The sequence below is a fragment of the Sinohyriopsis cumingii genome, chromosome 14 (assembly GCF_028554795.1).
Source record: "Sinohyriopsis cumingii isolate HCF-2022 chromosome 14, ASM2855479v2, whole genome shotgun sequence".
Taxonomy (NCBI): Eukaryota; Metazoa; Mollusca; class Bivalvia; order Unionida; family Unionidae; genus Sinohyriopsis; species Sinohyriopsis cumingii.
In genome coordinates, this window is record NC_142974.1 from 54,807,776 (window position 1) to 54,879,864 (window position 72,089).

Below are 72,089 nucleotides of genomic sequence, written 5' to 3' on the forward strand. Positions count from 1 at the left end.
TTCAGTATTCGCGGCTTTCAACGCGTTCCAGCCAGTTGAAATATACGCCTATGGAACTTCAATACATGTCCATTTGCTTGTTTGTGAATTTGAATTTAGCAGGAAAAAGACATCAGTGTAAGTAAAGCATGACTAAAAGATTATAACTGTAATTTGTTTACCAGTGCTGATATGGCATTTTTGTCTACTTAAAATTGAAATTTGGAGTCATATTGTGAATGAATGTGCATTGCAACAACTTTTCCATTTGATCTGGAATGAACTGATTTTCGTATCTTTTTCGATTCTACTAAATTTCGTGATTATGAAATGGATTCATCTGTGCAAATTATACATGAAATACATTGGGTTGAAGCAGTGAGGGAGAAGTGTGTTGACATCCTCAAGTGTGTTTGTTCTGTCATTGGCTATTTGAAATCATGATGCAGGAAAAATATGAAGTCTTTCAATTGTAATTATCAAAAAGATGCTATGACATTTAATGTTTATTTCGTTTTTAATGTTCAGTAAGGAATATGTAATTGCACTTGGAATACAGTTGAAATTACAGTACAATTTCGAAATGCGTAATCAAGCTTGAGAACTAATGACATGGCTTATGTAATTCGGATTTGCAGAACTAAGAAAGTACATTTTGAGAAAATTCAGGATGTAAAACTGTAAATATATTTTTTGCCATTCTTATTACCAGCTAAAGGAGACAGTTTATGCCCTGTCACTTGCATCTTATTTGTAGGTATCCAGAACTTTTATGAAATTTGGCGACTATCACCAAAATCCGAAACATTGTATCAAAAAGATTAATGCAGAATGTAGTAAATCAGCTGGTATGTGGCAGTCCACGAAACATCTGCTTTAGTTCATTCAGGAACAAATTTAATCAACCAAAACGAAAAGCGTCTGCTACACGAATGTATATGATTTGATTACAAAGTAATTCCTAATACTATATTGTGTCCTGCACGTGAGTGCAATATGAAGGTGTGCAATATCGTAAAATACTGAATGATTCTGACAATTTAATCTTAACGAAGAAACAAATGAGCATGTAATAATGGTCGTTATAGGAATTTGGTAAAATAATGTCAATCAATTTAGTCAGTTTGCTTACTCACGGGAACACTTTCTCCTCTTAAACCCCAGGGCATATGATATATTCCCTCATATCATAATTGTATGCCTTGAGGGTGGAATGAGTTTTATTACGTTCCTGGTTTGTGAACAGTATAAATTACTCGGTATGGTATTTTTTCCTTGCCTTTCGTGTATGAGTCAACGTTGAGACAGCTCATATTAATGGTTAATTTCATAACACGAGACATGGCATTTCGTTTCTGATTTGTTTTTAGGAAATGTATATATATATATATATATATATATATATATATATATATATATATATATATATATATTTGTAGTGCTTTTAAACTCTTTAATTTATTCTTTCATTTAATACAATAACCTCTTCATGCATTGAACTTAAAGATGATAATGTAAGTTTATTTGTTAAAAAAGGATGCTTCGGTCACTTTCTAACATGCAGAATAGATTGTCAATAATCATTTGGATTTCCAGAAGAATGTTCTAAACACTATTGTTCTGTTCTCCTCTCTTTATTTTCTACTCGAACAGTTTCAAGAATTTATAATGGAACGATAGTTCACTCTATGTGTTCCAATACTGAATATTGCACCATAGTCATAAACTGTTGCTGCTGCTCTCTGTGACAACTCGTGCTTTCTGTTACAAATATTTGTCAGTTTTATCCTCAGACTTAATAAACGAAATTGATTCCTCGGTAATATTAATACACAAATATAAAGTTCGTCTACTTAAACTTGCTCCTTAGAAAAGATATTTTTTAAAATATGTTTGATACTCTAAATCTGAAATGTTTTTAATGCTTTTGATATTTTATATATTTTAGATGGTGGAATACCTCTTCCCTGTTTTATAATTGCTGCAGCTGTGAAATAGATCAACGGGAGCGTGCTTTAGTAGTATTTGTTCTTCTATTTATTTGATCGTTTTTTGTAAGGTTATAGCGTCCACAATTTAGCACTGTGTGGACATTAGAAAATGCCATATGAAGATCAAATGTTATAGCCGTAGTTACAGTCCTTAATTATCTGTTTATTGCTGTGTTGCAACTATTACGCGTATCTGGTTCTTGGAACAAACCATCCAGTTGATTTAAAGTAACGAAGTAGGTACCATTTTAAGCGTTTAATTAAACAGGGGTAAAAATAATCCGAGACTGGGGGTGGGGAATTTCTAACCATATCATCAATCTTGGCATCACTCCCAGAACCCTTCTTACTTTGTCTGATTTTTTAAACTTTCAGTACAAGATTTCAATGTAAAAGTATTTGCAGTCTCCCTCTCTGTCATGTGTGGTGTCACTTTGCACATCAGCTTGATCTGAGAACTAATTGTCAAACATTCTCTCCAACATTTTGTTGTCAAACTCAGCTAAATCTAAGTTCTAAACTGTAGATATTGTGAAGTACCCAATGTACTCCTCGTCGTTACTTGCGGTACTACCCCAGTTTCCCTAGCGGCAAAAGCGGCCATTTTCACTCAATATGTCTGTATTTCTTAATCGTACAAGTGTACTGACATTCATGACATTTGTGAATAGTTTAAAATGTATAGCAATAAATTATTCCCGATATATTTGAATATTTCAAGTTGTAAAGGTGGTTTTGGTCTGTGTGTGCGACAATTAAATATTAGGTGTGCGATAAAGAATCACAGACTGAACAATTATATCAAACGCCAGATCAGCCGTATTAGACTACATTGATATGTAATACATTTAAGGTACCGCACTGGCATTCCTACATCAGTAACTTGCCACGTCAACTCATTATCTAATGTTTGGCCAAAACAAATGGCACACTGGACAAAAATAACTAATCTTTGCATAACGTGTAGATAGAAGATGAAAATATAGCACTCATGAGGTTCCAGTCGTACCAGGTACTTAATAGACCACTTCCACGACATAAATACTTCCTCTCGGGCTACATTTCCGTATTTTACTCATACATTGGGGAAGTTGTATTTAATCATCATTAAACATATTAATGTTTATACCAGTAGCTATATTTACATGAGTCTTATTCTCATGCTTTTAATTTCCTTATCATCAAGGGGAAGATATTATACTGTCATCAAAGAAACATGTCGTGAAACCTATGAAATCAATTGTCTTTTTATTTTATTGTAATCCATATACGATACTCACACACAAAATATTCAACACAATCCTTTGATAAATATAAATATGTAGTTTGTTGCAAAACCTTTGTTAACATCTTTGAATTAAACGGCCATATACAGTTTGCAAAACCGGAGATTTACTCTTTTTGATAATCAGCCTTTGCCCCTAATATCCACTTTTGGGATCTTTCTACAACTGACAAAGAGAACATGATATAGAGCGATTATTTATTTATTGATTTTGATTCTTTCATCATTTTAGTATCATCATTTTTATATCCTTTATTCGTACGAAAATACATCATGTTTTATATAGTGAAGACTCATTATCATACACGTAAATTAACGCCATGTAAACTGTGTAGTATTTGGTAAACTATATAAAGTCTTGATACGGCTTGATGAAAGAATTACGTCATCTTTTATAAAGAGGAGACACGTTATGATATAAATCTCAATTATTTTTGGGAGTATTTACAACATTTTCATATAAAGTCTTGATACGACTCAATCAAGGAAATAGGCAATGCTTAATACAGAGGAGACACGTTATAATGCAAGTCATGTGAAGTAAAATTAGGAGCATGCATCACGCTATTTGAGTCATTAATGCAGCCCCACCCATTACGGAAATTCATCATTCTTTAATAACAATAATGAGTACTTTGTATTGCGCCTAATCTTTAGAAGCTCTAAGCGCTTTACAACATTAGACAACACCTATAAGATAAAAAACATATAATGATACGATTACAAAAACAAACACCATCAAATTAGAAAACATTAAAAAAATATGCTGAGAATATTTAAGGTTTGAAACATTATTAGGTCTTTAAGTTTGTTCTTGCAGTCGAAATAAGTGAGTTCTGAGAGCTCTCTTGAATATGATCACTGTTTCTTTGTGTCTAAGTTCAGTGGGCAATTCATTCCATGTTGCTGGGCCCTGGTATGCAAAAGAACGCTGTTCATATGACTTTGTTTTCATACTTGGAATAATGAGTATACGATTGTCAGAAGAGGAGCGTAAGTATCTTGCTAGACAGGGGATACTCATTATAACACATTTAATACTAACCTTTTTAATTTTTCTGTGTTACTAATGCAAATAAACACTTAAGAATCCTACAGGTATGAAATCTATGTTAGTGTGACATGACGTAATGGTTTATTAAATTAAAGGTCCGCGTGACATATTTTAGATATTCAATTTCTGAACATGATTTTGCGCAAGGAACTATCTCATTGAAAAGAATAGCACCAAATGAAGAGGAAACGTTTAACAATTGGTCTTCATAGCTTTCTCTTATGAATAAGTTTACTAAAATGTTTCATAAAGCAGAGTTTACATATTGAATTAGTGCGACAGTGAAGTTGTTACGATTTTGTGGTAACTAAGTAACATAACATGTAATATGCAATCTAATAATACGCTGAGCACTAGCATCTGTTATGTTACCAAGCGCAACGCTTATGATTCCTTCGCTGAGTCCATTTTTGGCAAGGTTCGACTTGTACTAAGTAGAGAACTCTATATATGAGGCTCATGGGGAGGGGGGATCAGACACTAACAAAAGTAAGTGTAAGCCCTAAGATGTCACTTCTGTATATCACATATATAAAATTAATTTTTAATAGTTCTACATTTTGACACCTTGATCATTGTAGATATTACATCAGCATCCCATATGCTGTGTCAGCTTAATAATGCGAATTTTACTGGTGCATTGCGGATAGATTGCACTGCTTTCGGAACAAAGTACTACTTAAACGAAAGCTCTTCTCTGCTATAGAGTAACACAAATGAAATAGAGAAAATGGGAATTTGGTCTTATATTTTCTATCACTATCATTGACCCCTATCTAGTAATAAAAAATGAAATAGTGGACATGGTAATTTGGTCTTATCTTTTAGGTCACTATCTACGAAATATTTATATAAGGTAATAGAGTGGGATACAATTTCCGAAATCGTCCAATGCAGACTGGAAATATCGGTACATTGAAAAGGCCAAAAATTGCTTTGCAATTCCTATTCCTTTTTAACTTTGTATCGTGTAGTACCAATTACCCTACTTCCACTGTCGTGTCAACAGACCTTCAATAAAGACAAAATTAAACAAAAAAGTAAAGAAAATGTATGTAAATGAGTACGGAAAATAACCTTTTGCTATTAATAGTTTACAAATATCTTCAACATTTATAAATTACTACTTGCTAGATTGCATTTATGATTATACAAAAGGCAAAATAAACCTTATTCAAATCATTTTCAAATATTCTTTAATATATTTATTTCTTTATTTCATTTTGCTGCTGGATTAATTTCGATTATGTTTGCAATCATGAAATTTATATGTCAAGTCGTTAAGCATTGGATCTTTACCGTTGTCCCTAAACACTCTCCTAATACACTTTGGCAAATTTCATTGGGTGATAACGTCTCAGAAATGTCCAACAAGAGGACCCTTTTACACACTTTAACACGCCCAATGTCTAATTCGTTTTGAAAGAAATTAATACAAATTACACGCTGGTAGTCTTTATACCAGTCACATTTCTTTACTATTCATTGCTCATAAATTCAGGCAATCAAATACTGAAATTCGTAACACAAATTGTAATCATAACTTCCAAATCTTCAGAAAAAAGAACCCTTTGGACATGAGTACAGACACATTTTTTAACTAAAATAAGTTGTTTTGTAAATGTGGACGATGCACAGTGCAAAATCATCATTATCGTGTAGCACCAAACTAATCAAAATCAATATCAAGATTGAAGTATGTCATATTTGTTTTAAAAAATCGTTACATCCCTAACAGTTCAGCAATCAGTAGAAATCGTCAAAGAACATAAAAGGAGCAAGAGAGATTCAAGTACGCAATATATCGACTCGTGCTTTTTTCGTCATGATATGGCTCTCACATGCAGATGTTATCAGGAGTACAATTAGGCGATAATTATTTAATCTATAAAAGTTACTCTAGGTCATTAATCGGCACTAATTGTTAATGAGAGTTACTAATTGTCACTAATTGGCAATAAATGATACCAGTTATCACCTATTGGCACTAAATACTACTAATGAAAAAGTTACACAATGGACCTGAACAAATAATTTATTAATTTCAAATGTCAATCAATAAAAAAGATAGATTCCCACAGTAGAGACCACGGTGAGCAGATCTTGTATGTTATAAGTCTTATTTGTCCACTTGCAATTTACACTAGTAATTTCTGTGTTTCCTGGTGCGCACAATTGATTTAGCTCCGGAAATGTCTGTTGGAAGCTCATATGAATGATCTCAAGCGGATTCGTTTAGCTTGTAATGTTTCCCATTGTATTACTATTTAACTGCCAAATCCACAGTATGTACTGTAATACCATGGATGGTTTTAGGATGAATGTTTGTATTGTATGTGACTGTGAGTGCCATGCGTATGATAAATTCGAGGCGACATCAACTTTATATATTCTTGCACAGGAATCTGTACATGTAAAATTTCTGCTGTTTTATAAAACAAATAACATACAAATGTTATCTGTGCATGTTGGAGGCCTGCAAGGTTCAGTACTTAAACGCAGGGACAGTTTTTAATGAGAACAAGATAAGAATGTATCTATTGTATGCATGCAAGAAACTCATAGAACAAAGACCATTGAAAAATATTGGGCTGCATATTTAGCCATTGTATTAGTAATAGTGATTCACTCTCAATATTAGTTAGATATACTTTTGAATTTGTGATCCATAGAGAAAGATGCAACTGTCAAGGGAGACTTATTGTTAAATATTACAATTAATTGAAATCGAATAACTCTCGTAAATTTGTATTGGTATAATGACGATACCCTAGCTTTTACAGAAATCTAAGGAAGAAATTTTAGTACTTGAGAACTCATCAATTATCATATGTGGAGACTGGAATACTGCTCAAGACAGATTTGGATACTTATACTATTTTACATGACTAACATCAATAGTCTGTACCAGCAATCCAAGACCTGAAAACGAACTGGAATTAATTTACCCCTGGAGAAATTCTAATCAAGACTTATGGGTATATACATGGAGATAAACATCTATTTTGAAACAAAATAGATTAGATTACTTTCTTGTATCTGGTGATATTTATATGTAAACAACCGATACACTTATCTTACCAGTGTATAGGACTGATCATTCAGTTATTGTTTTGAACATGGCTTTGTCAGTGTCCTAGGCGAACATGATATTGGAAATTTGTTGAGGGATAATAATTATATTAACTTGGTCAGAAAGCGTTTTGCTGACACTATAAAAGAATAATACGTTGGGGGAAATAAAGACGACTATCTTCATGTTTCTCTTTCCTGTAATGATCAAATATTCTTTTTGAAAGTTTGAAAATGAAAATAAGATCCGAAACTATAGGTTATTTCATTACAAAAACAAAAGAGAGGATGTTAATTAAAGAAAATTGAACAGGAAATATTCGACATTCACAGGGGATTGTCGGATTACATAGATGGGGAAGCTCTGGAAAATTTAGAATAAAGAAAAAAAAGCAAAAGTACAGGAATCTAGGACAAAATAAATAGAAGGTGTTAGATTAGGCTGGATGATATGAGTTGGGAGAAAAAGCACGAAATAAATTTTAAATCTTGAAAACAAAAACAAATTATGTCAATAATATATTCAAGGAAATAATTTTAGATGATGGGACAAATATATCAGACCGAATAGATATCTTAAAAGCCCCCAAACAGTTCTACTTGGAATTATACAAAAGCAAAACTGCTCAGCTTGGTGCTAATGATATTAGCGAAAATTAAAATAGATTTTTAATCACAATATGGAAATTAGTCAAGAGGAAAAAGAATAACATAAAGGTCTACCTACATTGAATGAATACAGCATGTCTTTAAAACAGACGGAATATGGGACAAGTCCTATCTGAGATGGATTTACAAGTTCTATTAATTATTTTTAAGACTATTGGGAGATTTCTATGCTGATCAGTAAATTATGGATATACCATAGGAAAACTTTCAGATTTTAAAGCTCTTCGGCACTTCCAAATCCATCAGAAAACTTGTCTACCAAATGAAGACAAAGACAGAAGATATTTTAAAAATTGGAAACCTATATCACCTCTAAATATTGACTATAAGTTAGCTACGGGATATTCTTGCATCATATTTGTTTATTATCGGTGTTGAAATTTAAACTATATATTTAAAGCAAAATGCATAATGCATAAATTAGATCAGTATGCTGACGCGTTTATTGTTTTTGATGGATCTCAAATTCTCTTAAAGCTGCTATGAAAAATATCTTGCAGGATTTTTTTTCTATCACATGTACTAGAATGTAACATAACAAAAACAAATGCTATTTGGATTGGAAACAATAAACTTTTTAATTAAAAAATATTATGTCCCAATATTAAACTAAACAAGACTTCTTCAAACTTTCCACTTCTTGGCATCGATGTTTCTCTAGACGTACAAAAAATGGTGGAAATTAATTACAGGAAGAAAAAATTAAATGCAAAAGGAATTCTGGCAAGCTGGAGTCAAATACATCTTCCATTAGTATGTAAAGAAATTATTGTAAAACTCTTGTTCAGCCCATATTAGTGCATCTTCTCTTCAGCACTTCCAAATCCATCAGCAAAACTTGCAGCAGATCTAAACGGTACCTTATTTAAGTTTCTATGGGGTGGAAAAATATATAGCATTAAACGTGATATATTAGTAACCCCGGAGAACAAGGGAGGATTAAATATAATTCATATTTATTCATAAGGTATATTAAGATAAGATGGCTTACAACTACAACTATGTTCAGAAATATGATGGATATTTGGAATTCATGGAGGAGAAAATTTGAAGAAATTTTTAAGTTCATTAAAAACAGTTTTTGGTGTCATGTAATTTTGGCAGTATCGAATTAGAAAGAATATCCGCAAAATCCAAATGGGCATTTATTCCTGAGGTTTTATTTAATTTTGTTCTACTTTGAAAATTTAATTAATACAATTCCTGGAAAGATGCCGGGGTTGAAATTGTTAATGATTTATTTGATGTTCGCAGTAATTTAATACCTTTTGAAAAGATACAAAATGCGACAATGTTTTTAAAATACTTTTCATCAATATCCAATATTACAAAATCATGGAGAGAGGTGATCAAAAACCAATCGGCTCGCAACATGTTTAAAAAGCAGGAGGATAAAATATTGAACTTCCAAAAACCAAATTCATTGAAATTTGTTTACAAAGATTTTGTAAAAAAAGAAAAAAACAAAGAAGGTAAAGAGGCAACACACTGCTAAGCAAGAAAGGTGGATGCAATTATTAAATAAAAATATAAGTAGTGAAGAGTGGTCTAAGATTTATAGCCGGGTGAAACTTTGTACAAATGATACAAATTTTATCTATTTTAATTTTAAATGAGTTCATAAGAGAATTGTCACAAAAAACTTTTTGAAAAAAATTAACATACTAGATGACTACAAATGCACCTTCTGTAAGAGTTAGAACGAAAGTAATGAACCTCTATTCCACTACTGCAATATTACTTAAAGTTTTGGTACCCTTTTACTAAACGTTTTGCACTTTGTTGTCCATATATTGCCTATTTATCCAAAACAAAATATGTTTAGGAAGTGAACAATTAGACATTTTGTGTAATTTCTTGTTTATCTTGGCTAGCTTTTATATTTACACTTGCAGATTCAACATGCGAAATCCTTCATTTATGTTTTCAAGCGACCTGTTCAAGCGCAAAAGAACAATGAAACCTATATTGCTAAGTTAAACAAAAGAAAAGACCAATTTCTTCGAAAATGGGCTCCAACCATGAACTTGGAACTTGTGTTATGCGGGAAACAGGAACTAACACTGTAATATTGCAAAGTTTGTGACACATATATACTGTATACTTGTGCCAGCCTATCTAATTTGTGTCCAAAAAATTGCGTGCAATATGCATGTGTGTATGAGCGTGTGTTTGTCTTACATTTTTTATGCATTATATACTGCCCCTAGATTAATTGATAAATAGAAATGTTTTTATTGTCATTGACCTTGGGATGACCCGGCCGTCAACCTTTTACGGGGATAATAATTATAAAAAATAGTGATTATTCGCAAGCGTTTACGAGACAATGAAAGAAGCTACATAGATCGGCGAGGGTAATAAAAGAGAGACAAAATACGTGATGAATAATAACCAGATAGTATAACCATGTAGTCGTGTCTTAGGAAAAATTAATTTTGTATCAATTTATGTCTTGCAGACTCAATAAAATCAATTTCCGTCTAAAGAAAGATGTCCACGGAGCAAACAAAATCAATCTAACTATTGTTAGTTTCCTTCAAGGGAATGCATTTTGCTTTACAATTGTTCTAACGTTTCTCCAAATCCTCCCCTCGTCAATAACCCCTCAGCAAAGAACTTATATTTAAAATAACCCCAGGACAAGGCCCCCTTCCCCCGGAAAATAACCTGCTGGATAAATCTTCCTGACCAAAAACACTCCCCAATTAAAACAAGACCATTTAATGTAGAAGGAAAAGAACTGTCATTTATTCTGAACACATTATCATTATTATTATACCTTCCTTTTAAAGTTTGTGTGGAGAAACGGTTAATCAGATAAAGTCTGGAGCCAAGAAACTCCCGTGCTATTTTTTTAAGATTTTCGTTTGTATTGGTTTCTATTATCTCATTCTGTGTGTTACCAAATTACTAGTTAATTAAAACAATGCCATAATATTGCAGATAACGTCCGACTATGACAACCGAAATGTATTAGAGAATCTACGAGGGATTACTCACATCTCCTATTAATGCATCATTCATAACAACGACATTATATACTTACTTAATGTCTTTAATATTAAACTTTTTATTTCAATTGATGATTTATGTGTATAGACATAATCATAAGAAAATGAGATTTTAAACCGTGTCTAATCTTTTTTTATACCTCTTTCCTATACAAAGTACGTCTATTGTATGCACTTTGTTCAGTACACAATACTGGTATCTACAGTTATTTGTATTTTTAACAATTTGATATTATTGCTGGTAAATTAAATATTACCAACCGCAAAGTGAATTGTACGTAAATGTTGTTTACCGTGGGTGTTTACGAGCAAGTACATTGCTTTAATTTCAGTCCAATTCCGAACAGCATGTATTGTATTAATGTTTGTGTTTGCTGTATACACGTTAAGTTTGATGCAATAAAAGTATTGATTTGATTGCTTCTTTCCTTTTCCTCAGGGATAATTCTCATGTGATGCTTCTGCTGTTAGCTGGCAGTGCGTTTGGGCTGATAAGCCCATGGTTTGTAAGGGCAGACACACCTTGTTTTTGAAGTTAATCATTTTGATCGAGCGGCGAATTCAATACTTGTTCAGTGCCAGGTAGTCTTCTACAACTTCCTGTGCATGTTTGACCTGAAGCCCTTAATTGCAAAAGCTGTAAAATGCACCACATTATTTGCTTTGATCTAGCCTGGAGTTATACTTGTTAAGTGCCACGTAAGGGAGGATGAGGGTGGTTATTTGAACTCCTTCTGATCTTGCTGCACAACAGACACGTGTTCAGGTTGGTGTTTTATTATATTGCGAGAGGCGGTACTGGCCATGGTGTTTTTTCACGAGGTTTAATATCCATGGGGCTTATTATCTGAGAGTTATTTATCGTAAAGGATTATTGGCCTGGGGAAATTGGCCGGTTACCGATTCTCCCACCTGCCCTCCCGAACTATTCATGCTCATGAAGTGGCAAAGAGATATAGTATCATCGGGGAAAATATCTTCTTGTCGTGCACACTAATGATGTACTTGTGCGACACGTGTACAATATACTCCGATTTTAATACACTGGTATCTTGCATCAAGGTGCGAAAGACAGAGCAATCTTGAATGTAGAAAACCACTCGAACGATAATCACGCTCTAGCATCCTCTGGTAACCCAGAGTTCAATTCCGGCACCGTGAGAACTGTTTAGGATGAATGGGTGATGAAAGAATTACGTTATGGGAGTGGAAAATTAAGGTATGCAGCATTATACTAAATGTTTTAGTAATATAGAAACTGTAAAGATACATCCATATACTCACCCTGATAGTACGTATAAACGTTGCATATTACACACTGTGTCATGCGAACCATGATTGCATGAAATATTACACCTATTCAAATAAAAGATTTCTTCTCTTATTTCACGCTTACAATTCAAGGCAAATTTGAATGTCTATGCTAATGATCAACCAACGGGAAATTTTGTTGAATGATTCCTCGCCTGCTTCACATATACATAAACCAAAAACCTTGGTGCAGCCAGTTAGGCAAGAAATGTAGGTTATAACAACCACGATTTACCTTTTGCTCGCATTAACATGAAATCACATGACCATATATGCAATACTGTTTAGGAAACAACGCTACAATAACCGGCGTACTTCGACAAAGCAATTACAATCTCTTTATGTATCTATCTAACTGCAGAGAGAGAGGGGGGATGCAAACATTCACTCTGTAAGAAAATGAATTACCCCAAAGATCCCATTATACAACAAACGACTTCCTTGCTCTATTTTTTTACAAATGGTGCATACAATGATTTTCTCCTTGGAGAATTCACCACTGTGTATTAGAATGATTTCATCGTTCAATATTATTTTATTACCACAGACGTTAATGTGAAGCCTCTCGATGACTACATGCTATTTTCCCCACCGAATCCTCATGGATGCGTCACGTGACCATATTTCTCATTGTTATTTTTAATTGTTAGGTGATGAAACCCTTATGTATATTTATGTTTTCCCATTTTTAAAGGCGTTTTGTGGCCTTTTTATATTGAAAACAATCTTAATTTCTGAAATTTCGGCAATTTGAATCTGAGAACATAATTTAGAAGTTAAATTTAAAAAAAAATGTATACATGAGTATTCCTTGAAGTATCATGACTAACATTAACTGCTGGCTTTTATAATAACGAAAATTAGATAAAAATCTTGTTTGAGGCTACCGTATAAAGTGTATGATGTTTTTACACTGATGCTATACAGTACACATCCGATTGATGAAGGATGTCTATGAAATAAATAAGGTCAATATACTTTAATGATTTATTGTTAGCTTCCTTTTATAACAGTGATTTTACTTTAAGATTCGTCCTTTCCACGAATCCGCTGAATTTCCGCCATCGTGAACAGGAAGTGGAAGCACGACATGACATCAAAGATAAAAGCTGCTGATTTACTTTGCGCGAGGCTGGTACACAATTCTTATATTATAACATGATTTTAGCTTGCATTATAGTTTGAAAGCCAGTTCAGTATTTTCGGGCATACCATTCTGTTTACATCATATCTGCCTCTGCTACACCAATCTGTAATTATAGTAAAACTTCATGAAAGTGAGAATGGCAGTGCAACGAGAGAAAAAAAATCGAATAATTCCGAAAATAGAAACATCCCAAAATACACAAAAAGACTACGCTCGCAATTAAGAATATCTTTTTTATTATTTTTATAAACACATGATTCAGTAATTGAGAAACGTATAATGTTAAAGACACTGTATAAGTATATAATGTCGTAGTTATGATTGATGCGTTAATATATGTTGGAGCAATCCCTGTAACATATTTCGGTTGTCATAGTCGGAGATGATCAGCAATATTCTAGCATTACTGTAATTAGTCCAAAAATATAACATACAGCATGACAGAACGGAAACCAATACAAATTAAAATCCTAAATAACAATAGCATAGCAGTTTCTTGGTTTCAATATTTGTCTGGTCAACCATTTATTTCACACAAACTTTTAAGGCTTATGTAAGAGTAATGATATATGTAATAATGATGACAATAATGTGTTAGGGATTAATACAAATTTTTTATTGTATTACGAAATGTTTTGTTCTAAATTTGGGCAGTTTTGGGCAGCAGTGTTTCTCCAAGGCTGACTATTATCCATAGTGGTGGTGGGATGGTTATTGTCCAGAGAGTATTTAACATAGTGCGTAAATTGACTGGATGGTTATGTAGCAGGTGGATATTATACTAAAACCAGGAGATTCGGATGAAAAATTGAAAACAATAGCTGTAAAGCACACTGCTTTATCTTAAAGATAACTAACTATAACCTGTTTCAAATAGAGTGATCTTGTCCTTCTTTAGTCAGACATTGCATTTATTATATCTGCAAGAAATCAATTACGGTAATGCATATTTTTCATAAGAAGCTTTTAAACCCGCCAGCATTGTTATATTTTCAGGTTATTATTAATCCTGTATTATTTCTCTCTTTTATTACCCTCTCCGATCTTCGTAACTTTCGTTCACTAGCGTTAGGCCAAGTATCGAATTCGTCTTGAAATTAATCAATAATATAATTGTAATGGACATCTATCAAGATTCAAATTCTTATAATGTTGAGCAATACATCTTAATATCCTTTGCTTACCTTATTAGAGAGTATTTAAAACTGACCCAAAAGCTTTAAAGAAGATAAATGAAGCAAGAATATGGGTACCTCGCACATGTGTATTTTGGCACAAACACATCCGGTTTAACTAATCGAGTAGATTATCCGAGACGCTCATTAACAGCTATCAGTTATCGTTTGGTCAAACTGAATGTTAATATCATCAAAGAGTGTATTGAATCTGAAATTCATGAGTTATGGTAAATATAGCTTTACCATTAGCGTCGTTAACCTCTACTGCTTCTTGTGTTAGTCTGACTCTTATTCTCAGTTCCTTACTGATTAGTTTCTGTACGTCTCTTTTAATCTGACCAAATGTGCATAACTGTCCTGATCATTTTCACCAGGAAATGTCCACTTGTATTCTACATTCTTGGATGGTGCTGCTCTTTCCAGCTTAAGTGGACTTTGTCCAATCTTAACCATTTTCATTTTGTCGTTTTGTCGCTGCTGATGTCCTTGACCTTTTTAAGTTTCGATTTATCTTGTCTTTAAGAGCATGATTTTATTCTTGGAACTCATCTTGCCTTCGCCGTCATTGCTGTTGGACCCTATTTCCCTGTGATATGCTACTTAATTGGTACTTACTGTTATCTATCAGCCTTCCACGTTGGACCCTTGTTTACTGCAAGTATCTAAGACTGTCTATGTCTGACCTTCAACTTCATCCACAATGTTTCGTTCCAAGATCATTTTTTCAGGTTTATTTATTATTTTAATTTTTTGTGTAAGCTGGAGTTTTTCTTCCCATTGCTATCAGTGCCAATATGTCCCGCTTTTATTGCATTTTTGGCGCACATGAGAATCATTATTCTTTTATCTTTTCCAGTGAAAAGTCCACTGATTTATAAAGCAAAAATATCTCCAATTATGCATCATTACACCTTCAATCTCATTATCTATGGAGACAAATTGACCTGATTTTATAGGGAAATATTTTCCTAAGTTAAATGTTATTTAAATGTTTATTTATATTCGCGTTAAAACTCATCACTCTGTCAGTCTTGCTGTCCGTGAACTGTTGGAGGAAATGTTACAGATGCTAATTAGTACTGAGGGTTTCCTTCTATTTTCTATTTTACTTTGGCATCCGAACTTCTTTTCAGTTCAATCTTTGTTTATTTTGCACATTTGGAACATCTCATTCCACAGTTTATCTTTTCCACGAATTCATCTGGAGATTTTCGAGAACGATGCTGTCAAAAAGTCTTCGAAAATTTTCTACAAGAACTGATATCAGTATCATGTATTGTTGGGATCTATCCTTTGAGCCCTCTACTATATGACTAATAACTTTATACTGATTGGAATTATTATATTATTAGTTCAGGTAAAGTTAATAACAGCTTAGTTAAGTAACAGTTACTGTCAATTGATGGATATTAGTAACATTTAGTGACAATTAGTAACCTACAATTACTCACAGAGAGAACTTGTATCTATTAGTGACATTCAGTAACATTTTGTATACAACAGCTAGCGTCTATTGGTAACATTAACTTACTTAGTTTTGTATATGTAAATAGCATGTCTCAACAGTATCCTTATTGTTCGACAGGGGGCATTTTGAATGTCTTAACACTATTTTTATTGTTCACACTCGACAAGGAACAAGGAACGTGCGGAATGTCTAAACAGTGTATCGTTCGTACTCAACAAGCGGCATTTGGAATGCTTAATCGGTCTCACCATTATTCTCACTCTGCAAGGGACATTCGGAATGCCTAAACAGTATCCGTATTATTCTCACTCGTCTAGGGACAAGTGGAATATATTTTTCACTCAACAACAGACACGCGGAATGTGCAAAGATTACCTTTATTGTAATATCGGATTTCCTGTGTGCTGTTATATTGACTAGATCCCATACAAATTAGAGGCATCGCCAAAGCAAAACACTACGCAAAGTAAAATTGCAAACGAAGAAAGCAACACGGTAGATCATGCATCACGCATAGAAAGTTTACATCGTAGCGACCATTTGATCGCTAACATGTTGTGGTTTATGTTGCACTCTATTAATCTGGAATCAATTAATAGTAGAATTGCAAATTAATAACTATAATAGAACTAATGTACCTCTCACCCTGAGAAGCAGGCTTCATTGGCTGTAATTGTCATGTTGCCTCATCGGATATTACAATATACTAACTACTTGTGCACTGTTTGATACTGAATAAAATAGCTAATGGACACCAGTTCCGGTTCTTTTTCGGAGCCCTGGGGTATTTGTAGACTTTCGCAAAATATGTACAATATTTCTTGCTTTGCAAATAGCGCATTATGTATTGTAATTTTTTCTGGCTATATTGTAGTAAGGATTTAATTCTTTTAAAGGCTTTATTGTGTAGTATTTCGATATGCCATCGATTGAAAAAAGCTGCATAGTTATTAAGATCAGTGGAAATTATATAGTACTTTGTGCAATGTATTCGTTTTATGTTCCTCAGCTGCAAACGTTAATATCTACTGAGCAAAATAAATCGTTACGCAAGAGATTGAAAGCTTTGCATTTTTTAACTCCTTCTTTTCGAGTAAAATCTCTGTGAAAATATATAAAATGATCAGTTGTTTCGTCTATTAATTGATAACACAGTACGTGGCAGTTTGAGGCCAACTATATATTATCAAGTCATTTTTTATTAATGATGAAGTATGACATAGAAAATAAGCGACGAGACGCGAGACAGGGCATTCAAATTTTAACATAGTTAAAGAGGGGCCCAGAGATCACAAACGCCACACTACCTTCTGTCTTAAAAATATGTCTCAATTGCGTACACAAATCATAGCATTAAAGATGAAAAACAACGGTTGGCATTAATATATTCAGTAACAAAAACTCCTATATCTCTCCCTTTAAAACACTGCAAACTCAATGTCCTAAACAATTTCAAACATTAGGTGTATTCGTATAAGAAACGCAGCGAAATCAGTTTACCCCACTAACCACTACCCAACACCCGACGAAATTACTCAAGGTGTTCGATTAATAGAATACATTGCAAAACAACCCGCACCCCACCCCCGCCCTCCTAACAACCTTTCTTGAGTCAGGATATAACAATTTTGAAAGAAGGTAAATAAACTATGCAATACTAGGAATACATTGACCATTTCTGTGTATTATATATATATATATATATATATATATATATATATATATATATATATATATATATATATATATATATATATTGCCCTAAAACATGCAAATTAGCCAGACATTCTTTCTGTAACTCTGATGTACACCAACATATCCATGGGATAAATGTTATTGGTTTGAGACGGACAGGCAAAACCTACCGTGATTGGACAAAACCCGATTTAAAGTCTGAAATTTTCTTCAGATACCGTATTACCAGAGTCAACCTTACCTACCGAGGGTGCCGCAAATATTTGCGTGTTAGAAACACACAGTCAGTACCTGGTTCATTTGTAATAACCCCACTTTAAGAGTATCTTACCTTGAAGACATTTTGCCCAGGGACAGATTTGTTTGTGTGGACAGCTGTAGTACTCTAGTTATGTAAGAAATATCTGTATCAGAGTGTTTCGCCTTCTGGATACTTGTGTTTCCAAGACGATTTGATTATTTTCACAAAAATGTATTTTCTATGAATTTCCAGTGTATTTCCCAAATTATATCAGTCCAAGAATATGTGTCACATTTTAAATACCATTCTAAGACGATTAATTTGGAAAGCCTACTTTCAATCTTCCAGGCTAGGTACAAGTAACACCCATGTCAAATAGTATTTATGCTTCTCCAGTGAATTAAGCACATTTTGCTCCAATATTTTTTTTTATATTTTGCTCGAAAGAGAGTGCATACATTCGGTTCACTTTTCTATTTTGCATATAATTTCTGTTGTTACTACTTATGGTAGGGCCTACCGCCGAAGGTGGGCAAAGATGTCTTACTAACATGTCAGTATTTTAAGTTGTCTGTTTTTACCTCATTAATTTGAAAGTAATAAAAATGTCTTGTACGGTATTTCAATACAATCCCGAAACATTGTTCTAGAACCAAATTTGTATTTTACACCCATAGCTTTGAATAATATCATATTTATGTAATATTCAATACTGTTTGCTAATATTTTAATAATAAATATGTAATCTGAACCTAAAAATATATATGCTTCCAGTTAAGTTCAATACTGTTTCAATATATTCATTTATAGTTTAATGTACATATCTTATTTAGTATATAATGTTTATAACATTTGAACATTTCTCTAATGATTTTCTTTATTTATAATGTATTGAAATCATTGCAATTGTACTTTAACACCATATTTTGATTAAACAATCATTTTTTTAATCAATTCTGAATCATATTAGTTCTTTACATGCAAATATATGATCCTTCTCTTTTTTTCTTCTTTTTTTTCTACAAAAACACCCGTACCAGCTGTGTCATTTTTCATAGTAAATTAAATGAAACCAAATACGACTATTATTACAATACATTACATTATCCTTCTATTATTATCATGCATTACACTATCCTGCTATTATTATCATGCATTACACTATCCTTCTTTTATTACAATACATTAAATTATCCTGCTATGCTTTCAATACATTACACAATCCGGCTTTTATTACAATAAATTTCATTATTCTGCTATTATTACAATACATACAATATCCTTCTATTGTCATCTTACATTGCATTATCCTGCTATTATTATCATGCATTACATTATCCTGCTATGCTTTCAATACATTACACTATCCTGCTATTATTACTTAATAATAGTCCTACTTGATCAACAGGACACAATTGTGTATGCAAATGTAATACACTCCAGCCGAGTTAATCTATGTTGTGGTGTTCCACAGGGGCCTGTTGCTGGACCTGTTCTCTTCATTCTATACACTCGGCCACTCTCAAGTGTCATAGATCATCATCCAGCGTCTCACCAATTGTACGCAGATGACACCCAAATATACAAATCTAGTCACCCAACTGAACTTGATGCTACCATCCAAGGTGAGGAGAGATGCATTTATGATGTGAAATGGATGACATGTAACAATCTGCAGATGAATGATGCTAAAACTGATGCCATTCTGATAACAACACCGATACTTTCTCATTCACATCCTTTACCTTAAACAATAAATATCAGCAGCACCAACATTAAATTCACACAATCAGTACGAAACATAGGTGTTACTCTGGACAGTAGTCTCACATTGCACCAACATGTCATGAACTATGCAGGGCTGCATAACTTAAGCTTAAGGGCATCAGCTTCATTTGCAACTATCTTTTAGTTGAATCAAATAAAACACTTGTGTGTTCATTAGTACTTTCGAGACTGGACTATTGTAACTCAATTATGTCTGATTCATATCAATATCTACTCCAGAAACTTCAAAAAGTTCAAAACACAGCTGCTCGGATCATACTTACAGTACCACGATCAGAGCACACATCCCCGCTGCTCTATACCCAACACTGGCTATCCATTCGATCCAGAATCAAACACAATATTTGTTCTCTGTGTTACGTTTCACTGACGGACTCCAGTCCAACATACCTATCCGACCTCACCCACTTGTACACACCAGCACGATACTTACGCTCCTCTTCTGACAATCGTATACTCATCATCCCCACTATGAAAACAAAGTCATATGGACAGCGTTCTTTTGCATACCAGGGCCCAGCAACATAGAATGAATTGCCCACTGAACTTAGACATATAAACACAATGATTCCCTTCAAGAGTGCTCTTAAAACTCACTTATTTCGACTGCAAGAACAAACTTAAAGACCTAATAATGTTTCCTACCTTAAATATTTTCAGCATGTTTTTCATGTTTTCTAATTTCATGGTGTTTGTTTTTTTTATAATCATATCATTATATATGTTTTTATGTTATAGGTGTTGTCAAATGTTGTAAAGCGCTTAGAGCTTCTAAAGATTCGGGCTATACAAAGTCCTCATTATTATTATTATTATTAGTAGTAGTAGTAGTAGTAGTACATGTCATTATTCTGATATTATTACAATACATTACATTATCCTGCTATTATTACAATACATTACATTATCCTGCTATTTTTATCATACATTACTCTATCCTGCTTTTATTACAATACATTACTCTATCCTGCTTTTATTACAATACATTACATTATCCTGCTATTATTACAAAACATTATAGTGTTTGAAATAGTTACCTGTATCAACGTAAAGGATATTGACGTCATTGTCGTTCCAGAAACATGGCTAAGATAATCAGGATATGAGCCAAAGTGTGTGGATCTAACAGACCCCACTTACTCCATCAAGACGTTCGCACGCGACCACCGCAGAGGTGAAATTGCTGTCATCGCAATGAACTCCACAATTCACGGTCTTAACTACACTAAGACATTCAATTTGAATTGCACCAGACCTCATTCACAATGAAACTGAGGTCGACCCTTTTTTCATCTTCTCACGACCTCCCCCCCCCCCCCCCCCCCGTCGAAAAACACAAGCTGACTGAATCTCTCTTTTTGAAGCAGGTTCCTAACCTAGTGGCGTATGGAATTTCGATAGGTGGCAACCTGGTAATTCTTGGAGATTTCAACCTTCACTTTGAATGTTCTGGGAAACCATACACGTCAGAACAGCTGTGTTATATTCACATTTTCAACCTCAAACAGTGAGTCAGCCAACCTAACCATAAACATGGTCACATTTTAGACTGGGCCTTATGATAACTGTCTAGTCTTCACTGATGTCTCACGAACTTTCACCAAATAACCCCTGCATCATATGCCATCTCAACGTATCAGGCCTTAATTCTCTATCTCAGCATGCAACTAAGGGAATCCTACGTATGATAGATAGAACCCAACTACTATACGAGCATCCAAGCAAACCTAACAACTTTCTTACCTCATACCTCCTACATTCACAAACTTGCCCTAGCAACCAAATGCAGAGCATCAATTCAAAAGTGTTCTCCGTATATATTAGTATTACAGACAGGCTTCGCACTTCTAAAAGGGAAAGCCATCTGGTTGGGAGGATTTGGTTTTACAACAGCGTCACTGTTCATAAGCACATCAATGAAGATGATGAAACGAATGTCAAACGTATAGTTCATGCAGCACAGTTAGCCTTCTACACTACTAAGATCACCGAATGTTCCAGCTGCAAAGAGCTCTTTTAGATTACGAACATAATCATGCCGAGAACTAAACGTTCGGCCCTTCCAACACCCGTATCCACGGTAACCCTTCCAGACCTGTTTGCAAGTTTCTTCCAAAACTGCCATTGTAACGCTCATGTTGAAGAAACCGAATTTGACCCAAACGATTTCAATAACTACCGTCTTGTTTCTAACCTCTTGTTCATTAACAAAATCTTAGAATGGGTTTTTCTATCGCAACTTATATCTCATCTGATTTCATATAGTCTTTTTAAGCAATGCACGGTCTGCATATCGTCCTCGCCACAGTACTGAAACTGCCCTTCTGAGAGTAGTTAACTACCTTCTGTCTGTTTTGTATAGTGAAAAGGTTTCGGTCCTAACCCTCCCGAACTTGCCTGAGTCATTTATACAATATACTATGATATATTACTTCACCGTCTCCATCGTGTATTTGGTATTAATATTACAGCCTGACTGTGGTTCGCGTCCTAATTAGTCAACAAGACACAAATTGTGTCCGTAAATGGAAAACATTTCCACCCAGTTGTTCTATGTTTTGATCTTTCACAAGGCTTTGTTATCGGCCCCGTTCTCTTCATTTTATGCACTCAGCCGCTCCCATATATCATATACTGACATCCAATATCTTACTAATTATACGCTGATGGCACTCAAATATACAAATCGAGCTGCCCAGTTAAAGTTGAGGCTACCGTTCCAGGCGTAGAGACGTGCAATTCCGATATGAAGTCATGTAAGAAACTGCAAATGAACGATGATAAAACTGAAACCCTCCTGATAACCACGCGAAGACTTTTTCATTCACATTCTTGACCTCAAAAAATAAGTATCAGCAACACCAATATCCAATGCACACTGTCAATAGGAAACCTAGGTGTCACTCTCGGCAGAACGTTCTCATTACACTAACATGTAATGAACATATGCAAGGCTACATATCTGGAGCTGAGATACATCAGCTCCATTAGCAGTTCCTTTTGGTTGATGCCACTAAAACAATGGTGCTTTCCTTAGTAATTCAATATTGGATTATCGTAATTCGCTTCTCTCTGGTTCGTCTCAGTATCTACTACATAAACTTCTAAAGGTTCAAAACAGGACAATTAGGATCATCCTTCGTATATAAAGAACTGAGCACACCGCCACCCTTCACTGTAACCCTAACTGATTATCCCTTCGATCCAGAATCACAAACAAAATATGTTCAGTATGCTATATTTCTTTGACTGGCTCTAGTCCAATATACATATCTGACCGCACCCATGTTTACACACCCTGTAGAATCCTACGCTCTTTCTCCGACGCCCGCATTCTCATAGTTCCAACTGTTAAAAGAAAGTGATTCGGACAACGTTCTTTAGTGTACCATTGCCCAGCAATATAGAACAAATTGCCCGTAGATCTTAGGCACACGGACACTGTGGTCTCATTCAAGAGTATTCTTAAAACTCATCTATTTCGATACTGGAATAGACATGAAGACTTAATAAAGTTTACCTTCTTAATTATTATCAGCATGTTTTTCTTTTGTAATTTCGTGTTTTTGGGTTTTGCAATACTGATGTTGAACGTAATTTCATGTGTTATCTAATATTGTAAATCGCTTAGCGCTTCTAATGATTATGCGTTTTACTAAATCCACGTTATTATTATTATTATTATTATTTTCGGCACCATACATCCCATTATCCCGCTATCATTAACATACATCTCAGAATCCTGCGATTATTACCATATATTCATACATTCCAGTATCCTGCTATCATTACCATACCTTCCAACATGCAGGTGGTTCATAAACTAAACCCAATTCAGCTGCTGCATTCTCAGTACCCTAAATCAATGTAAAATACCAGTGGCTTGTCACATTGGTATTAAGTATAACGACATGACAGTCAGAACAGTCAATTCTCCCGCATAGGCAACCATAGGTTGTCTATAACATTCCATATCGAGACCTCAATTATAACGTAAATTGACATGTTCTCTGTACTTGGTTAAACTCAAATTAGTTTCGGAACATTAAACCAACACTGGAGTGACAGCCCTCGTACATAACATACTGTATACGCAATGTGGTATTTGGTAATCTCATATAGGACACACATGAACAATGCATATCTCCTATGGAGTGAGACTTTCCCAGTGTGGGTACATTGTTTGTGCCCACTGGCAGTGGAAGATTCTCTTGTCGACTGTATCGACGTCCACCCTGTGAGACGGAAGTGTTTCAGTGTGAAGTCATGTGAGATTTTTCAATTTGCATACAAAGATAAAATCTTGGACAGTTTACTTTTATCTTTTAGATTTTCAGTCCATTGCTTCGTCACAGCAATTTTTTTTCTTCAGTTTGTTATAAGCCTTTGGCGGATTTTCTGGGCTTGGACTACTTGATAAAACTTTGTTCGCACAATTAAACCAAAATCAAGATAGGCAAATGAAAAGCTTCGTTGACATAAATAGCCGAAAACAACTAAAGGTAGACAAATGAAATTTGTTACGCATCTTTGTATTCAAATTCATATGACCTGCCTTGATTTTCAGGTCACTACAGCAATTTAGCTATTTCAGGTAGTTACAGTAATTTACCTATTTCAGGTAATTTCAGCAATGTATATACTTCAGGTCATTACAGCAATTTAACTATTTCAGGTCATTGCAAAACCTTCGTGTACATATAATTCCAAATTTGTCAACTTCGTCTAGTTTGAGAGAAACCTTGTCAAAATAGATTAGCAATTTTGTTTTACTGGCACATTTGTATTCATGTGAAACATCAACCTTTTATTTATATCTCATTTAATATTTGTGTTAACATTCTGGACCATGATGCCCTCTTGTAACTTGCCTACGTTGATAGAATGAATTGTCTATAAATACTTATTGAGTTCATGATATTAGTCAAGCGACGTGTTTAATGTTTTATTCATATGTATGTAATTGTATGAAACATGCGTCAACTATAAAGTTACATGATGGCCGCAGTATATGAAAGTGCCACCGTATTATTGACAAATCATCATACAAAGTATATGTCTTTGAAATTCTTATACATATACAGCATAAATTGGCACTCTTGAATACTGAATGGTGTATGATTGGCTCTTTTATTTATTTACCAATTGTATACAAAATCAGAGGGAAAGACTGACAGAAACGGTGATCAACAGCTTACGAGTGGTGAGAAACTAGATCAGCAAGAATGCAATAATTCAAAATTAATGAAGGTGGGGTATGCTTTATTTCTAGGTTTCATAATATTTAATAAAATGCAGTAGATATAGTAAAACAAATATGTTTGATTACATTTTGCTCCTGGCTAATACTATGTCAAAGAGACATTGTACATAATCCCTGGCCAATGCTATGTCAAAGAGCCATTGTACATAATCCATGGTCAATGCAATGTCAAAGAGACATTGTACATAATCCCTGTCCAATGCTATGTCAAAGAGACATTGTACATAATCCCTGGCGAACGCTATGTCAAAGAGACATTGTACATAATCCCTGGCCAATGCTATGTCAAAGAGACATTGTACATAATCCATGGTCAATGCTATGTCAAAGAGACATTCTACATAATCCCTGGCCAATGCTATGTCAAAGAGACATTGTACATAATCCCTGTCCAATAATATGTCAAAGAGACATTGTACAGAATCCCTGGCCAATGCTATGTCAAAGAGATACTGTATATAATCCATGGTCAATGCTATGTCAAAGAGACATTGTACATAATCCCTGGCCAATGCTATGTCAAAGAGACATTGTACATAATCCCTGGCCAACGCTATGTCAAAGAGACATTGTACATAATCCATGGTCAATGCTATGTCAAAGAGACATTCTACATAATCTCTGGCCAATGCTATGTCAAAGAGACATTGTACATAATCCCTGTCCAATAATATGTCAAAGAGACATTGTACAGAATCCCTGGCTAATGCTATGTCAAAGAGACATTCTACATAATCCCTGGCCAATGCTATGTCAAAGAGACATTGTACAGAATCCCTGTCTAATACTATGTCAAAGAGACATTGTTCAGAATCCCTGTCCAATACTATGTCAAAGAGACATTGTACAGAATCCCTGTCCAATACTATGTCGAAGAGACATTGTACATAATCCCTGACTAATACTATGTCAAAGAGACATTCTACATAATCCCTGGCTATAGTGGCTTGTTACCTGCTGCAGAAAAGTTCAAGGCATTGTCTCAGGTTTACAAATAGGTCTAAAGTAATGTATTTAGGTAATTCATGATTTACATGCATTTGGTAATTTATATGATATAAGACGGGACATTCTATCAACCAGTCTCCTGCTTCTTTCAGTATAAGTTTTATATTTTATATAAAATGGCATTCATTTGCAGACGAGATTGTAATAATAATAATAATAATCAGCAGCAGCTGCAAACATGCAAATTATGTGCTCACAAAGTAAAAGTCTGCCCACCAAATAGCCTTTTTTGTAAAGTACACGCAACAAAAAAAGATGAAATGTATAATAATAATAATAATCAGCAGCCATGCAAGCAATATACTCCCAAAGTTAAAATTTATATAAATATTCATTGTGCTTAATCAAAAGTAACAACAGATCAAAGCAAAACTTCTCTCCATCATATACATTATATAGTATTTTCACTTGACCATAAATATATTCTACATGATTTTTGTGTATTTTGTGGAATTTAGCAATACAACTTGTCTAAAGGAAACCTTTATTCATGTTGATGCAAAATTACTTGCATGGCAACTATTGTTTTTAACTGTTAGTGATGTGTAAACCAGAATAATACAGAATTTCAGAAATCTGAGTCTCCATGCCATTTGAGAGACCTCTAGTGACAAAACAGTGAAACCGACAAAATCTGAGTCTCCATGCCATTTGAGAGACCTCTAGTGACAAAACAGTGAAACCGACAACTTTGTTTAGTCGAAAAATTAAGCTTGCTTTCTATATTATGTAGTCATGATAGTTATTATGTGTCAATATTGATCACATTTCTATATAATAACTGATTAGAAGATTGTGTTTCAATTTATCGATCTCAAATAACACACACACACACACACACACACACACACACACACACACACACATATATATATATATATATATATATATATATATATATATATATATATATATATATATATATATATATATATAATTTTCAGACGCCATTGTTATGAATAGTCGATCAATAATAACAATAATGTACAGCGGCAACACTGCATGCTATGTGTACACAATAATACAATAGATACTTATAATATTCATGGAATAAACATAAGGGCAAATATACATTTTAGGCAATACAATGTGTTCATTTTTTAATTACATTTTAATTCAGATTGTACCCTCTACATGCAGTTTGTTTCCATAAAGCGTACGTACTTTTACAGGAAAGCAGCACTAAACAGACCTTCTGTTTAATTTTATTTCAATGGATAAATGTATAGTTTTCTTTCATCTGCACCATTTGTGATGATTAACACGTCCTTACTCTTGTGACTGCAAATCGCCCATGGATATTTCGGCACTCCTGAGGTTACAATCTGTATGAGAGACCCATCTGGGGACAGCTGATGAATGTTGTGCGACCAGTATCCAGCAATATAAATATTGCCATATCTGTCCACAGCTACACCCCTTGGACCTCTAAGACTGCCATGACTGTAGGTAAACTGCTTTCTACCATCCATGTCAAAACAGAGAAGTGAATTCATTGTATCCACACTGACATACACTCGAGTTTTCGTGTTATTCAAGGCTAAGTAGTTGTAGTGATAGTATGGAGAGTCATACTGATGAGTACACTTTACATCTCCTCTCGTGTTAATCAGACTCCAGTAACTCTTGTCATTGCTACAACAACCGTTCACAACCATCTCACCCTTCCCAGCAGCTGCTATTCCATTGCAATTATATTTGGTTGTTATCATTCTGACTGGCCTGATGACGTCACCCTGCACTGACAGAATATGGATTTTACTCTGATTATACAATGACACTGCCACCTCCTGGTCACCTAGTACACAGATGTTGCATGGATTATCTGTCAATGTATGACTTGCGATGAACTGGTAGGAAGAGCTTAGTAAGATGCATTGTTTATTGCTATTATCAGCAAGCATCACCCTGTCTCCGGGCAGAAATGTGACACTAGAAAAACGCGAATTTTTACCAATAGGGATTTTAAGATCAATTGCATTACCTCTCTCGACCTGACCGTATTTTGTTTGCCTTCGCAAATATGTTATCGGTAGAATTTTGGAACTGGTTCTAGTGGTAACTTTTCCTAGTTCAGAGAAAGAGAGGGACAAGACTGACTCTATCGGTTGTGCTAAGTTCACCTCTATAATCACTGTGCGGTTTGTTTCGTACTTTTCTCCAACCAGATTGCAATAGGTGTGTAAATGCGACCTCATCTTTTCCGCCATAATAAATTTTTGTAAGTTGCTACCATATTTAACTACTGCTTTGAATAGGCAGTGAGAATTTCTCACAGCATGAATTAGTGACAAACACTCATGATTCTCTTCTTGTTTTCTGATAACCTCTTCTTTGAAAATTTTGTTTCCCTCTCTCGTCACTCTTTTCTCTAACTCGTCTAGAACTGAATCGATCCGATTTCTAACGTCTCTGATTTTGTCGGTCATCGTTTTAATTTGGGTTTCAAGATTATTTACACAGGCCTCGTTAATCTCCACAAACTTCTTTAAATGGATCTCAATTTTCTTCATATCAGCAATTATTTCGTCCGTCTTACTTTTGCACAGCAGAGAAGGGAATTCTTTCACATCTATCACTTTGGAACATGTTTTATGACCATGGAAGAAGCACGTAGCACAACAAGGAACTGTGTGGTCTTCGCAGTAGTATTTTATGTCTTCTCCATGATGTTCCGAACATGTAAAGCCTTCGGCAAGTTTCATTACATTTTCTGGGTCACATTCTAATTCCTCCACACTAAGAATGGTATGATCCTTTAACAGTTTTTGCTTCCTATGATATTTTAGGCAATCTCCGCACATTGCCTCTTTGCATATTACACAGAAGCCTTCAGCAGGAACAGAATTGCCCTCAGCGTTACAAGCGTCACACAAACGATCCACTTTTGACTTCGTTGTTGAGACTGATAGCAAAACTGTGTTGGCTGGAAACAAAGACGCCCATTCACTTGTCGGTCTGCCCTTAATGGAGGGACTTGCAGAATGTCTACACACTGGACACTGAACAAATCTCAGCTGTGTATGCTTGGCAGCCTCAGTCGTTATGTGAGACTGTAAACACCTCTCACAAAAGGAATGGGCGCAAGGCAACTGTACAGGTTTACTGAACTGCTCCAAACAAATTGGACAACAAGGCCAATCTTCCTGGGCTATTTTAGCAGCAGCCATCTTTAACAACAAACTATAATATGAGCCTGCTATGAAGTGTGTAAAGTTTCTCCTGCTCCAAACTATATAGGCGGCAAACATACAAATGATTCTTCCTGTTGATAATGGTGTTTTTGTTTCCCTGTGCGTATATAGCAGATGATACAATCAGATTCGTACACTCCTTAAACCGATAGAAAGATTAGGCCATTATCACACCCTAGCATTGTGTACTCCTATGCATGTAGAAATCCGTCGCACAAACGATCTACTTTCGTACGACTGATGATACAAATATTGGCATTCTGTAACTTTCTTTGGATGGTGAGCAGTACATGCATTTTAGATTGTTACCAAGACTGGCACTTTATAAGTTCCCTAGATTAAAACACGATGCAAAGGTTTCTATGTACAATCATTCGTAACTTTAGATGTCTTTTCCGAGTCAGTCCTTGTGCTTGCTGACGTATTATCAGCATGATCTATACAATGTAAGAATAGGCTAAAATCAATTTTATATACATTTGGCCATGTCTCTAATCAATTTTAGATTTGTTTAAATGGTCACCTTTAAACAAACAGCTTAGAATTAAAATGCACTAAAAAAAATTACTCATTTACAAGTCATGATTTACGAGATAAATGTTGACTTTTCATGCCATTATCACTATTTCTCGTTCATTTAAATATATAACGATTACTCGGATGTAAATATGCTCAACAGCCGCCATTTTGTGAACAAATTATGCGTGTAAAAATAGTGGAATTTGTGCGAATATTATTAATTTTATTCTTTCATGCGATATTTGCACGGCAGAATAATACAAACGATTTATGTACGTGCATGAAACCTAATCTAGCCTGTCATAGCGAGTAGTTGAAAATATATGTTTTATATTGTGTTGATAAAAAAAACGCATTTATACGCATATACTGCAAATGGTAGATTTGTCTCGCAAGTGATTTTTATAAATATCTTCTAAATTATTTATGGTGATTGGAAACACGATTTAAATTTTCATTCCAATCCTCAACAAAACGTTAAAAAAGTGTTTAAGAAACATATTATTTACATGTAAATAAATAAACCAAATAAAGTTGCATAATAATGCAAATAATACATCACACTATGGTAAAACAAGTTTGGAAAGAAACTAAGTATCAATGATTAAAGTATATCTGCTTTTATATATATATATATATATATATATATATATATATATATATATATATATATATATATATAAACGTTCTTTGCACTATTACGACTCTATGGTTACAAACATAAGTAATAGAAGAGAAGCAAAGCCAACAAATTAACAAACAATTTAATTCTCAAAGTTATAAATGAACAATATGAGATGAACTTACGGTATTATGAAGTGGATCCAAAATAGTCCTTATAAAGTTATACGAAAGTGCTAAATTAATGAAACCTTTCGTATAAATATCATTACCGGAAATGTAGTCCTTCCAAGAACCTTGACGTTATAAAGATGGCGTTTTTCAGAATTCCTTCAAATAATTTATTACATTTCCAGAATAATATTATATTCCCAATAATGAGCACTTTCCATTTCCACTGAATATTCCAAACAAATGTTTCTCCTCTCGAAGAATGTCTAAGTACAACATAACATACATCTGCAGACAGGAACACAGTAAGTGTGAATGACTCCAAAAATCGTAATGAATCTGACTGCTTAGTTTTCTTTTTATATACACTGTATGTTGCGATTGTACTTCGCAATAGACCAAACTTGACAACATACACTATTGATTTTACGTGGAATTAAGCATATAAACGTGACCTAGCACAACCAGTGGGGGGGCCACATAATTCTTCTCGAAGCATCGATATCCCATCAGTCACTGAGAAACTACGCCATAGGCGCCATTTTAAGTCTTATTATTAAGATTATTATTACTAATTGTTAGTACATATGTAAACATCTATTCATAAATCCTATGAAATATTATACTTAAGTCACGTACGCCAGACTGAACTAAATATATTCTAGACACATTACAGCCATGAATAAAAATAATAAAAATTAGATAAAATCGTGTACAAGGAGCTACAAATAAATATAGATAATACAAAACAGTACAGAGTACTGTCTGTCCTTTTAAAACCACTCTTTTGAGAATGTGACCAATAAAACAAACGTACCTGAAAAGTTGTCTCGCAAATGATCATAATGTGTTCCGTAAATAACCATAGTGTGTCCCGTAAATAAGCATAGTGTGTCCCGTAAATGATTGATTACTTGTGCAGATTTTTTAGTCACTTTCAATTTTTAGTTTATAATTGATACTAGTAATTCGTGCAGGCCCGGCCCTATGATATGCGGGTCCCAAGGCAGCAAGCGATGAGCGCGAGGCCCCAAGCAACAACAAAGAAATGCATTTTGGAGTTGATTTCCTAAACGCGCAGTGCCCAAGGCGGTTGCCTCGTTCGCCTTACCCTAGGGCCGGGCCTGAATTCTTGTCTCTTAATGAAGAAGACTTTTCCTTTCAAAAGTTATATAATGTTTAAGACAACGTTGCGTACATATTTCATATGACAATACAACTAGCAATTTTATGCACAACGTGAATAGTGAACCTGCTAAACTTAATTTTTCTTATAAATTGTATATTGTGGGATTTCAAACATAAAGGCACAGAGAATAAAAGAGTAAAGAGCCCCCAAAGAATGATGAATTAGACGATGAATGACTCAGACAAGAAAAGAGGGAAGTGAAAAGTTCCTTTGTTCCTTTTGTGCAAGTGAGCAGTGACAAACAGATGAAAAGGCATGACAAGAATAAAAGAGATGCAATAAAATACAGAAGCAATGCAAATTAAACAGTCAGTCAAACAAGCAATCAGAAACTATCCCTAACACTGAACATAATCCAGACAATGAACAGTTTCCATCAATAGCAAACGCCGACGATAACGGTGTAAGTAGTACTACGAATGAGAAGATCCACTGGTAATTAAGCTTTCACTCATGAGATCGCGTAGGCCATCTGTACACATTTCACGCCAATCTCATGGAAAGAAAACGGTGTCTGCGCATTAGCTAACTCATTTAGAAAGATAGAAAAGCTAACGACAAAAATGAAGAATTAAAGCTAAAGTTAGGTAACGCTAGAAATTCTTTAAATGAAACCGCATTGATTTGAGCATCCTTTCGGGAAGAGGAGGGCTGCAAAATTATTTTCAAGATGATCGCTGTAATGGCCATATTAGAATCCGATCGTAACTAATTTTATTTAGAGTCAAAAAACATAATAATAAATCCGTTGCTCAAAATCCCGTGTCAATATGACTTGCCGCTCCTTTGCTCCGGAGAGTGGCGATAACAAAATGTTTAAAATGGGCTATATTGTGTCATATCAACACCATTTTTATTTTTGATTTTTGATCAACCTGAGACAATAAGAAGTCTTTTAATTTGTATGGCCGTCAACATAGGAGGAGTAAAGATAACAAGATTTCATGATAGGATGTCGAGCAGAACCATTTTCTTCTAAGACCAGCTAGTTCATGTGGGGGGGGGGGGGACAACTCATGACAGTTTCCAATAATAAAAAGAGTTCTGTCCCTTACGCTATACTATAAGTTTGTTACTTAGAGTGCTATGCATTATCTACAATATCAAGTTCGGCCCACAAACTCATGTAAATTCATGAAGTTTAGACTTTTAATCAGGAAATTGTTTTAGTTTTGGAAATTGAGGACAGATGTACACGTTCAAGGATCACAGAATTATAGAATGGAATTAGTGAGATGACAGAGAAGTGAGATCTAGAGAGAGATATTTTCATCCAAAGACAACCACGATTTACGTGAGTTAAAAGCTTAGTATGTGAACTGAGAAGTTCAACGAAACCAATTAAAAGAAAGTGACATATAGTGAGAAAACGTCACGAATCACAACCCAAATTAAAGATGTATAACTGAAATGCAGCCCGACGTCCAGGCGACATCATTTACATTTGTACAAATAGAAGCTGCAATCGAATCTTCTCAAATTAAATAGCTAATTCTTGAGTTGGTAAATATTTCAAATTCGTGGAAGTATATCCCAGAAGAAATACGCAAGGATTTTTTTAAATTTAAGAATGTAGCATGAAATAGATCTATTAAGTTTGAGTGATAAATACAATTAATGAAAAAAAGTTCAGATTATTTAAATAGAACATATTATTGTCAGCTGATTCAGTTGCAACTTGCTGACAAAATAATTCCAGAATAAATATTAAATGAATTAAAGAAACTAAATCCATACGTGACGTTAAACCTGTTTGGTTTTGCTATTTTGATGATGCGAGTGTCTGAAGCCTGGCTGTTGCATGCTGCAATTCAGACCCCAGGAATTTGGCTTTCAGATAAACTGGAGTATATGGATGCGAAAATTTCCTGGCCTAAAACAAATTATGGTTGGATCCTAATTGGAAAACTGTTGCAAGCTGGATGATTGTTATAGAAGTGTTCGAAAACTTGGAAATATGTTGGAAAGCCCTCGGTCGTCCAAATGCTATAAATCTGTGATAAATATGATAATCATTCAAAAATGAATGGATATTTTTGATAAAACTCGCGTCAGGGAAAATGCTTTATTGAAAAAGTATGCAAAGTTGTGTTGCTGAATGTCTACAGGCCTATAGCAATATTCATAGCATCCTCAGAACGGATGCAATCGACTCGAGCTATCCTGCGCATGCCTAATGAACTATAAACAACGAAGGACTTACGAAGGATATGTCAAATAATTGATCAAATGAAGCCCATTAGTTTGTAAAAGAAATGGTGACATCTTTTAAATATTATCTCAGGTAATCACTCGTTGTCTCTGTTATTATTTTCAATCCATAAAATGTATTCGTATCTTGTTAAACTTGCGAATGCATCCTGCATAATCGCTATTAGGTCAGACACATGTACATATTCCGGAGTCATGAAATTTGACGCACTTGAGCATTTATTTAATCTGAGCTACTTAGAAATATACTTCTATATTGATACATATCAGTTAATTTAAACATGAGTCATTTTAGCAAAAATGACTCCTCTATTATCCTATATTCTTCTATGCTTGCTTTCAATCAGACGACCTTTGTCAAAATGTTTGTGTAATACGTCACTGATTTTAACGCACTTCACAGGAGCTGTAACATTCCTGAAATTTTTCTAGTATTTATTATAAGAGGTTTCTGGAAAGATTTTGTCTGAAAGCTATAAATTCAAGTTGGGAAAAATTAGGAGGGTATTATAATAAAACTGCTTGCTTGTAAGCAAAACGTTGGCTTCTGGCCTATATTGTGAAAACTTTCTTCCCAAGGTAAATGTACATAACCTGTCCACACTCCTTAAATATTTTATGGAGCTTCAAAACTGTTTTTCATTCTTCATAACTCATTTTCATGGAAGTGGGAATATCAGGGACAGAAGACAAAGTTAAAGGAGAGGTTTATTACAGTTGTTACTAGAACCATTATATACATATGAAAATTAAAATAGGTCAAAATAAATTACATATCAAGATTCTCTGAAAAGATGATTGAAAATTTACAGTTAAAGTAAAGTTGTGAAACTTTGTCAGTGATAGAAATTACCAATACTTTGATATAAACAAGAAAATAGTAGGAGGATGCTAATTAAGATATAAAATCTAACACAGATTTTTTTGTCACACATTTGCACAAATTATAATAACAAAGAACCATCTGTGAACACCAGTAATGAAAGTTCTACATGAAACTTTATAGGGGCCCCGAGTGGCCGAGTGGTCTAAAGCGCTCTCCATTACAGATCACTGCCATCTCACCTCTGTCTGCGTGGGTTTGAGTCTCGGATTCAGCTAATGTGGGTATGTAAGAAAGCTTGCCAGTAGCTTCTCGTGGGTCGGTGGTTCTTTCCAGGGTTTTTCCAGGTTCTTCCTCCACCATTAATACTGGCCACCATATACAGCCTATCATGTGCTGAAAAATGGCATTAAGCCCTACAACAACAACATGAAACTTTGTAACACAAGACACAATTCTAAACTGTTACTGATGTAGTTTTGGTGCAGGATAAAATATTTGGATGATTGAGTGATTAACAGATGGTTCTGGAAACCCTTATAAACTTAACTATAACTATTTCTTTTTATCCCAAATGGACGTGTCCATAAAAAATAATGTGTGCTAGAGTTAGTGCAGCGATTTAGTATTCAACGAACAGACTTTGTCATTGTTGCTGAATGTGCAGTTATTCTTAATACACTGCATTTGTTACAGTATATAAATTATACTAAGCATTGGGCCCCGAGTGGCTGAGTGGTCTAAAGCACTCTTCGTTATGAATCACTGCCACCTTACCTCTGTCTGCGTGGGTTCGAGTCATGGATTCGGCTAATGTGGGTATGTGAGAAAGGTTGCCAGTAGCTTCTCGAGGGTAGTGGTTCTTTCTGGGGATTTCCCCAGGTTTTTCCTCCACCATTAAAACTGGCTGCCATGTATAGCCCATCATGTGCTGAAAAATGGCGTTAAACCCTACAACAACAACAACAACAACAACAACTAAGCATTCCTTCAGTTTCTTAATCTGGTGTTAGCCAGCCACTGCTTAATCCCCCAATTAATAGTAAGCATATACCATTTGATTATTTTCATGTACAATACTACACCACTGGGAAAATCCTAGTCCATCAATGTATTTTGTATAAGTGTGATGTGTCTATGTATGTGGAGGCAGGGGCGTCTGTTTGTTACTACATGAACAAGTGTTGCCATCTAGAGGTAAATTTTTGTGTGAATATCTGACATTATTGACAGCCAATATTGACACAGCTGCAAAGATTAAAGTCTGATTCCTTTAGTCTTACTAAATTATTGTAATGCCTTTTTCCTTGCTGAAGTATACAAAGGCATAATTAAGTGGCTGGGTTTTACAATTCTCTTTGGCAACATTTCAGTACTTGAATAGCAATTATTGCTACCTCTAGGAGTGCAAGACTTAGTGTCAAAAAAAAATCTCCTTGGTGTCAAAACTGGGGGTCAGACTGAGTAAAAAACTAACTTTGGTATCAAAACTGGGGGTCAAGTTAAACATGTAGGTGTCTCTGAAGCGCAAATGAGGGTAAAGAGAAATACTGGCAATGGTAACCATGGAATGCCATAATATGTTAATGTATGGGCAATTTTCTTTAGTGAAAGGAATATAGCTAAATACATTTGGCTAAATGTTATTAGACAGTAAAAATGTAACGTTCTTGCTGCAAGTCTAGATGTAAAATGAACAGTCTGGCCTAATTGAAGTAAAGTGAAAGAGACAAATGGATAGTATTTCCTAACTGAAGCAAAATGACAGATACAAAAGGACCGTCTTGGCTATTTTGTCAAGCATGATGTGTGTGTGTGTGTGTGTGAGAGAGAGAGAGAGAGAGAGGTCTGTTTTTTTGTACCATGAACAGGTGCTAGCATGAAGTTGCATCAGTCAACCTGCAACTAGGGGTCAAATTTTGATGAATATTTGACATTATGGGCAGCCTATTTCGACACAGTTGCAATTAAAGTTTATTTGCTTTAATATTACTATACATACTGTAATGCCCTTTACTGAGATATATCAAGACACAAGTGGCTGAATTTACTGAGATATATCAAGAGACAATTAAGTGGCTGAATTTATTGAGATATATCAAGAGACAGTTAAGTGGTTTATTTTACTGAGATATATCAAGAGACAATTAAGTGGCTGAATTTATGGAGATATATCAAGACACAAGTGGTTTATTTTACTGAGATATATCAAGAGACAATTAAGTGGCTGATTTTACTGAAGTATATCAAGACACAATTAAGTGGCTGAATTTACTGAGATATATCAAGAGACAATTAAGTAGCTGATTTTACTGAAATATATCAAGAGACAATTAAGTGGCTGAATTTACTGAGATATATCAAGAGACAATTAAGTGGCTGATTTTACTGAAATATATCAAGAGACAATTAAGTGGCTGATTTTACTGAGATATATCAAGACACATTTAAGTGGCTGAATTTACTGAGATATATCAAGAGACAATTAAGTGGCTGAATTTATGGAGATATATCAAGACACAAGTGGCTTATTTTACTGAGATATATCAAGACACAATTAAGTGACTGAATTTACTGAGATATATCAAGACACAATTAAGTGGCTGATTTTACTGAGATATATCAAGAGACAATTGAGTGGCTGAATTTATGGAGATATATCAAGACACAGTTAAGTGGCTTATTTTACTGAGATAAATCAAGACACAAGTGACTGAATTTTTAAATTCTTTCTAGCAGCTTTTCAGTTAGTTGAAGAGCATTGGTAAGCATGGAATGTCACCGCCAGTTGACTTCTGGGTAGTCTTTTTAATGAAACACAAATACAGCTAATCATATTTGACTTAGTGTTATCAGACAGTAAAAAATTAAATGATCGTGTTGTGGAGTCTAGATTGAAAAGTGACTGATACAAATAGACATTGTGTCCTAACTGAGGTAAAGTGATAGATACAAATGGGCAATCTGTACTAACTGAAGTAAAGTGACACACAAACGGACAGACTGTACTAACTGAAGTAAAGTGACACACAAATGGACAGACTGTACCAATTGAAGTAAAGTGACACACAAATGGACAGACTGTACCAATTGAAGTAAAGTGACACACAAATGGACAGTCTGGGTTAATTGATCTTGAGAACTTGTTTTATATTGAGATTCTTACTAAAAGACAAACAGTAAATTACTATGAAAAATTCAGTTTAAAATGCAATAATGGAAATAAGCTTCAATTGAAAATGAAACATCCCTGTTGTTTTCTTTATCCAAATGAAATAAATATAACTGCTTTCCATGGTTCAATTATGTTGTTTGGACAGCAGAGCTTTATCATTATCTTGACACCAGGCTGACCAGTCCTAACACTAACCTCTTAATGCTGAGCGCCAAGTGAGGCAGCTTTTGGTACCATTTTTATCAGTCATTGGTATAACTTTGCCGGGGTTCCAACCCGAGACCTCCTGCATCTGAGGTGGACACTCTAACCACTTGGCCACCAGAGTGGTCCTCCGATAGTGAGTCGCTATTCTGGCATCTGAATCCACGCTGAACATCTGATATTAGTTCTTTGGATTTGAGATACCAGAGCAGTCTATCATTTAGGTCTCACTGGATAGTTTCGTATTTTGACACCCCCCTAATTTTTAAAGTAGAAGGCATGAACCTAATTATCACAAGCCTAGCATTTATAAATTCACACATAAGCTAAATCTATAATGTGGTTTAGATTTACTTTGGGTTAGGCTTGGAAATAGGTTGGCTTGTTGGTGACTGCCTGTCACAGTTAGATGAGCATTGGAGATCAAATGCGTAACTTGGGCTGCAAATGAGCTGCTGACTTGGCTTATGTATTTATGTGTGTCTGCTACAGAGGTAAATATCTATAAATCTAGATGGTTGAGGGGTGATGAAAAGTATGCTAATTTGTTATAGTACTAGTAACTTTATTCATGCATAAGGCATATACTGATTCTTTTAGCTGCCTTGTCACAGAAAAATATTCAAAATAGCTATTTCTTGTCAAAAATGAATGTAAAATTTAGGGGTTGGTGGCAGTGTTGGTTCAGTATAAAAACCACCAATTGCATCAGGAATTAACCTGATCACTGCAGTCAAAATCTCACATGTATGTTTTCTACAAAAATTATTAGTTTGTTTTTATTTGTATCTTCAGTGTAAATTATTCTCATTTTTCTGGAATTGGTCATTGTCGGATGAAAATTCACTAGATAAGCCGTCCAGTGAGACCTTATCATCCATTCCATTCCATGGTTTTGTATTATAGCTTGTTAATGACATGGAATGATAGCTGAACAGGTTGTTTTCATCCTTTTCAGATTTAGGTACTGATATCATTGCTGCTTCACTCCAAGACTTCAGGAAATCACCAGTTTCCGTATTTTATTGAAAATGTGTAGCAGTGCATAACACACTCAGTAAGGTCCTTCATTATAACATGGTTCTATTTAAAAGGTGGGTATAGTCATGAATCTAATTTCATTAAGAGGTGATACAAATTTTATGTATAATTGACTTCATTATAAGGCAGTAGAGAGAGTACGTTATTTAAAGCTGTGTTGATGAATATTGCCTATTTGATATCATATTCGTCCTCCTGAAGTGTCTGGATCTTGATCAAGTGAGTCTTGTATCACTTTATCAATTGTAAAGAGTGAAAGGTTTACTGTAATCTTCAGCACTAGAAGATTATAAATGTAGAGCAACCTTTTTTTTCAAGTTTTGAGCATGGCAGAGTATTCACAATAATTCTTTTTTGGTGAGTTCTTTGAAACTTTTTGGCCAGTGTGTTTGAGATGTCTGGTATAGATGTATACATTTCATCAGACTGTGTGCATTTCGTCAAATATTGTACATTTCTCTCTCAAAACCTTTGCATTTTACATCCTGTGACTGAAAAAGTTGGACAATTTCTTCAGTTTTGTGGACGGCATGTTACAGAGACACATGCTAAAAGTAGGTCTAACAATTTGCCACTGTTGCATTTGAAAGAGATGTTAGTCCAGACATGATGTCAGACTGATCCAGGTATCGGTAATACCACATTTGACTAATGATCCAGGTATCAGTAATGCCACATTTAACTATGATCCAGGTATCGGTAACACCGCATTTGACTAATGGTCCAGGTATCGGTAACACCACATTTGACTAATGATCCAGGTACTGGTAATACCACATTTGACTAATGATCCAGGTATTGGTAATACTGCATTTGACTAATGATCCAGGTATTAGTAATACCGCATTTGACTAATAATCCAGGTATCGGTGATACTGCATTTGACTAATGATCCAGGTATCGGTAATACCGCATTTGACTAATGATCAAGGTATCGGTAATACCACATTTGACTAATGATCCAGGTATCGGTAATACCAAATTTGACTAATGATCAAGGTATTGGTAATACCGCGTTTGACTAATGATCCAGGTATTGGTAACACCGCTTTTGACTAATGATCCAGGTGTGGATAATACTGAATCTGACAAATGATAGTACATGCAGTGCTGCATTCAGATAAGTCACAACACTTGCTAGCATCACTGGCTGAATATAATTTCTCAGAAAAATCATAAATTGGTATTTGCCCCAGGAACATTACCTTACCCAAAGATAAAGGTTTGAAGGTATATGATAATAAATGTAATGATGAAATAAAAATTGATTGTTACTGTACATTCTTGCATAAACAATTGCATGAATGTAATCAGTCTTATCTTAAAGTATAGGCTTTTAACAGTATTTCAAATTATAAGCAAGATACCTGGTGTTTGAGTTATTTCGAGGTTCATGACTGATCTGAGGTGATGTTCAGAGTTTACTTTGGATGGAAGACTCCTCTAAAAATTGCTAAGGATATATTCATTTTCCGCTTGTCAAAATATGTGCAGTCCTAATGAATTTTTCTCACATGTGAGAGTCAGAACCCAAAGAAATATACAATAGATGATGATGACATTGATGTCTCTCAAATCTGTGACTATCTCCCTTCTCACCTTACTAGCTACCTGTAAAATAAAATACACAAATTTTGCATTCCAAACACAGAAGATTTATCACTTTCTATTCCAATTAATTCATTAGTCACTGATGCAACTACTATACAGCCCTCATTTTTTTATACCTGTTTTACATTCATTTACAAATCAATTTACTTGGACTCAGCCTGATTAATATCTACTGTGCTGATAATTTGAAGATGAAAAAACTTTATAAATAAGCGATGCACACTATCTCTGCATATGTTTTTCTATTTACTCCTGTGTTTTATTTACACTTATTTTTTCAGTTTGTTAGACTTATAATCATCTTGTTCCTTTTTTTAACCTGCTAATGGTTTTACATCATTTATTGTGTGCTATTGCACCATTAAAAAACACTCAGTCAGTGTAACTGAGAAAAAAAACTGACATGTTTTTAGGTAGAACTATATTACATGAAGCTACCATATTTATCCACTGATAAGCCCAAGCTTCATAAATAAGCCCATCCCACAGTTCTACAAAATTCTTGCATATATTTACCAAGAATGAATTTGTCTTACGATATGCCCATCCCAGCTTCATAACAAAGTTAGCTGACTGACTCCTTGCCCACATCATGGAAGAAATATTGTAATTAGATAGGACTTTTCAACAGCATACAAATAATTTCCAATTTCTAGCTGTCTAGTCCCTTAACAATGTTATGATTCCATTTCCTAAGCATTACCCCATGCCATTGGTCCTAGAGAATGTTTAAGAAACTCAGAATTTATAAAGATGACAACAAAATCTGAAAGGTTATTCGTTGTACAGTGTAAATGGCAATTTAAAGCGAGTGTAATTCATTAATGACAATGGCCATGCAACGTAATATATTTTGTCTTTGTATGTGCAAAAAGCTTTCAATTGGTTACCAGCGTACTAGGAAAAGATAAGATTAACTTATGGGTAAGACAGGGTTTTCATTTACAAAATGTTTCTTGTAACAAATTCTGAAAAGTAATGATCGAGATAAATCCCAAACTACAACAACTACTACTACTACTACTATGATAAAATAAAATAATCGATTGTAATAGTGTCATAATTGAGTACACCAGTTCCTCCTTTGTCTCCCATACTGGTAACTATGTAGATCAATACCAAAATTAAGCATATGGAAAATTTATTATTTGGTTCTCCTATTTCCACTCAAGTATATGAACTCTTCCATTCACTGTTGACACCTGAATTTCATTTCTTATGATTTTTCATTAGGGACATCCTGCTACCTGAATCAGTATCACCCATCTCTGATCTATAACAAGGCAAACATATGGCTGGCCAGGTGTGCGTGGTGTAATCTTACATATTTTTGATGGTGGTATGTACATTATTCAGAATGATCATCAAGAATCTGATTAACTTAAAAAGTAAAATGTGTCACACGTTCTGAACTGGTAGTGGAAATGTCTGAAGTATCTGAAACACACAATGCCAATAGACTTCATCACTTGGTGAATCACATTACTATATGAGTGCAAAGATAAAGCCAGCATCAAATGCCATGCACTGGTAGTTAGGACAAGACAGTCTGAAAAGATAATGACTATGTGAGAGCTTGATTATCCTCGATTATATACCATTTCTCAAGAAGAAAAAACAGGTGTCCTTATGAGTGATAGGGCTTGGGTGACAGGATGTTTATTTAATAGCTACATTTTTTAATGTTGTCCGGAAATACTGAAGTATATTGTCTCTATTGCATTGCATACTGGCAGGTTCTAAAGCATTGCTGGCTGAAATGATAGTGTTATCAGGACCACTACGATAAAGGGCTTCAGGACCACTACGATAAAGGGCTTCAGCACCGCTACGATAAAGGGCTTCAGCACCTCTACGATAAAGGGCTTCAGGACTGCTACGATAAAGGGATTCAGGACCACTATGATAAAGGGATTCAGGACCACTGCGATAAAGGGCTCTGTGGAAAACACTACCTCACCCCACAAAGGATTAGCAAAGGTTTTCCTCAATTTGCAGCATTTAATTTGAAAGTATAAATGACTTCAGTATCAATCATTAGATTTAAACTACTTTAGCACTTTGCCATTTCAAGTCTGAGTCTCCAAACTTTCATGACATGCTGTGTTATTTGAACATATTGATTGAAACTTCACGTGTAAATTCTGATATATGTGTGTGTGTGTGTGTATATATATATATATATATATACACCACTCCCTCGATAACTCGCGCACATTGGGGTCCAGAAACATCGACTGCACTATAAGTGAGGCGGTAGGCAGATTATACTGTTGAATACTCACTTTATAATCGTTCTGAGATTAAATGTTAATAAATATCTCTTCATAACGGTGTACTTTATTATTTTCTCATAGGACAACATTAATTTCAGGATAAATTACAGTATATTGAGGCGATCATCGAAAACATTATTCCACGTGGTTTCCGTTCGCTTAACATGTGTACCACTTCACACATTGTGTACTACGTAACTAATTTTTATGTTGAATTGGATGCATTCTAGTTTTATTGTTTGATCCAAATTAGACGTTTTTTTATATACAAAAGATCGACTCTTTTCGAGAAACAATGTCGATCGAACGATAGATAGATAAATATTTTTGAATGTGAAAGAAGTAAAATGGAAAACAAAGAAAAACAAGGGTTAATCAGTACAGATGTATTTAATTGGTCTACAAATTTAAAACAACGTAAATTAGAACAAGTTAATACTTGCCGTTTGTGCCATGCTTGACGAATATCAATTCACTTTTTGAAAAAATCAGTTATTTTTTGTGTGTGTGTTACTTCTTGGTTTCTCTGCCGCCGAGCAAAATCCCTCAGATTTCTCAACTGCATGAGCTTTACGTAGTCAACATTTTGGCTCTCCAGCCACCTTATGGCAATATCAAAATATTTGATTGCTTCCTGTGCAGAGGGGTGGGGGGTGCAACATCTGCGTCTGCATCACTTTCAGCACTTGTGTTACTCCAGTTAGAATCGTCTTCTGCTGCAAATTTGTTCGCTATAGAAATAATTATAGTTTCATCTGACATGTATTCAGCTGTGGGGCAATCATTGTCAGCACAAATCCACTCCTCCATATCATCAAGAGAAACGCCCATCCCAGGACCATGAGTCTGTACGAATTTTTCCCAAACAGCCTCGGCATTAATTACATCATTTTCACTGAAACATTCGAAGTCACTATCATCGTCGTTGTCTCTGTTACTGATTTGCTTTACGTCAAAGGCAGCTCCAAGACCCTTAATCCAGCACCCAAGGCATCTTGTAATCGATTTTTTTTTTAATGCAACAAACACTTCCCCAAGTTGTTGATCAAAACAAAGCCGGCATGTACATGTAATTAGGTTCTCACAGAAGTACTCACGGGTTTCGACGTGACGGCCAATTGACTCTTTTCATGTTTTCAATGAACATAATATGTTGTGATTATAATGTTTACACTGAAATGGAATTAAAGGATTAGAACTTGACTTTCACACAGGAAGACGTTTAATTGGTGTTTATTTCATTCTCTGTTGCCACCTGTTAGCATTTACCAGAAGTTTTCATTGATCGCTATTTCACCAAACTGTTTATTTACAGTATACTGACAACTATTTATCATAAAAACTTACATAATATATGATATCTTTAAACATAGGTCTCGCTAGGATTTTAAAACTGGGTCTTTCTGCCTCTGAAGTCAATCACTAAATATCAGTACATTTTCTCACTCGGCCGCAGTCAAAGCCTTTGAACTAGCCGCCTAGCTCTTGCATCATGTTCTTTTTTTTTTTTTAATGTACTCTTATAAAATGGCAACAGTACATCAAAGAGTCTTTCAGTCACTGAATTCTGTCATTGTAAATATCAGCACAGTTAACTGATCAACACATTTTCCCACAAAGCAGGTGGCTGAAACAGGACCGGCAAATCTTTGAATTTTCCCACGCACCTATTACATGCGTACGGAGGACTCCCACCTCAGTGATTTTCTGCGTCCCAGATCAAAAATTGGCATCCAAATATGTGTAATTAAGCGTTTTCGAGATCTCTGAAATTAATTCTTCTTTAGAACTTGCAAATTTCAAAATATGCATTATATTTTTACGGGCATTAATCACCATTTTCGATGATAAAACGAGCAATGTATCTTATCGTAATTTTTTCATGTTCAGCATATTTTAAAGATATTTTAAATACATTTTCTCTGGAAAAAATCGGGAGCCAAGACGGACACCGCGTTATAAGCGGGATCGCGAGTTATCCGGGCGCGAGTTATCGAGGGAGCTGTGTATATATATGATGTGTCTTCTTGCCATAATTAGAGTAAAAAGTGCAGTGAAAAATGCTACAAAAGGTCACTATAATTCAGTGATTCTCAGACTGTGCCACGGCACACTAGTTTGCCACGAGAGATTTGCAGGTGTGCCACGGGACTTTTGAAAAATATTTAAAATTGCTAGCGTTTTGAAACCTTGAATATCGAAAAATTAAATGGTAAATCAATGTCGCAAAAGTTAAAAAAGTAACATATAAAAACGCAATCTCTGTCAGTCTGTCATTCATTGGTTCCTTTCGTAACGTGAGACTTTTGCAAGATCTCAGGAGAACTCGATCACTTTAAATATGAAATGAGTGCTTGTTTGTCGACTTTGGAGCCTCGCTTTAATGTGATTTGCTCTCGAAAGCAGGCACATCCTTCACATTAAATTTAAAATTAAATATATATGTAAAAATAAAAAGCTCTTCACCACAAAAATTGTTGAATCTTTTCAGGTGTGCTGTGAAATTTTTAGATCTGTTTGGTGCATCGCAAGACAAAAAAGTTTGAGAAACACTGCTATAATTGTACAATCAACTTTTGTGCCATTCTAGGGACTACAAGAGAGGGGATCCAAAAATACTATCTAGATTTGGTTAACAGGAAGGCATACAGAGTGACAGACTGACATAGGATGTTCTAACAATACAAGAGAATTAAATTATGTCTTCAGCCCAACATGCTCTGGTCATCGGGGTTGCTTATAATATTCAGAGACCTTATTTCCAAAGGTCCCGTTTATACATAAATCAATGAATTTCTTTGTACCGTATATAAAGACCTTCTCCAAAGCTTAGAGTAGTAAATATACAAGGGTTTGACTGTATCTGTATACAAAATTCCTGTGGGTAAAAAAATAATATACATATGCCAAGAGTTTACTATTTGAGAAGGTAAATCTCATAAACTGTATCTTCCTCCTTCAAGACCTGGCTACCTGCTTTTTTGTTAAGTCCATCAGCTCTTTTTCTCAATCTGGAGGTCTTTTAGCATCCTGCTGTAGCAGAGATAAAAGTGCCTGCTTACCTGGCAACAGGGTAGAAAAAATATAGTATCGGTAATCTAAATTTCAGGCCTCTTTCATGCATAACTTGGTCATTCTATTTCTCCTTTTCACTTTGTTTTGTCTTTTATTACTATTACAAATCCAAATTATTCAGTGTACATGTTTCTATGACAGCCCAATAAAGAAAGTCGGTGACTAACAACTAACATGTATGTCTGATTTTCACGATGCTGGTACATGCTATTTATAACATTATCTTTGCATTGTGATAAACTGGGGCCGCAAGTGGCCAAGTGGTCTAAAATAATCACCATTCTGGATCATTGCCATCTCACCTCTTTCTTCATGGGTTTGAACCTCAGGTTTGGCTAACATGGGTACGTGAGAAAGCCTGCCAGTAGCTTCTTGTGGGTCAGTGATTCTTCCCAGTGTTTTCCAGGGTTCTTCCTCCACCAGTGGGTTTGATCCCTGGCCAAGTCATACCAAAGACTTACAAAAATGGTACTAACAGCTGCCTTGCTTGGCGCTCAGCATTAAGAGGTTAGTGTTAGGACTGGTCGACCTGGTGTCAGGATAATGTGACTGGGTGGGACATGATACTACATGTCTGCGCCATGATGCCCCAATGCTAGACATCACTATAAACTGCCACACTGCAGACATCATAGAGATATGACTGAATTTTCTTTAAAGCTACATTAAAAATCTAAATCGCACACACATACTACAACAACTTTGTGATAAACATTCTTTTACTTATAACCTTTGTTTTGTTAACAGCACTCAAAAATGATAATTAAAAATTGGTTATCAAAATAAATGTACATTATCAAGTAAGTGACAAACTAATGGTAACTTGCAAACCTCATAAACTTATGTAATATGTTATTTCTGGCGGAATACATGTCAGTGGCCAAGTGTTTAAAGCATCTGCCTTGGATGTGGGAGGCCATCTATTCAAAACCCGGCTGAGTAATACTAAAGACTTATAAAAATGATACTAACAGCTGCCTTGCTAGGTGCTCAGCACTAAGAGTTAGTGTTAGGACTGGTCAGCCTGGTGTCAGGATAATTTGAGTGGGTGGGACATCATGCTATATGTCTGCAGCATGATGTCCCAGTGCTTGGCATCACTAGTTTATAAACTGCCATGCTGCAGACATTTTAGAGATATGACTGAAAATGTTTTAATGCTACGTTAAAATTTCAAAAGTCCTTATAAAAAAGTAAAGCCTGCTTTCTGTTGTTTGGGGTTCATTTATATGCATTCATGACTGCACCTTTTCATAAAATGTAATGTATATTAAAGGTGTCAACAGTCGTTACACATTTTAAGATTTATTGATAATGATGGGTAAATAAAAAGCAAGAAAAGGCAAAGAAAAAGAACTAGCATAAGCCCAAATATGGAAATGCAGGTCTGAAGAAAATATGTAAGGGCAGATGGAAATAAAGTAGCATCAAAAGTAATACTGCCACTTTGGCAATATAATTGTTCTCTCACTAATAAATTGTATTATCTTATTATGACTTATGTAACAAAAGAATGATAATTTTCAGTATTTGTCACTGTGCAAAATTAGGCATTGGTAATGAAGTTGATACACTACCTGACGTTGTATATTTTTAAACTGCATTGTTTCATCTTATAAGATGCCACTTGAGGAATATGAGGTCTTTTTTTTAGATCATGTTTTGTCCAGGGATACAGGTGTCCCATGTTCCTTGACGCTGGGGAAACAAGATAAGAGACAAACCACATACTAGGTCAGACAATGCATGCACGATATTGATACATGCACCATTTTTAATGCTTAATGATGTGTCACATTTAAAAGGTTATGAGACACTTGGAACTCCAACCTACCGCCCATACAAATGTAGTACCACCTCTTTGTACGTTGACATTTGTTATCATACATGGATAAAGGTGTTGGTAAATTATAAATATGTTTTTACTGTCTATACTTATTCTACATAGCTTTATGTTCTATGAACATTTAATTCTTATACAGCCTGTTTCTTTTCCAGATTGATGACTTCACATTTGAACAGGAAATTTCTGGAGACAGCTATTTTAAAGCATCATACTTTTGGTTTTGACTTGTTTAGAAAGGCAATATAATGTTGAGAAAAACCATGCATTTGCCATAATTTTCATGCAAAACTCTAAACGCATGGGAACATGAACTGGGTATTTTAAAATGGATGCATAATCCTCAGTAGACAATATGTAGAGACTAGAAAACAATAAGAAAATTGTCAAAGCACCTAAGTATTTGCAAAATTTACGCCAGCTTGGTATAGGAGAAATTGTATTCCTAGAAGGCTTATATTGTTGTTAATTGTTAGAATGGCAACTGCCAAAACAGAGACTGAAGATGTGCCTTGTTGTCCAATTTGTTTGGAGCAATTCAGCAAACCTAGACAGCTTCCATGTGCCCACTCCTTTTGTGAGAAATGTTTGCAGTCCCACATAATGACAGAGGCTACAAAGCAAAAGGAACTGAGGTATGTTCAGTGTCCAGTATGTAGGAATTATGCAAGTCCCACTATAAAGGATCAGCCACCAAGTGAATGGGCATCTTTGTTTCCAGTCAACACAGTCTTACAGTCCATCTTAATAGCTAAAATCAGTGTAGATCATTTGTGTGATGCTTGTAACTCTGAGGGCATCTCTGTACCTGCTGAGGGGTTTTGTCCAGCATGCAAAGAGGCCATGTGTGCAGATTGCTTGAAATTTCATAAGAAGCAGAAAATATCAAAGGATCACACCATTCTTAGTGTGGAGGAATTAGCTGGTAACCCAGAAAATGTGATGAAATTTGCAGAGGGCTTTACATGTTCAGAGCATCATGGAGAAGACATAAAATATTACTGCGAAGATGACAGTGTGCCTTGTTGTGGCACTTGCTTCTTTCAGGGCCACAAAAATTGTTCCAAAGTGATAGACTTAAAAGAAGAACTCCCTGCTTTGCTACGTGAAAGTAAGCCAGATGAAATAGTTGGGGATATGAAGAGAATTGAGACACATCTAAAGAACTTTATGGAGATGAATGAGTCCAGTATTAACAGTGTTGAGGTTCAGGTTAATAGATTGACTGATCAAATTAGAGAAATAAGAAAGAAAATAAATGTCATTCTAGAGCAATTAGAGGAAAGACTGAAGACAGAGGGAAACAGAATTTACAAAGAAGAGGTTATAAGGATACAGGAAGAAAATCATCAGTGTTTGTCACTAATTCATGCTGTGAGAAATTCTCACCATCTCCTGGAAGCAGTATATAAATATGGGAGCAACTTGCAAAAATTTCTGATGTTGGATAGGATGAGGTCACAAGTACATTCTTATAGCAATGAGATTCGAGAAAAATATGAGAAAAAAGACACAGTGAAATTAGAGGTTGAATTTGCACCTGCAGTGCAATCTATTTTGTCTCTCTCTTTGTCTGAATTGGGGAAAATTGTTACTACAACCTCATCCAACCCTCCTCTTCCAACATGTATGATGAGGCCAATGAGAGACTGTCAGGTGGAGAGAGTCGATGTCATTGATCTTAAAGTCCTTACTGTTAAAAGACCAAATTATTATGGTGTCACTTTTCTCCCTGGAGATCGGGTCATGCTTGTTGATTACAGCAATTGTCAATGCGTCCTGCTTAGCTCTTCCTATCAAGTCATCACCAGCCATGCATTTACATGTAATCCAGGGAACATCTGCGTACTGGATGACCAGGAGGTGGCAGTATCATTGCAAAGTCAAAATAAAATCCAGATCCTGTCTGTGATTGGTGATGTCATCAGGCCAATCAGAACTATAACAACCAAATACAGGTGTGATGGAATAGCATCTGCAGGGAATGGGAAGATGGTTGTTACTGGTTGCTGTGGAAACGGCAAGTGTTACTGGAGTCTAATCAGCACAGCAGGAGTTGTAAAGCATTCTGTTCAGTATGACTCTCCTTCAAGATATTACTGCTGCATAGCTCTAAATAGTACAAATACACAAGTGTATATTCCTCTGTATGTAACGAATTCACTTTTCTGTTTCGACATGAATGGTACAAAGCAGTTTACTTATAGTCCTGACAATCTTAGAGGACCCTTTGGAGTAGCTGTGGATAGATTTGACAATATTTACGTACTTGGATATGTGTCTAACAACATTCATCAGCTGTCCTCAGATGGATCTGTCCTACAGGTCATAACTTCAAGAGTTCCAAAATCTCCCTGTGCGATTGGCATTCACAAGAGTAAGGATGTGTTAATCGTTACAAATGGTTCAGATGCAACAAAATTACATATTTATCAATTTAAATAACATGAAACCAGAGGTCATTTTAGTGCCACATTCATCTACGCTTTTATAATCCATACGAAAACAATGTGAATATAGAAGCTTTTGGTAGGGTGCAAAATGTAAATGTGAAGTATGTATTTTAGTCGGTTATATTGTGTACACATAGCTTGCAGTGTTGCTGCTACTCATTATTATTGTTATTATTAATATTATTATTATCATTATTGGTTGACTATTCGGAACAATCTTGTGACAATGTGATCTGTTCTATAATATTTCTGGAATTCCAGAACTATTTTCTTTGATGTCAATTTGATGAATGTTTGTACCTGAGTATATTCATTTCTCAACTGATTATATTTCTCACTTTCACTTTTTTGGCACTTAGGGCCTCAAAAATCACCAATGGAGATTAAGATTTGCAATTTGATACAAAGCTTCAAATCTTTGTGATATAAATATTGTAGGTGTGTACAGTTGTCAGTCAGCCTTCAAACTTCAAATCTTAGTGATGCACATATTCAAGGTTTGTACAGTTATAAGTCAAGCTTCAGATTTCAAAAATTAGTGAAGCAAATATTCAAAGTGTACAGTTGTCAGTCAAGCTTCAACTGTCAATTCTTAGTGATGTAAATATGCAGGGTGTGTACAATTGTCAATCAAGCTTCAAACGTCAAATCTTATTGATGTAAATATGCAGGGTGTGTACAATTGTCAATCAAGCTTCAAACGTCAAATCTTATTGATGTAAATATTCAGGGTGTGTACAGTTGTCAGTCAAGCTTCAAACGTCAAATCTTATTGATGTAAATATGCAGGGTGTGTACAGTTGTCAGTCAAGCTTCAAACTTTAAATCTTACTGATGTAAATATTCAGGGTGTGTACAGTTGTCAGTCAAGCTTCAGCTGTCAAATCTTATTGATGTAAATCTGCAGGGTGTGTACAGTTGTCAGTCAAGCTTCAAACTTCAAATCTTATTGATGTAAATATTCAGGGTGTGTACAGTTGTCAGTCAAGCTTCAGCTGTCAAATCTTATTAATGTAAATCTGCAGGGTGTGTACAGTTGTCAGTCAAGCTTCAAACTTCAAATCTTACTGATGCAAAAATTGAAAGCATGTACAGTTATCAGTCAAGCTTCCAATTTAAAATCATTGTTATGCAAATATTCCAGGTTTGTACAGTTCTGTCAAGCTTCAAACTTCAAATCTTAGTGATGCAAATATTGAAGGTTTGTACAGTTCTGCGGAAAGCTTACTGATGACCTCTAATGTAATAATGCAAAGTTGAATGCGTTTCAAAAGGATTCAGTTTCTGAAAGAATAATTTTGCAGAAATAGATAGTTTTGTATTTAATCAGGATAAAGAAAATATATAAATTTGTATTCAGTCCAGATCAGAAATATATATAAATTAGTATTCAATCAGGATAAAGAAAATATATAATTTAGTATTCAATCAGGATAAAGAAAATATATAATTTAGTATTCAATCAGGATCAAGAAAATATATAAATTAATATTCAATCAGGATCAAGAAAATATATAATTTAGTATTCAATCAGGATCAAGAAAATACTTAATTTAGTATTCAATCAGGATCAAGAAAATATATAATTTAGTATTCAATCAGGATCAAGAAAATACATAATTTAGTATTCAATCAGGATCAAGAAAATATATAATTTAGTATTCAGTCATATTAAAGAAAATACATAATTTAGTATTCAATCAGGATCAAGAAAATGCTTAATTTAGCATTCAATCAGGATCAAGAAAATATATAATTTAGTATTCAATCAGGATCAAGAAAGATAAAGGAAATATCAGAGTCATGTATTCAGTAGATGAAGACTTTCCTTAACTTCAAAAAATTAGAAAACACTTTGTTAAGAAAGATAATTGTATCAACAAATAAATATAAATATTATGTGAAATTAGTTTAGAAGATAAAGTGAAATTTTAATTGAGATAGAATCAATGTATTTAACATTATTGTGTGAAAAAGGTAAACAAAAATTTGATTGAGGTAGCTGTAATTATGCTTAACATGCATAATAAGATTTGATACATAAGAAAGAATATACTTGAACGTGATCATCATCAACACAAAGCAAAATAAATGATATCTTTATTGGCTGAAATAAAAAGATGGCTAAGTTGATGCTATATTGCACTAAAGATACATAAACCTCATCAAGAAAATGTCTGTTGAACTTTCCTTGTTAAGTGGAAACAAATTTATTTAAAATGTCAGCCATGATGTTCATCCTTTTATTTATTGCATTTCCTTATATACTGTGTGCATTACATTTCCTTATATGCTGTGTGACACTGCATTTCCTTACATGCTGTGTGCATTGCATTTACTTATATGCTGTGTGACACTGCATTTCCTTATATGCTGTGTGCAATGCATTTCCTTATATGATGTGTGCATTGCATTTCCTTAAATACTGTGTGCATTGCATTTCCTTATATACTGGGCACATTGCATTTCCTTATATACTGTGCACATTGCATTTCCTTATATACTGTGTGACACTGCATTTCCTTATGTGCTGCATGCAGTGCATATCTTTATATACTGTGTGCATTGCATTTCCTTTTATACTGTTACATTGCTTTTCCTTATAGGCTGTGTGCATTGCATTTCCTTATATACTGTGTGCATTGCATTTCCTTATATACTGTGTTACAAATGCATTTGGTTAGGCTTTTTTATTTATGAGTACATAGCTCATATGGTTGAGCTTCTTCTAATTATTATTTTCATTATTATTATTATTATTATTATCCTTATTTTTATTATTATTATTATTATTATTATCATTATTACTATTGTTATCATTATTATATATTATTATTATTATTATTATTATTATTATTATTATTTGTAGATTGTTAAAAAATAGATTACCAAATATAAATGACATTTTAAAAAACTTTATTGTAAAAAATTTAAAGTCAAATGATATAATTTTTCATTGTATATCAAGTTGGTTACAAAAAATATTTCCATTATGAATTACATAAATATATAATACAGATCTAACTTCAAAATTTAAATAATGACTTAAAAGTATCAGCAGCCTATAATAAAAATAATAGTGCATTATTGTGTGGAAAACCTAATTTACATGCATACAGGAGCATAATGCAGTCAATTTATTGTTTTACCAGTCTCCAACAAAAGCAAGACATTCAATTCACAGGGCATTAGTAATTTTATTAGTGTTAGATTGCCCCTTAATATGACAACATATTGTCACAAATGAAGCATAAAAATAATGGGATGCTTAGCAAAATCACTATTTATTTTTCAAATATAGATTTTGTTATATTTTGTTTGCACCTTTGAACAATATGTCAAACATTAAACTTATCAAAAATAATATATGTAATGAGTATATGTAGATAGATAAAAGAAAGAAAGTAAGTGTCATGATGCATATAGAGCTAGGATAGCAAAGATAGGCATATACATGTGTAAAAATCAACAGATAAATGGACAGATATATGAGTATTGGAAATAGATAGCTTTATAAGAGATAAATTTTTATGAAAAGGACTTAATACTTTGAAAATTTAAACATTCAGGAATAAAACTGTGTTAATTTGATTTTAATAATGTTGTAATCTATCATAACATTTTTCTTTAAACTGCCCTTGATTATGCACATATTAGTATCATATCCAGTAAGAAAACGAGGTCAAACAGAGTCCCTCGCATAATATTTCAGTGTCAATGAGTTCACTTTCCTTTTTTCTAGAGTGTATGCTCACATGTCTGAATATGCTACTATGGCATCAAGTTTTAACCTCAAAAAAGTTTGCATTCATCAGAGCAATTTAATTGGCTACTATGGCATCAAGTTTTAAGCTCAAAAAAGGTACCATACATCAAGGCAATTTAATTTGCTACTATGTCATCAAGTTTTAACCTCAAAAAAGTTTGCATTCATCAGAGCAATTTAATTTGCTACTATGTCATCAAGTTTTAACCTCAAAAAAGTTTGCATTCATCAGAGCAATTTAATTTGCTACTATGGCATCAAGTTTTAACCTAAAAAAAGGTGACTTGCATCTAAGCAATTTTTGACAAGCTAACTTTTGAGAACACTTATTTTGAGCCATTTAATTATTTTCCAACCAATAAGTGTGTATTATTCTTTTGCGATAAATCAAAACAAACTATGATAAATACTGTTTGTATTGAGCTGGATTTGCAGGCAGCAGATTATTAGAATTCAGTGCCTTTCACTTCCAAACACACCCATGAAGAAATTTCACAGCTTATATAATTGACCATTATCACCTAGACACCTTGTAATCGGCGACATGCATCTAAACAATCTTTGATACATCAGTGGTTTGACCGCTTCAGTGGCCTAGTGGTTAGAGCATCTGCCTAAGATGCTGGAGGTTGCCAGTTTGAACTGTGGCCGAGTCATACCAAAGACTTATGAAAATAGTACTAACAGCTACCTCACTAGGCACTCAGCATTAAGAGGTTATTGTTAGGACTGGTTGGTCTGGTGTCAGGATAATGTAACTGGATGTGACATGAGGCTACGTGTCTGTGGCATGATGCCACAGTGCTAGACATCACTATAAACTGTCACACTGCAGACAATGTAGCAATATAACTGAAAAATTGTTCAAGCTACATTAAAAATCCAAATCAAACACACACACACACAAGTTGGAAATCGTACCACATTTTGAGCTCACAATCTGGCTATGGCTAGGTTCAGACTTTAAAGTCAATTAAACACATATACACACAGATATTAAAATTAAAATATAACTGATATGTTAAAATAAAAATATTAATTTCCCATTTGTTACTGTTAGGACTGGTTGGCCTGGTGTCAGGATAATGTCACTGGATGTGACATGAGGCTACGTGTCTGTGGCATGATGCCACAATGCTAGACATCACTATAAACTGTCACACTGCAGACAATATAGCGATATAACTGAAAAATTGTTCAAGCTACATTAAAAATCCAAATCAAACACACACACACACACAAGTTGGAAATCGTACCACATTTTGAACTCACAATCTGGCTATGACTAGGTTCAGACTTTAAAGCCAATTAAACACATATACACACACATATTACAATTAAAATATAACTGACATGTTAAAATACAAATATTAATTTCCTGGTTGTTACAACATGCTTTAAATGGTACATTTGCATTATCATGCAAAACTGTCATTGACAGATACTTTAAGAAACAATGAATCTGCAAGCAGTATTTGAAGACCAAGATTCATATAAGCATGACATTAAGGTGCTGGTATATATACTGTGGCAAGATTGCAGAGTATGAAAGTTGCAGACCATAAAGCATTACACACATGACAACACACTGTCTCCCTCAGCTTGTTTGTACATGTCCAAGGGAAAGTACTTTGCAAACTTGAGCTTGCCACATTTTGTTAAACCATGCCTATGGCATGTAAGGTCACCATTTTATGTTATCTACCAATTTGAAAAAAGATGTATTTGATGCCAGCATAGCTCAAGAATGTTGTGATGCTTTTATATTTGACATTGTTAGGAATGAAATTAATGTATGACATTTAAAGAGTAATTTACATTTAATCTCATAGTTCCACAGAGATTTAAAGATGCAATAATTACTATTTTATATTCTTGTCATCATTCAGAACAGAATATTTTCTCATTACTTATTTAAAACTGAATCTATTATAGTTTATAAACATGGCAGAGGCACTGTTCCGTCTTGAAAAGCGTAATAGAAAATGAAGACCTTTTGAAGCATGTTTGTTCCAGTAGACAAAAATCTGTAATGTTTCATCATATCATCATCATCTTACTAACTGGATTTTAACATATGATCCAAATACATAAACTGTTGGCATATGTAAGAGAATGGCCATTATAATGTACAGAGGGTGATGGCATATGTAAGAGAATGGCTATTATAATGTACAGAGGGTGATGGTGTATATAAGAGAATGGCCATTATAATGTACAGAGGGTGTTGGTATATGTAAGACAATGGCCATTATAATGTACAGAGGGTGTTGGCATATTAAGAAAATGGCCATTATAATGTACAGAGGGTGTTGACATATGTAAGAGAATGGCCATTATAATGTACAGAGGGTGTTGGCATATTTAAGAGAATGGCCATTATAATATACAGATGGTGTTGACATATGTAAGAGAATGGCCATTATAATGTACAGAGGGTGTTGGCATATTTAAGAGAATGGCCATTATAATATACAGAGGTTGTTGGCATATGTAAGAGAATGGCCATTATATTGTACAGAGGGTGTTGGCATATTAAGAGAATGGCCATTATAATATAAAGAGGGTGTTGCCATATTAAGAAAATGGCCATTATAATGTACAGAGGGTGTTGGCATATTAAGAGAATGGCCATTATAATATACAGAGGGTGTTGGCATATATAAGAGAATGGCCTTTATAATGTACAGAGGGTGTTGGCATATTAAGAGAATGTCCATTATAATATACAGAGGGTGTTGGCATATGTACAAGAATGGCCATTATAATGTACAGAGGGTGTTGGCATATATAAGAGAATGGGCATTATAATATACAGAGGGTGTTGGCATATTTAAGAGAATGACCATTATAATGTACAGAGGGAGGAGGTTGTATCTTGAAAGAAGTTGACTGACAGATCATGCCTACCAATTTGTATGTATTACAAATTAAAGATATTCTCAAATGCCTGTTGTTCACATATCTTTAATAATTTCTTTAAACCAACCATTGGAAGTATCCTAGTTGATTACTATGGTGTGTCACTTTGTATGATATATCAATCCGGCTCCATCAGCACTAAATAACTAAAACATCTTGTTCTGCTATGAAGCACCAAAACCGCAACAATCTATTATGAAAGGAGAGTGTCAGCTGAATCTTGTCTAATATCCAAAACATTCCTCTGAATTTCTTGTAGTTTCAGTGACCCCAGTTTTCTGCCAAAAGTTGGGAACATGGTATCTGCAGCTCTGTATTTAGTGTTTTCGTCAGCCCATCTGTAAAACATTTTCTTGTACTGTTTTTTTTTTTTTTTTCTCACTTGGAAACAAATTGGAAAAACACAGGAAAACTATGTACAATGACTAGAATAATAGAATCTATTTTGAGGTTTGGACCAAGACAAGGATATCCAAGTTGCAGGGTTATATTATTTGTGTCCCCACAAGGCTAACCCGCGATGGGGGTTTTCTTGACTTGGTACAAACACTGAAGTAGGTTAATTTTCTCATCCAGTTTTTTTCCAACTAGATTAAAATAACCTGCACCATTGCAATTTAGTTAACAGGTTCAAAACACTATTCATTAGGTACAGTTATTGTTTCCCACACTGTATAAAGGTCATCAGGTTTTGTACTCTTTTATGAAAATCTGAATAATTATCTAAGTGTAATCTAGCCATATATGCCGCTCTTAGACAAGGGGAAAAATAATCAAGAAAAAAGTAATAATTGTTATGTAATGGAAGTACTGTGCAATAAACGTCTCGAGCGACATGCTTTTGTTTTTCTAAATGCATGTAGATATACTGTGCATTTAGACGAATATGTTAATGAGGGTAATGAATTGACCTGTCGACTCTTAATCACACAAGTTCTACGCATGAGAAGATAGAAACATAAAATCATTTGATATTATTACTGTATTATCACATTTAATCGATGAATGCCCTATGAAATTGGCAATAAATTATTAATATCTTTTATAATGTTAAGTTTTAACTTTAATTCATTCTAATTTGGAAAATGTTCTATGGTAGACAATGTTATGATACTGTGCAGTACAAAAGGACCTATTTCTACTGGGTGCAGTTCTAAGAATTTGTGTTGGGACATTACAAAATTTATAATTCATTACTTCCTTGGAAATTTATATCTTCTGTCCTGGAAATATTGCAGTCACTAATGCAATGATACGCTACATGAAAATCTTTTTGTGGAATAGCATGTGGACATATGAATGAACCTGTCTATTTGGTAAGTGTAGCTTTCATATGCAATCACATTATTATATTTGATTCAACTGGGGTGGATTATGGGTGTTCGACAAAATTAGAAGAAACCAGTTTGTTGTAACGCATTTCTGTTTTTTGCTGGTTTTGCAGTAGCACTTAAGAGAGTTTGGTTTTGTGTGGCCAGTGATGAGTATTGCCTGTGTGACTGTAACTCTACCAATTAACTCATTGTATGTATGCATGTGTTTGTGTGTCAAAATATGTTATATGGTGTTATCAAAGTTGGAGAGACCTTTAGCTACTTTATGAGTGAATTTATTTTTGTTATACACAGGGCCGGCGCTACCATATAGGCAAACTAGGCAGCCGCCTAGGGCGCTGATTTCAGGGGGCGCATTTTTAAAAAAATTTTGGTGGTTTATAAATTTTGAAGTTGATATTTTCCGGGGGGGGTGCCAGAATCTAACCTTGCCTAGGGCGCCATATAGTCTGGCCGGGTCTGGCGCCGGTCCCGGTTATACATCTCTTGTTGTTGTTGTTGTTGTTGGGTTTTATAACAACTCTGTCAGGCCCAGCAGAAGACATGAATGGTTTCTTTTCCTAGCATGTGGACATTATGACTGAGACTATAAGTCTGAGATAACCAGACTGAGATAGGAAAAGTAAGGTTATTTCTCTTTTGCATGACTGAGACTATAAGTCTGAGATAACCAGACTGAGATAGGAAAAGTAAGGTTATTTCTCTTTTGCATGACTGAGACTATAAGTCTGAGATAACCAGAGTGAGATAGGAAAAGTAAGGTTATTTCTCTTTTGCATGACTGAGATAGGAAAAGTAAGGTTATTTCTCTTTTGCATGACTGAGATAGGAAAAGTAAGGTTATTTCTCTTTTGCATGACTGAGATAGGAAAAGTAAGGTTATTTCTCTTTTGCATGACTGAGAAACAATGATACATATTTTATCAGGTCTTTTCTGCAAAGTTAACTTTGTTAAAGAATCTTCAAACGACTTAAAGACAACAAAAAGAGAGTCAAACTTGGCAAATAGGTTTTTAATCAATTTCATTGGAACAAAGAGTTCAATGTCTAAAGGGCATAAATGCCACAATATATATTTATATATACACACACAGAGTCCCAAATGCCATGTACATGCCAAGATAAAAGGACTGACTTGAGCCTAGTGTAAGTAATTGAATCTTTTGATGAACTATCAGATGATCTTGACATCAGGAAAGATTTGTTTACCGACACCCTGAAAACTCGTACTCTAATTTATTTAAAGACTGTCAAGCAACCAAATTGGATTCCATACGATATACTGAATGATATTAGGACAAGGGATTGATTTCATAAATTTAAAAGATACTGACAGTCAAGTCAATGATTCAAAAAGCTAGGAAAACTTATTATTCGACTGAAATATCAGATAGTATTACAAGAAAGAATCCTAGAGAACTCTGAAAAGCCTTCAATGACTTGCGAGGCAAATCTGTATTAGTGATGAAAATTATGATATTCAGCAACAACCTCTTGAAATTGCAAATGCACTCAATGATTACTTTGTGAATATTAATGAAACACTTTTGGATCTCACGGCTCATAAAAGATTCTCCAGTGATGAATTAAATGAGCATATTTGTTCAAAACCTAGCAAATAAGAGCACTTCAAAATAGCTAAAATAAGCCTTGAATTCATTTTAAATGAATTAGACAAACTTGATGTCAGGACAGCTACATGTCTAGATAATATAAATGCTAAATTTCTAAATCTCTCATCTCAATTAAATGTACATTCACTTAGGTATCTCTTCAAGATAAGTATTTCTACAGCTAATTTTCCAAATTTTCTGTTATGAATAACTGGAGACCTGTAGCAGTTTTATCATCACTTTCAAAGATATTAGATGTTTGTAATGAATTTAGAAACTACCTGGAATCATTTAATTTACTACATTCATGACAATCAGGCTTCCATGAAAGATATTCATGCCAGACTACACTAACTTGAATGATTGATGATTGGTTAACAGCGATAGATCAAGGTAACCTTGTAGGTACAGTGTTTCTTGACCTCACAAAATCCTGCTAGAAAAGCTCAGCATATATTAAGTTATACATAAAAAATTAACTTGGTTTCAAACCTATCTTGAAGGCAGACAACAAGTTTATATATTAAATAAACTTTCAGATAAGAAACTGATAAAGTCAGGTGTTCCACACGGATCAATTCTTGGACCATTACTGTTTCTGCTGTACATCGATGATTTACCATATCACATTGAGCTATCCACCACCAACATGTTTGCAGATGATATGACATTATATAACACTGGATCAACAGGCCATGAGATTAGCACTAAATTAAAGATTTGGTAAAAATAAATAACTGGTGTGAACACACTGGTATGAAGATAAATGCAGCCAAACCAAAAGCTATGATCATAGGTAGTCGAGCAAGAGTAAAAGCTGAGAAAAATGACTTAAAAGTAATGATAAAATGAATGGATCAATAACAATCTGAAAATGATAAACTGCTTTTCATCATGATAGACAATATCTTGTGCAGGAAAATGCAAGTTGATAAGGTTATTAAAAAAGTTAACTCACTGCTTCATCTCTTGAATAGGATAAAGCCTTATGGTAATAGTCGTACAGAAAATCAGGAAAGGGTACTGAAATTTCAAAAGAGAGCAGCTATAGTTTTTATTGATGCTGAATTAGATACACCATCAATACATCTTTTTAAAACCCTAAAGTACCTTCTGTTTCAGCAGAGAAAAATGAAAGCAATTTTGAAAACATACATTAAATAGAGACAAAACTCTGTGTGTGTGTGTGATTTGGATTTATAACGTAGCTTTAAAGATTTTCAGTCATATCGCTACGATGTCTACAGTGATGTAGCTTATAATGATGTCTAGCACTGGGGCATCATGCCATAGACATGTAGCATGATGTCCCACCCATTCACATTATCTTGACATCAGGCCAGCCATCCTTAACACTAACATCTTATTGATGAGCACCTAGAAAGGCAGCTGTTAGTATAAGTTGTATAAGTCTTTGGTATGACTCGGCCGGGGTTCGATCCCACGAACTTCCGCATCCGAGGCAGGACGCTCTGACCACTTAGTCTTATATAAAGTTTTTTTTTTTATAGCCAAACCCCTATTTTGTATTAGGATGACAGCATGATTTTTACCCCCTAATCCTCCCCCAATGTTAGTGTAAACAAATAAAAAAACGGCCTTGTGGAGGCAACAAAATCGATTTCATAGTTGATTAGCACATGGGACATATGAACGAAATCATCTCATACAAAATAGGGTTTGACTCAAAAACAATCCCCTTATATAAGATTGCTGAAATGTTTACATAAAATTTACCACATCTATTTTTGACATTCACAAAATATTTAATAACCAATCTAAAAAAACTCCACCTTACTAAAATCAACACAATCTGGCTTTTTATAACCCAGCGCAAATGTGTTGATGCCATCACAACAGTATCGCTTATCATCGAAATTACACAGACCAGATTTTATGATAACAAATCTCAATTTTATGACGATTAAATTTGAATTGCCTTCATCTCAACGTAACCAGAAAATCCGTCTAGCGCAGACTTATAATTATCGAACCCTATCACTTTAACTATTATATTTCTTTTGATGCCTTTTGTTCGTTTTTTAACTTTATTATCTGACAGTTTTAAAAAGTACATTTTACTTCGCAATCTGATGAACTCTGCGATAGGAAGAAAGTTTGTTTCATCTTTAAACTTTCCTATAACATTTTTATTATTGTCGCAATGATATCCGCTGGGGGTGTTTTTGTTTTTGGTGGTGATAATCTGAAAGATCATATAATTCTATGTTATCGTAAAATTCTTTGTGAATGTCATCAGATTATATCTGATACATTAGCGAGTCAGTATCTGTAAATGACAGCTATGCTTCAGGTCACTTAACCGTTAAAAACTCATAGTGAAACCAGTACATTAAATTCTTTGATATCTCAAGTACTGCCATACCAGCATAAACACTTGTTCAACAAGTTTGTCTTTCTTTTATGAACGGCTGCTAGATTCTCATTAAATATTTTCATACTAACAAAATCACAAGATGCAACAAATTTATTACGACTTTCAACGTTATTAACGATCTCAGTATTGACTCGCTTTCTGATATTTTCCATAGTCTTGCCGAAGACACTGCTGTTCATGAGCTTGAAAACGTTTTTTTTTTTTAAATTCTGTTTTTGCAACTGCTCTTCGGCTAATATTAACGTCGACATAATCTTTCATCCAACATGATGAACGTTTCTTTTATTAAAGCAAGACCATGATCAAGTGCCTGTTTCAGATTTTTGTAATGGAAAACATATCACCGTTTCTCAAGCAGATTAGGGACTAATTTGTTTGTGATAGATTTGCACTGCGAATAATTTCGTTGGATTTCTGATCCTAAACTGTAGCCAATTAGCATTGATTCTGGACAAAATGGATAATTACTATGCCTATCATAACGTTCAACCAGATAGTCATGATCAACTATAACAAAATAAGTAACGTCGTCCATTAAGATTTTATCAGTTTCATTTGTTTTTAAAACTGCTTTTCACTGATCCATCTGAAACCACCATACGGCATAGGTTGGTTCATCGCATAGCCATAAAGATTGTTCGCCATGTTATAGGTTATAAAACTTGACGGTGCTGTCTTATCGTGGTCCTGTAGATATTAGCTATTGGCCTTGGCATTTGTTTTTAATTTATTTCTTATGGTGGTCCTGTAGATATTAGTTATTGGCCTTGGCATTTGTTTTTAATTTTTTTTTTATTGCTGTGACGCTTATTCCACCTCTCATTCCTCTCTCGATGAAACAGAACATGTCAGGATCTGATACCAGTCCTAGTTTTATTTTGCCGTGCTTTAATAATGCATCCCAGCTTAGCCCCGTTGCTGAGTAATACCAAGCTGTGTCGAGTCCATAGTTACCAGCGTTGACATCTCTGACATTTTCAAATATATCAGCGAGCAACAATATATATGTGATCAGATACAAGACATGATAATCACCGAAGTTTTTTGCAGTCGACGAGTCTCATATCGATTTAGCATAAGTATAATCATAGCCACTAACACTTTTAAATTGGATCGTCTATTTATAAACAAATATAGTTGTATACATCTACATTTCAAATCTTTGTTGCACCAAGATAACAACTGTTTTTTTTTTTTTATATAAGACTCAAAATTGTTAAAACAAGTATTAAAAGGATAAAATTAACAAATCCTTGAACATTTGATTAGGTCGTCTGCATATGGTTACAAATATGCCTATAAAATGGTTGCAAAAAATGCTAACAAGGTTTTTCTCAAAATAGTCTAAGTTCCAAAGTTGGAATTATTTTTAAACAAAATTGATGTAATAACCCAAGAGGCCGTCTAGATTTAAATATAAAGTGGTGTATCAAATTTCATTTTTCTCATTTGTCTACCTTAAATGTTTGTGGTTCACTTGTGCCAACAGGAATATTTTTTAAAAGTAAAATCGAAGAAAATGCACAAAAGGTGCAAACAAACTGAAATGAGGGATGGCACACTAATGTTGTCTTATTTTTTCCAAAGTTTATTTTGGGACTTTTGTTTTCATATGTGTTGCCAAGTATTAAGATGTCGATTTAGATTCACTGCCTGGGATACATCATTCCGTTAAGGGTGACTACACGGCATATCTGACTTGTCTACTTGCCATGTCACTTCCCCATATGCCAATGTGACAAGGCAGCAATCAGTATTTTACAGTAATAGAGGGGACTGAATTTGAATCTCGTGATTTGTCTTTAGTTTCTGAACCATGTGTATGCATATTAATAATAGGAGGATACTGGGATTTATGGTAATAACAGGATATTGATATGTGTGGCATACATAGCATGACTTTGGGATCTATGGTAATAATAGTAGGACGCCGGGGTGTATAGTAATAATAGCAGGATACTGGGATATAGGGTAATAATAGCAGTATACTGGGATTTATGGTAATAATAGCAAGATAATGGGATGTATGGTGGCGGTCTACGTTTCGTATTTTGCGTAGGGAGGGTTAGAATTTTAAAGAAAACGAATTTCCCCGGGTTTCTTCATTGGTTATACAGCTATTTAAAAAGAACTTGTATATCTTAGGTATTGTTCAGAGAACCTTTAATTCCCTTTATTTTGGTGTATGATTGATAGGTGTAATATGGGTTACAGAGTATACAGCTTTGCCTTGCTCCCGATGCGCACCTTTCAAAAAAGTGCTAGCTTCACTTGGTCATTTTCACTTCCTGAACTTCAGAGGTAAATTGTAAAAAGAGACGACAACCTTTTTTTTACATTTTATATATTTGGTAATTTATTCATTGCACTTTCAGAAGCTGGTATTGTCTAATCTGGCAAAATTCATTTTCCCTATTTTAATTTGCTGCTATGGATAGTGTACGTTAGACTAATTTAGACTGATTGTTTTAGCACAAGGTAGCATTCATTTTAGTTAGCAGTGTGCTTAGATCATGTACAATTTCCAAAAGTACAATATCCAAGGAAATGTCAGCCACATTACATCAAAGTAGCATAGAGGTATGCCAACATTCTCTCCACTGTAAATGTTTTAAATGCAAACAACTTCACCTTACATACGTCACTCTGTCAAAAGTACATAATATCTGGTGAGCGCCCCCTATGCTAATGATAGCAGGATACTGGAATGTATCATAATAATAGCAGGATCTGATTTAATTGAATTTACTATGAAACACGAGACAATTGGTACATGCATTTTGTCGTAGCAATGATCTAATGTTATTTTAGAGGCTTTCGATATACATAGTACTATTCTGAGGCTTTTTAATTTTTGCATTACTTGCAAATTCTGGATGAGGACAAATTCACATGCTCGACAGTGGAATGAGGTTTCTTTACTGCTCCTTCGTGGTTTAGTATTTGTTTCCGAAAATAACATCATTTGTAGGATTTTACAGTACGCATGTATGTGTGCGAAATTTTGTCAGCACAATACAGGCTACATGGTGACATATAAAAATGAAGTTCTAAAAATGTATTCGTTATCAAGATATTTTTAAAACAACATTGCGAAGAATAAATATAAGCGAAAGTATTTTTTTCAGTTGTCTTTCCTTCCTTTATGTATGTATTTACATATTTAAGGAAATATATTTTTTTTCCTTACGACTACAATTGACTACAATAAAATTTTCAAGTAATGGTTTGATAAGGAATTTTTGTGTTTTTTGGAATTTACATCATACAGTGTAAATGGCAGTCCTTAACAGTGAAGGTTTTAGGTTAGGACCTTCTTATTGGCATGATATCGTTTATATCGTTTATTTCAAGATTGCTAATTTTCCCCAAGACTAGAGGATTAAAAAACTATGGGACAATACCAATAATACGACTGAATAAAGCACACACTCCCAACTACAGCAATCAAACGGAAACGTTTCCAAACATTATACCAACGTGGTTTAAAAATTTTCACCGGACAGTAGCCTCGGGTTTGCAGCGGACACCAAATCGGGTGCATCTATCATGCTGTACTCTACAATATATGAAAACATTCTGCATCAGCTTGACTAAAAAGGTCCACTCACGAGGAAAAGGGGAATGCTGTGTATACGTAGTGGGAATATAATCAGGAGTACAAAACATACAATACAGCGCAGTTTGTTCTAGATGGACTACACTTAGCAGTAGAAAACATCCATTATATACAGCGCAGTTTGTTCTAGTGGTAATATAATTAGCAGTACAAAACATACATTATATACAGCACAGTTTGTTCTAGTGGTAATATAACTAGCAGTACAAAACATACATTTTATACAGCGCAGTTTGTTCTAGTGGTAATATAAATAGCAGTATAAAACATATATTATATACAGCACAGTTTGTTCTAGTGGTAATATAATTAGCAATACTACAGCGCAGTTTGTTCTAGTGGTAATATAGCTAGCAGTACAACACATACATTATATACAGCGCAGTTTGTTCTAGTGGTGATATAATTAGCAATACAAAACATACATTATATACAGCGCAGTTTGTTCTAGTGGTAATATAATTAGCAATACTACAGCGCAGTTTGTTCTAGTGGTAATATAGCTAGCAGTACAAGACATACATTATATACAGCGCAGTTTGTTCAAGTGGTAATATAATTAGCAGTACAAAACATACATTATACAGAGCGCAGTTTGTTCTAGTGGTAATATAATTAACAGTATAAAACATACATTTTATAGAGCGCAGTTTGTTCAGGTGGTAATATAACTAGCAATACAAAACATACATTATATATAGCGCAGTTTGTTCTAGTGGTAATATAACTAGCAATACAAAACATGCATTTGATACAGCGCAGTTTGTTCAAGTGGTAATATAATTAACAGTACAAAGCATACATTATACAGAGCGCAGTTTGTTCTAGTGGTAATATAACTAGCAGTACAAAACATACATTATATCCAGTGCAGTTTGTTCTAGTGGTAATATAATTAGCAGTACAAAACATACATTATATACAGTGCAGTTTGTTCTAGTGGTAATATAACTAGCAGTACAAAACATACATTATATGCAGTGCAGTTTGTTCTAGTAGTAATATAATTAGCAGTACAAAACATACATTATATACAGTGCAGTTTGTTCTGTTGGTAATATAACTAGCAGTCCTTTTGGCATCCGTCCGTCTACGAGAGACGATGGCATAGCTCCAAAGTACGCTTTTGCTTATCCTTCTTTTTAGCTCTCTTTTCAGCTTGCTTTATTCTTCTCTTTTCCTCTGCGTTTTGAACTCCCTGCCTGACAGCTAGACGCCAGCTGGAACGGTTGTTTGCACAGCTCTCCCAGTCGTTGACGTTGATGTTTGCTGTCTTTATATCCTTCTTGCAAACATCTTTGTAGCGCAGATGTGGTCGTCCAGTTGGTCGTGCACCTTCTGCTAACTCCCCATATAACAGGTCCATTCTCTTGACATGGCCGAGCCAGCGAAGGCGCCTCTATCTGAGTATGGAGAACATGCTGTTCATGTTGGCGCGTTCTAGAACCTCTGTGTTGGGTACTTTGTCCTGCCACTGGATGTGCAGAATGCGCCGCAGACATCTCAGGTGGAAGCTGTTGAGTTTCCTCTCGTGTCTTGCATAGGTGGTCCATGTTTCGCTGCTGTAGAGAAGTGAGCTGAGCACGCACGCTTGGTAGACACGCAGTTTGGTCTTCTCTGTGAGGTTGGGGTTGTTCCAGACCCTCTGGTTAAGTCTGGCCATCACTGCTGCTGCCTTGGCAATCCTGCCGCCCACCTCAGAATCAATGGAGAGTGAGCTGGAGATGTTAGACCCGAGGTATGTGAAGTTCTCGACAACTTCCAAATTGTACCCATCGATGGAGACAGAGGGAGGGGAGTCTGTGTCCTGTGCCATGACATTCGTTTTCTTCAAACTGATGGTCAGTCCAAATTCCTTACATGCATGGGAGAGGCAGCATACCAGCTGCTGAAGTCCATCTTCCGTGTGTGATGTCAAGGCTGCAAAGTCGGCAAAGAGCAATTCACGGATGAGTACCTCTGTGACTTTAGTCTTAGCACGGAGACGGGCGATGTTGAACAGCTTGCCGTCAGCCCTGGTATGGATGTACACTCCCTCGCTGCAGTCCTTGAATGCGTACTGGAAAAGCATGGAGAAGAAGATGGCAAAGAGCGTCGGTGCAAGGACACAGCCTTGTTTGACTCCGCTAATGACTGGGAATGCTTCAGATGTTGCGCCATTGAAGCACACTGTGCTGTGCATGTTCTCGTGGAACGACATAATGACAGCAAGCAGACGTGGGGGGCAGCCGATCTTCTGCAGGAGTCTGAAGAGTCCACTCCGACTAACCATGTCAAACGCCTTCGTCAGGTCTATGAAGGCAATGCAGAGGGGCATCCGCTGCTCGCGACACTTCTCCTGCAGCTGACGTAGTGAAAAGATCATGTCTACAGTTGACCTGCCGGCTCGAAATCCACACTGGGACTCTGGATAGACGCGGGATGCTAAGATCTATAAGCGTGCCAAGGCAACACGGGCGAAGGCCTATCCGACGATGCTGAGGAGGGAGATGCCCCGATAGTTGTTGCAGTCGCTACGGTCTCCTTTGTTTTTGTACAAAGTGACGATGTTGGCGTCACGCATGTCCTGTGGGATGTATCCCTGTTCCCAGCAGAGGCAGAGGAGTGTGTGTAGGGGCTGGAGCAGTGCTGGTTTTCCGCTCTTGAGGACTTCAGGCGGAATGTCGTCGCTTCCAGGAGCCTCCCCACAGGCAAGGCAATCGATGGCTTTTCCGAGCTTTTCCAGGGTGGGCTGTGTGTCTATTTCCTCCATGACAGGCAGGTCTGGAATGGTGTCCAGGGCAGTTCCAGTGACATTGTTTTGGGTTGCATATAGCTCGAGATAGTGCTCAACCCATCGCTGCAGTTGTTTCCCCTGGTCTGTGATGACTTCGCCCGCCTTGGACTTGAGGGGGGCGGTCTTGTAGCTGGGGGGGGGGGGGCTGTCGCCTTTTTGATACCCTCATACATTCCTCTTGTATCCCCGGTGTCAGCAGCTGTCTGTATACTGTTGCAAAGGTTCAGCCAGTAGGTGTTGGCACAGCGGCGGGCGGTCTTCTGGGCGTTATTCCTTGCAATCCTGAGGGCTTGTAGCGTTCTGGGGCTAGGTGCAGCCTTGTATTCCAGGAGGGCTTTCCTCTTTGCCTCAGTCACGGGCTCCATCTCCTCCCAGTTTGCCTCATACCAGTCGACATTCTTTCGCTCCCTCTTCCCGTAAGCTGTGATGGCTGAATTGTACACAGATCACTGATATGGGACCACTTGGAATCAATGGTGTCATCAGGTGTCACTTTGGTGAGGGCTTCCTTCAGTTTGCTGATGAACTGCTGTGTTTTCTCTGGGTTGCTTGCACAGCAGGTGTTGATACGTGGGTGACCCTTCTTCTTGGCGTGGTGCAGCTTCTTGGGTAATATTCGCACCTTGCTGGCCACGAGGGAATGGTCCGTGTCACAATCGGCACTGTGGTAGCTGCGGGTAAGGAGGACACTGGCCAGTTCTGCACGCCTGGTGATGATGAGGTCTAGCTGGTGCCAGTGGCGTGAACGTGGGTGTCTCCACGACACCTGGTGGATCTCCTTGCATTTGAAGAAAGTGTTGGTCACACATAGGCTGTGGGAGCAGCACATCTCCAGCAGTCGCTGACCATTCTCGTTGATCTTGCCCCTTCCGTAAAAGCCGAGACAGGTGGACCAGGCCTCATGGTCAGCTCCCACTCTAGCATTGAAGTCTCCTAGTAAGTAAAGGCTTTCATTGTTGGTGATACTGGATATTGCCTGATCCAGAGCCTCATAAAACTTGTCTTTCTCCTCATAGGTGGAGTAGAGGGTTGGGGCGTAGACACTGAAGATGTTGACCGGGCCTAAGGATGTTGACAGCCGGAGGGCAAGGATTCTCTCAGTACCTGATGATGGAGGTTCAATGAAGGCGATTAGCGTGTTCTTGACGGCAAAGCCTACACCATGCTGCCTAGGTTCATCCAAGGGCTTCCCCTGCCAAAATAATGTGTAATTGGCTTCCCTGATGGTGCCGCTGTCAGCCAGTCGGGTCTCCTGGAGGCAGGCAATGTCGATGTTCAGTCGGGAGAGTTCTCTGTCAATGACGGCAGTCTTCTGTGCATCGTCGATCTGCTGTAGGTCAGTGGTCAATCCAGGACACATGGTCCTGATGTTCCAGGTTGCAAAACGAAGAATTGGAGTCTTTTTATTTCTTCTTTTAGTCTTTCCTGGTGCAGAGTTTTGTGGCCCACTTGTCGAGATGGTTATCTAAGCTCCACGCACCCAGTGAAGCAGACAGGCCATGGCGGGCAGCACCTTACTGACTGGGGGCTGCCCAGCTTGAGGCGGGCGGTAGCTGTCCAGTGAGACCTGATGATCTCTCCCACCGTCAGAAGTAACCCCTGGCGCCAAGCTCTACGCCAATCGAGCTTTGACTTAGAACCGGTAAACTGCTACTTCTCGTGTTGTGCCGACGCCGTCCTCTCCAGTGGAGCTATGAAGCCTGGGCAGGGTGGTATGGAGAATCAGCTGTTGCCCATGCAGCAGATCCCCCCCCCCCTCCACGCAGCTGGTGTGCCCAAGGGAACGACGAATGCCGATACAGCTTGGCACCAACGGCGTCGCAGGAGTTGCCGGAATGACGTTGAAGTCAATGTCATACCGCCTTAGGGACTCCATCTCCGGATTTTCTGTCGGGGTTTACTCCCTTAGCCTTTCCCATGAGTGGGTATAGCCACAAGGCAGCAGAGGTTTGGAATCGGAGTTTTCTTTCTCCTAGATGAGCTACCATCCAAGGTTTACGAGTCCCATCATCCCGAAGCAACTGGTTTTAAGGCGCCAGTGGGCCGCCTTCACCCCTTCTCCTGTTAGTAGAAAACATGGTCTGCCGGGCTTCAAATCTAAGCCACTCGCGAAGGCCAGGAGCTGGATTTTAGTTGACAGAGGCAGTAAGAGACGCAGGCCGTATGGGGCATTTTGGAGGATTGGGGCGCTTGTCTCCCACTCCCACCCCGGGCAATGTCAACCTTAGACCACAATATAACTAATAATAGCTAGTAATATAACTAGGAATACAAAACATGCATTTGATACAGCCCAGTTTGTTCTAGTGGTAATATAATTAGCAATACAAAACATGCATTATATACAGTGCAGTTTGTTCCAGTGGTAATATAACTAGCAGTACAAAACATACATTATATCCAGTGCAGTTTGTTCTAGTGGTAATATAATTAGCAGTACAAAACATACATTATATGCAGTGCAGTTTGTTCTAGTAGTAATATAATTAGCAGTACAAAACATACATTATATACAGTGCAGTTTGTTCCAGTGGTAATATAACTAGCAGTACAAAACATACATTATATAAAGTGCAGTTTGTTCTGTTGGTAATATAACTAGCAGTACAACGCATGCATTTTATACAGTGCAGTTTGTTCTAGTGGTAATGTAACTAGCAGTACAAAATATACATTATATACAGTGCAGTTTATTATAGTGATATTATAAATAGCAGTACAAAACATACATTATATACAGTGCAGTTTGTTCTAGTGGTAATATAATTAGCAGTACAAAACATACTAGTGGTAATATACCTAGCAGTACAAAACATACATTATATACAGTGCAATTTGTTCTAGATGCGATATGACTAGCAGTACAAAACATACTAGTGGCAATATACCTAGCAGCACAAAACATACATTATATACAGTGCAGTTTGTTCTAGTGGCAATATAACTAGCAGTACAAAACATACATTATATAAAGTGCAGTTTGTTCTAGTGGTAATATAATTAGCAGTACAAAAGCATACTAGTTGTAATATAACTAGCAATACAAAACATACATTATATACAGTGCAGTTTGTTCTAGTGGCAATATAAAT

General features: G+C 35.4%; 2 protein-coding genes across 3 annotated transcripts; one reads left to right on the forward strand and one right to left on the reverse strand.

Annotated features, from left to right (window-relative positions):
• Positions 1–25,137: 25,137 nt before the first annotated feature.
• On the reverse strand, positions 25,138–29,390 carry LOC149783844 (uncharacterized). The gene is made up of 2 exons (XM_089932046.1): positions 26,824–29,390; positions 25,138–26,765 (listed from the first exon to the last, which is right to left on the reverse strand). The coding sequence occupies exon 1, from the start codon at positions 29,331–29,333 to the stop codon at positions 27,369–27,371; it is 1,965 nt and encodes a 654-aa protein (XP_089788172.1). The 5' UTR covers positions 29,334–29,390; the 3' UTR covers positions 25,138–26,765; positions 26,824–27,368.
• Positions 29,391–34,028: 4,638 nt separating this feature from the next.
• Positions 34,029–58,093, forward strand: LOC149783845 (uncharacterized). 2 transcript variants are annotated; one of them, XM_089932047.1, is made up of 4 exons: positions 34,029–34,141; positions 39,229–39,364; positions 42,659–42,934; positions 48,272–58,093. In XM_089932047.1, exon 4 carries the CDS (start codon positions 48,594–48,596, stop codon positions 50,559–50,561), a length of 1,968 nt encoding a protein of 655 aa, XP_089788173.1. In that variant the 5' UTR covers positions 34,029–34,141; positions 39,229–39,364; positions 42,659–42,934; positions 48,272–48,593; the 3' UTR covers positions 50,562–58,093. The 2 variants fall into 2 exon arrangements, with proteins under 2 accessions (XP_089788173.1, XP_089788174.1); XM_089932048.1 differs by lacking the exons at positions 34,029–34,141; positions 39,229–39,364; positions 42,659–42,934 and adding an exon at positions 47,272–48,007.
• Positions 58,094–72,089: the final 13,996 nt, after the last annotated feature.

What these genes read in the sequence shown, in the direction of transcription:
- LOC149783844 (XM_089932046.1), bottom strand. Translation starts at nt 29,333, where the DNA reads ATGGCTGCTGCTAAAATAGCCCAGGAAGATTGGCCTTGTTGTCCAATT.
- LOC149783845 (XM_089932047.1), top strand. Translation starts at nt 48,594, where the DNA reads ATGGCAACTGCCAAAACAGAGACTGAAGATGTGCCTTGTTGTCCAATT.